Here is a 72089-nt window from a genome sequence, read left to right on the forward strand (position 1 = left end):
CGCCCCCTACCGGTTTTATAGGAAACCATTTTCTTTAAGAGACTGTCGCGCTTTTCCCGGTCACAAGTTGCACCGTGGCCGGAGGAGCAAGAGTGTTTACAAGACTGTTATTTATGGAAAGTTTTATATGGAACAGTTTATGCTGATGATATATATGATGTTTTCTATGTTTATGTTTATGAAAAAAAAAAATGTATGTTTGTGGATGTTTTTTATATCTTACAGCCCGAGGACGTGCTGTGATTTACCAGGGGGGAATGTAGCACCCTGAGGATTCGGCTGCTACAGGGGTATTGCACCTCAACCCAGAGGTGTGATATTCCACTCCCGGGTAAGGATGGAGTGTGGAACTGAGCTCAGTTAGCTGCATGCACTACACACATCCCATTTCCGAGGAACAGACCGATGGTACTCCCACTAGAGAAATGTGCAGGTACAACAGAGTCTGTTCCTGGCTGGAGTGGGAGGGGGGTGGAACATCCCAGTAGTGTAGGGGCAGATAGGGGGAGCAGTCTGGGTAGTGCTAGGAGCTCATTGGGTGCTGGTCACCTGAGCTCACACATAGAGGGAGTATATAAGGTGGGCACCATCTTAGGACAGGGTCTTTGCAGAGGAGTCTTTTGTAGAAGGCTGGTCAGTCTGTCAGCCTTTTGCAGAGCAGTGGAGGAAAACAGAGGAGCAGAGCAGCCCCAAGGCCAAGAGTGAGAGAGGAGTTTGAAAGACCCAGAGGGGGAGAAAGAAGGAACTCCAAGAGCCCAAATTAGACCAGAGGGTGAAGAGTTGGCAACAGGGTACCGGATCCCAAGCTGGCAGAGGCTACAGCACACCTTAGCCAGGAACCGGAGGTCGTGGGCAGGATTGATCTGCCACGATCACCCACTAAATCCACCCGGAAGGCAGACCACGAATAGGGTCAGGGAACCCAGAGACAAGGGTTTACCACCAAGAGGCCCGAGGGAGCCGGACATAGGTGGATCCCTGGTGGGGAAGGCCAGAGAAGAGGACAGGACAGAAAGGGAGCTCAGAACCACGCTCCAGAACTACTTGGGGGTTGGCCGAGTCCAGGACCTGGTGGACGCAGCACGGCTCGGGTGGTCACTCAAGGCCGGAGTGACCGGTACAAGAGCAGCAGTAAGTAAACAAACCCTGAACTGCACAGCCCGACTCTGACTCTCATTACCATCCTCACTGCACCTCCACAACCACCATCCTCTGCACCTGACCCCCTGAGGCTATACCCCTCCCGTTGGGGGTTATACTACCTGAGCTGCACATACATCACCAGCCTCAGCGGACCCTGCTGCAGCGGCGGCCGTATTGACCGCAATTCAACAGGTGGCGTAGTCGACATAAAGAACTTTAGTAACATCAGTAAGGACTGCCACACACTGAGCTTGACACCCTGGGCACGGACCGGGTCACAGCCACTCGGAGACTACAACCCCCATCTGATCCGGCTCCGGGTATCCCTAACAGCACTGGCCCAGGGGGCGCGTCACTTGCCCTATAAGACCAAGCCATTTTCCCCGTCGCCACCATTTTCTCACTGCTGCAGCTGCGTGTTAGACGGCACCGCTGTTGCTGTGTGCGCTATACCTTGTTAATTTCAAGCCAATTTTCGCACAAATCTACAGATAGCTTGGGAGTAGGGAATAGTTGTGATTGCAGTCCTTTTAAGGACTAGGTTACAGCATTTCCTACGACTTTTATCAGGCAGGTCTGTGCTCTTAAATAGATAGATTGTGGGAGTAAAGACTAATTGTAATTGGAGTCCTTTTCAGGACTAGGTTACATCAGTTCCTATCAGTTTTTGCCAGGCAGGTCTGTGCCAGTGCTGTGCAAGATTTTTTCACAGCATTTGGCTGAATCTAGCAAAGCTAATCCTTTTTGGCCTATTGCAGAGTGTGTTAGTCAGTGGAGTAGCCTATCTGTGTTGCAAGATATACCACCTGTGTATAGAATACCAATTTTTTTACTGCACCTAGTGAAGTAAAATCTTTTGGGCATAGCATCATTCTATTAGTCCATCTATACTGACCTCCATAAGGTTGCAAATTGAATATAATTTTTTTCTGCATCTAGCGCTGAAAAAATATTGGGCTTCTAGCTGTGTGTGGGACTTGTTGTACTAGTCCATCTATACTGATCTCCATCAGGTTGCAAACTGCATATATTTTTTTCTTCATCTACCTCTGAAAAAATATTGGGCTTCTAGCTGTGTGTGGGACTTGTTCTATTAATCCATCTATACAGACCTCCATCAGGTTGCAAACTGAATATATTTTTTTCTGCATCTACCTCTGAAAAAATATTTGGCCTTCTAGCTGTGTGTGGGACTTGTTCTATTAGTCCATCTATACTGACCTCCATAAGGTTGCAAACTGAATATAATTTTTTTCTGCATCTACCTCTGAAAAAATATTTGGCCTTCTAGCTGTGTGTGGGACTTGTTCTATTAGTCCATCTATACTGACCTCCATAAGGTTGCAAACTGAATATAATTTTTTTCTGCATCTACCTCTGAAAAAATATTTGGCCTTCTAGCTGTGTGTGCGACTTGTTCTATTAGTCCATCTATACTGACCTCCATAAGGTTGCAAACTGAATATAATTTTTTCTGCATCTACCTCTGAAAAAATATTTGGCCTTCTAGATGTGTGTGGGACTTGTTCTATTAGTCCATCTATACTGACCTCCATCAGGTTGCAAATTGAATATAATTTTTTTCTGCATCTAGCTCTGAAAAAATATTGGGCTTCTAGCTGTGTGTGGGACTTGTTGTACTAGTCCATCTATACTGACCTCCATCAGGTTGCAAACTGCATATATTTTTTTCTTCATCTACCTCTGAAAAAATATTGGGCTTCTAGCTGTGTGTGGGACTTGTTCTATTAATCCATCTATACAGACCTCCATCAGGTTGCAAACTGAATATATTTTTTTCTGCATCTACCTCTGAAAAAATATTTGGCCTTCTAGCTGTGTGTGGGACTTGTTCTATTAGTCCATCTATACTGACCTCCATAAGGTTGCAAACTGAATATAATTTTTTTCTGCATCTACCTCTGAAAAAATATTTGGCCTTCTAGCTGTGTGTGGGACTTGTTCTATTAGTCCATCTATACTGACCTCCATAAGATTGCAAACTGAATATAATTTTTTTCTGCATCTACCTCTGAAAAAATATTTGGCCTTCTAGCTGTGTGTGGGACTTGTTCTATTAGTCCATCTATACTGACCTCCATAAGGTTGCAAACTGAATATAATTTTTTTCTGCATCTACCTCTGAAAAAATATTGGGCTTCTAGCTGTGTGTGGGACTTGTTGTACTAGTCCATCTATACTGACCTCCATCAGGTTGCAAACTGCATATATTTTTTTCTTCATCTACCTCTGAAAAAATATTGGGCTTCTAGCTGTGTGTGGGACTTGTTCTATTAATCCATCTATACAGACCTCCATCAGGTTGCAAACTGAATATATTTTTTTCTGCATCTACCTCTGAAAAAATATTGGGCTTCTAGCTGTGTGTGGGACTTGTTCTATTAATCCATCTATACAGACCTCCATCAGGTTGCAAACTGAATATATTTTTTTCTGCATCTACCTCTGAAAAAATATTGGGCTTCTAGCTGTGTGTGGGACTTGTTGTATTAGTCCATCTATACTGACCTCCATAAGGTTGCAAACTGAATATAATTTTTTTCTGCATCTACCTCTGACAAAATATTTTGCCTTCTAGCTGTGTGTGGGACTTGTTCTATTAGTCCATCTATACTGACCTCCATAAGGTTGCAAACTGAATATAATTTTTTTCTGCATCTACCTCTGAAAAAATATTTGGCCTTCTAGCTGTGTGTGGGACTTGTTCTATTAGTCCATCTATACTGACCTCCATAAGGTTGCAAACTGAATATAATTTTTTTCTGCATCTACCTTTGAAAAAATATTGGGCTTCTAGCTGTGTGTGGGACTTGTTCTATTAATCCATCTATACAGACCTCCATCAGGTTGCAAACTGAATATATTTTTTTCTGCATCTACCTCTGAAAAAATATTGGGCTTCTAGCTGTGTGTGGGACTTGTTCTATTAATCCATCTATACAGACCTCCATCAGGTTGCAAACTGAATATATTTTTTTCTGCATCTACCTCTGAAAAAATATTGGGCTTCTAGCTGTGTGTGGGACTTGTTGTATTAGTCCATCTATACTGACCTCCATAAGGTTGCAAACTGAATATAATTTTTTTCTGCATCTACCTCTGAAAAAATATTTGGCCTTCTAGCTGTGTGTGGGACTTGTTCTATTAGTCCATCTATACTGACCTCCATCAGGTTGCAAACTGCATATATTTTTTTCTTCATCTACCTCTGAAAAAATATTGGGCTTCTAGCTGTGTGTGGGTCTTGTTCTATTAATCCATCTATACAGACCTCCATCAGGTTGCAAACTGAATATATTTTTTTCTGCATCTACCTCTGAAAAAATATTTGGCCTTCTAGCTGTGTGTGGGACTTGTTCTATTAGTCCATCTATACTGACCTCCATCAGGTTGCAAACTGCATATATTTTTTTCTTCATCTACCTCTGAAAAAATATTGGGCTTCTAGCTGTGTGTGGGTCTTGTTCTATTAATCCATCTATACAGACCTCCATCAGGTTGCAAACTGCATATATTTTTTTCTTCATCTACCTCTGAAAAAATATTGGGCTTCTAGCTGTGTGTGGGACTTGTTCTATTAATCCATCTATACAGACCTCCATCAGGTTGCAAACTGAATATATTTTTTTCTGCATCTACCTCTGAAAAAATATTTGGCCTTCTAGCTGTGTGTGGGACTTGTTCTATTAGTCCATCTATACTGACCTCCATAAGGTTGCAAACTGAATATAATTTTTTTCTGCATCTACCTCTGAAAAAATATTTGGCCTTCTAGCTGTGTGTGGGACTTGTTGTATTAGTCCATCTATACTGACCTCCATAAGGTTGCAAACTGAATATAATTTTTTTCTGCATCTACCTCTGAAAAAATATTTGGCCTTCTAGCTGTGTGTGGGACTTGTTCTATTAGTCCATCTATTCTGACCTCCATAAGGTTGCAAACTGAATATAATTTTTTTCTGCATCTACCTCTGAAAAAATATTTGGCCTTCTAGCTGTGTGTGGGACTTGTTCTATTAGTCCATCTATACTGACCTCCATCAGGTTGCAAATTGAATATAATTTTTTTCTGCATCTAGCTCTGAAAAAATATTGGGCTTCTAGCTGTGTGTGGGACTTGTTGTACTAGTCCATCTATACTGACCTCCATCAGGTTGCAAACTGCATATATTTTTTTCTTCATCTACCTCTGAAAAAATATTGGGCTTCTAGCTGTGTGTGGGACTTGTTCTATTAATCCATCTATACAGACCTCCATCAGGTTGCAAACTGAATATATTTTTTTCTGCATCTACCTCTGAAAAAATATTGGGCTTCTAGCTGTGTGTGGGACTTGTTCTATTAATCCATCTATACAGACCTCCATCAGGTTGCAAACTGAATATATTTTTTTCTGCATCTACCTCTGAAAAAATATTGGGCTTCTAGCTGTGTGTGGGACTTGTTGTATTAGTCCATCTATACTGACCTCCATAAGGTTGCAAACTGAATATAATTTTTTTCTGCATCTACCTCTGACAAAATATTTGGCCTTCTAGCTGTGTGTGGGACTTGTTCTATTAGTCCATCTATACTGACCTCCATAAGGTTGCAAACTGAATATAATTTTTTTCTGCATCTACCTCTGAAAAAATATTTGGCCTTCTAGCTGTGTGTGGGACTTGTTCTATTAGTCCATCTATACTGACCTCCATAAGGTTGCAAACTGAATATAATTTTTTTCTGCATCTACCTCTGAAAAAATATTGGGCTTCTAGCTGTGTGTGAGACTTGTTCTATTAATCCATCTATACAGACCTCCATCAGGTTGCAAACTGAATATATTTTTTTCTGCATCTACCTCTGAAAAAATATTGGGCTTCTAGCTGTGTGTGGGACTTGTTCTATTAATCCATCTATACAGACCTCCATCAGGTTGCAAACTGAATATATTTTTTTCTGCATCTACCTCTGAAAAAATATTGGGCTTCTAGCTGTGTGTGGGACTTGTTGTATTAGTCCATCTATACTGACCTCCATAAGGTTGCAAACTGAATATAATTTTTTTCTGCATCTACCTCTGACAAAATATTTGGCCTTCTAGCTGTGTGTGGGACTTGTTTTATTAGTCCATCTATACTGACCTCCATAAGGTTGCAAACTGAATATAATTTTTTTCTGCATCTACCTCTGAAAAAATATTTGGCCTTCTAGCTGTGTGTGGGACTTGTTGTATTAGTCCATCTATACTGACCTCCATAAGGTTGCAAACTGAATATAATTTTTTTCTGCATCTACCTCTGAAAAAATATTTGGCCTTCTAGCTGTGTGTGGGACTTGTTCTATTAGTCCATCTATACTGACCTCCATAAGGTTGCAAACTGAATATAATTTTTTTCTGCATCTACCTCTGAAAAAATATTTGGCCTTCTAGCTGTGTGTGGGACTTGTTGTATTAGTCCATCTATACTGACCTCCATAAGGTTGCAAACTGAATATAATTTTTTTCTGCATCTACCTCTGAAAAAATATTTGGCCTTCTAGCTGTGTGTGGGACTTGTTCTATTAGTCCATCTATACTGACCTCCATAAGGTTGCAAACTGAATATAATTTTTTTCTGCATCTACCTCTGAAAAAATATTTGGCCTTCTAGCTGTGTGTGGGACTTTTCTATTAGTCCATCTATACTGACCTCCATAAGGTTGCAAACTGAATATAATTTTTTTCTGCATCTACCTCTGAAAAAATATTTGGCCTTCTAGCTGTGTGTGGGACTTGTTCTATTAGTCCATCTATACAGACCTCCATCAGGTTGCAAATTGAATATAATTTTTTTCTGCATCTAACCCAGCCAATAGTTTTGGCCTAATACCACAGTTTGGCCACTCAGCTCTGCTCGGTTCCCATCCATTGTTTTTTTGTGCAAACAACTCCAGAGTTGTGAATTAGTTAACCACCAAAATGAGTGGAAAAAGGCCTGCTGCTGGTGGAAAGCTGAATAGGCGTGTTGGGAAGGGGAAAAAAGGTTGTGTCCGTGGGGTAGGTGTTAAAGCAACAGTAACATCTGCAGAAGAAAGACCATCTTCCAGCCAAACTAAAATGTCTACTTCTTTTAGCGGACAATGTGATAAGATCCCTTTCTTACGGCCACGCCAATCGCTACAAATTCCAGATGAGGCACAAAAACAGCAGGTGCTTCAACGGATATCAAGTGCTCCTTTAAGTGGGCTCTACTCCACATCAACTTCAACATCACAAATACTCCAGTCCTCAAAGGTGTCACCCCAATCGCACTTGCTTTCTCACAGCTCCCAAATCTCCAGCTGCCCGTCTGAGTATGAGGTAGAACAGATGGTTGAGTCTGCAGAGCTGTTTACTCATACTATAGCCTGGGAATCAGAGGTCGACTCCAGCGCTTCTGTGAATCCAGACGAGGAAATGATCTGCACTGATGCCCAGAATCTTTATGAGTCGGATCCAGGACCAGACGCAGAAGGTTCTGACCATAATGTAGACCCTCATTCCCAAACTGTAACTCCTGTTGGTGGAGACAATGAGGAAGACGATGATAAGACTCAAATACCTGATTGGAGCGACAACTTTAGTTTTTTGTCAGGGCAGGAACAGGTTGGCTCTGAGGACGACGGGTGTGATAACGCACAGGGTGATGATGATGAGGTTGGAGATCCCACTTACTGTCAACCCACAGTCAGCCAAGAGATGAGGTCAGCAGAGGAGGTGGAGGAAGATGCTAGTGACGACGAGGTCAGGTTGCGCCTTCCTGGACAGAGACGTAGTACTGGAAGCACGTCAACAACTGCATCCTCAAAGACAACTCTGCCTCTCACCACAAGTCGTGGTGGCTCTTCAGGTCGCATGGGTGCTAAGCCTTGCATAGCCTGGGCATTTTTTCAGATCGATAAAGATGACCCAACTCGTGTTATCTGTAACATTTGTCAGCAAAAGCTAAGTAGAGGCCAAAAAATACATAGTTTGAGTACTTCATGCATGAACCGGCACATGGACATGAAGCATAAGTTGCAGTGGGAAGCTCAGTGTGCTACAATGCGGCCTAGCCGGCCGGGCCAACCACCGTCTGCTATATCTTGTGCATCCGCGGCCTCTTCATCCTCTGTGACTGGGGGGACAGCAGTCACACCTGTTTTGGGGCGCAGACCTGCCACCTCTTTACCCGCAACAGCCAGCGTGATTGGCAGGTCATCATTTTCTTTGGAGGTGGTAACACCAGCTGGTGTTGAGCGCTGTCCGACATCGATAGCACCACCTTTGGATCAAGGCAACCTAACATGTCCGCCTGCATCTTCCTCACAGACTGGCAGTTTGCCGGGGACACCCTTATCAACCCCGTCTAAGCACAATAGCCAGCCCTCGGTCCCTCAGATGTGGACAAGTAAAAGGCCATTTCCTCCTAGCCATGAGAAAGCTAAGAGGTTGAATTTCACCATCTGCAAGCTCTTGGCTACAGAAATGCTGCCTTTCCGCCTGGTGGACACAGAGGATTTTCGAGACCTTATGTCCGTCGCAGTGCCCCAGTACCAGATGCCCAGTCGGCACTACTTCTCAAAGAAAGGTGTGCCTGCGCTCCACCAGCATGTCGCACACAACATCACCGCTTCTTTGAGAAACTCTGTGTGTGACAGGGTGCATTTCACCACAGACACTTGGACGAGTAGGCATGGACAGGGACGTTACATGTCGCTGACTGGGCACTGGGTAACTATGGTGACAGCAGGACAAGGGGCTGCTGTCCAAGTCTTGCCGTCCCCACGAGTTGTGCGTCAATCCTCTTTATGTCAAAGTTCCTCCACTGCTTCTGCCTCCTCAACCTCCTCTCGGTCCTCCACCTGCACCCAAAGCCTGTCTGGTCATGCCACAAGCTTTCTAACTGCGCAGAAGGGATCCTGCACACCTCCTTACTATGCTGGCAGTAGGGCTCAACGTCATCAGGCGGTTTTTACATTGAAATGTCTGGGAAATGTGAGTCACACAGCTGAGGAGTTGTGGTCAGCTCTGGAGAACCAATTTCATGAATGGTTGTCTCCACTGGACCTGAAACCAGGGAAGGCCGTGTGCGACAATGCTGCAAACCTGGGTGCGGCCCTTCGCCGGGGCAATGTCACACACGTGCCTTGTATGGCTCACGTGTTGAACCTGGTTGTCCAGCAATTTTTAGCCCACTATCCCAGACTAGATGGCCTTCTGCAGAGGGCACGGTCGCTGTGTGCTCACTTCCGCCGTTCGCATCCCGCAGCTCAGCGACTTACATCTCTACAGAAGTCGTTGGGCCTGCCACTTCACCGGCTAAAATGCGATGTGCCTACCCAGTGGAATTCAACTCTGCACATGTTGCAGCGACTGTGGCAGCACCGACAAGCCCTGGTGCAATACGTTCTGACGTATAGCCTGGGCCAACGAGATTCAGAGGTGGGGCAAATCACGCTGGAGGAGTGGTCTCAGATCAGGGACCTATGCACCCTTCTGCACAGTTTTGAAATGGCGACGAAGATGTTTAGTGCTGACGATGCCATTATCAGCATGACTATTCCGGTGATTTACATGCTGGAGCACATGTTAAACAGAATTCGGAGTCAGGTGGTGGCACAAGAGGAGGTGGAGGAAGTAGAGGAGGAGGAGTTGTATGCGGAAGGGCTAACATCTGCAAGGTCCAGACGGTCGGCAGCACCAAGGCGGCAGGCATGTGAGGGTGGGGGAGATGGTTTTACCAGGGCGCATGGTAGCAGCCAAACTAGTGAGGAAGGTGCAGGAGCCCAGGAAGAAGTGGAGGACGAACTGATGGAAGACTCATCAGATGAGGGAGACCTTGATCACATTTCTGTTGTGCGAGGTTGGGGGGAGAGGACAGAGGAAGGAAGCATGATTGTTACCTCGCCACCAACACAACAGGGACTTGGTGCTCCTGGATGCGCAACACACATGAGTGCCTTCTTGCTGCACTACCTGCAACATGACCCTCGAATTGTGAGAATTAGAAATAATCCTGACTACTGGGTTGCCACACTGTTAGATCCCCGGTACAAAAGTAAATTTGCAGAAATTATTCCTGCCATAGAAAGGGATGCACGCATGCAGGAGTATCAGCAGAGACTGTTGCAGAATCTTACATGTGCTTTTCCACAAAATACCAGTGGTGCACGTAGTGAATCTCACAGTTCCAACTTGCCAACCGTGGGACCGTCAAGTGTTTAGCACTCAAACCGTAACAGAACCACAGTATCTGCTGGTAACATCAATTTTGCGGAATCATTTCACCACTTTTTTAGCCCATCCTTTGCAAGGCCACAGGAGACAAGAAGTCTGACACATAGTCAACGCCTAGAGACGATGGTACAGGAGTATCTCCAAGTAAACATTGAAGCCACGACTGTGTCACTGGACCCTTGCTCTTTTTGGGCTTCCAATCTGGATAAATGGTCAGAGCTAGCCACTTACGCCTTGGAGATCTTGTCATGCCCCACAGCCAGCGTTCTGTCTGAACGTGTGTTCAGCGCTGCTGGTGGTGTGCTGACAGATAAGCGCACGCGGCTCTCCACTGATAATGTAGACAGACTCACGTTCATAAAGATGAACAAATCATGGATCCGAAACGACTTTTCTACCCCTGTGTCATCCTGGGGAGAGTAAAAGCTTGATGATTGGTTAAAATCACCCTACCAACCGTTTTAAGCTTTCAAATTACTAATCATGTTTATCTGTATCTTGGCTGGAAAATAATTTGGGCTTTGCAGCAGTGTGCAGCACTGATTCTATTAGGCCATCTATAATAAGCTCCACTAGATTTAAAATTACTAATCATGTTTATCTGTATCTTGACTGGAAAATAATTTGGGCTTTGTAGCAGTGTGCAGCACTGATCCTATTAGGCCATCTATACTAAAGCTTCACCAGATTTAAAATTAATAATAATTTTTAGCTGCATCTAGCCCGGAAAATAATTTTGGGGCTCCGAGATGCGCAAGACACATAAGTGCCTTCTTGCTGCACTACCTGCAGCATGACCCTCATATTGTCAGAATTCGAAGTAATCATGACTACTGGGTTGCCACACTCTTAGATCCCCCAAACTTTTCGATCAACCTTTTCATTTTAATAAAGACCAAAAAAATGGTCATTTTTGAAATTATAAGCATTAGCAGGTTGTTAGAAACTGAAATCAAGCAGTTTTCAACTCAAAACTTTATTCTAGGTGATGTTACATTTTCACATAGGACCCCTTGTTCGAAAGGAGCTTCTGAACTCTCTCGTCCATTGAATTTGTCAGGTTTTGGATGGTTTCTGCTTCAATTGTTTTGCATGAGGACAGAATACCCTCCCAGAGCTGTTGCTTAGATGTGAACTGCCTCCCGCCATCATAGACACTCCTTTTAATGATGCTCCAAAGGTTCTGAATGGGGTAGAGGTCAGGGGAGCATGGGGGTCACACCATAAGTTTGTCCCCTTTTATGCCCATATCAGCCAGAGATGCAGATGTTTTATGTGCAGCATGAGATGGTGCATTATCATGCAGAAAAATGATCTTGCTGTGAAATACACGGTTCTTCTTCTTGAACCATGGCAGGAAGTGCTGTTTGAGAAAATCCACATACATTATGGAGTTCATCTTTAGCGCTTTCAGGGATCCTAAAGGGGCCGACAATGTCTCTCCCCATGATTCCAGCCCAAAACATTACTCCACCTCCTCCTTGTTGGCGCTGTAGCCGTGTTTGCGTGGGGTGTCCATCAACCAGCCATCCTCCACTCCATCCATCTGGACCATCGAGCGCTGCACGGCACTCATCCGTGAACAAAACAGTTTTGAAATCAGTCTTCATGTAATGTTTGGCCCACTGGAGCCGTTTCTGCTTGTGTGAAGTGGATAGAGGAGGTCGACATGATGGCGTATGCACAGCTGCAAACCTCTGAAGGACCCTGCATCTTGTTGTTCGGGGGACGTTGGAGGCACAAGCAGCTTCAAAAACTTGTCTGCTGCTATGACAAGGCTTTTTTGCCGCTGCTCTTTCAACCTGACGTAATTGCCTGTAGGAAAGAGTCCTCAATTTGCCCTTATCAGCACGCACACGTGTGTACTGTGAATCAGCTACATACTTCTTGATTGCCAAGACACTTCATCCTGATCATCGCACAATGTTGATTGTAGTCATGTCTTGACCTAAACACTCCACAATTTGTTGCTTCTCAGCAGCCGACACATCCTTTTTCTTTCCCATTTTGGCAGAAAATGTAGGCTGCTTAATAATGTGAGAGAGCCTTCTTAAGTAGTCTTGCCTTTCATTGGACACACCTGCCAAACTAATTAGCACAGGTGTCTGCAATTGCTTACAGTGATATAAAGAGCCCTGACACACATCACCATCAATGAGTTTAACTGACAAACAAACAAATTCTTCCCTTATCACTCCTAAACACTTTTTGCATAATAATTTGGAACGCAGTGTACATGTGCTTTTCCACAAAACACCAATGGTTCACGTAGTGAATCTTACAGTTCTAACTTGCCAACCGTGGTCTGTATGGAGTTGTTCAATAAAGGGCCCAAAATTAAGATAACATAGATGGGAGAGGTCTCTATGAATAGGAATTCCTAAGTATTTGATACTCTGTGAGGGCCAGGCAAAGGGAAAGTTGGACTGGATGGAATCCTATATGGATTTGGGGAGGGAGACATCGAGGGCCTCAGACTTCGCTGCATTGATTTTAAAATTTGACCATGTAACAAAGTGATCTATTTCAGCCATAACAGCATGGATGGATATATGTGATTGAGTGATATATACTAGGACATCATCAGCAAATAGAGAGCACTTGTACTCGGTGCCTCCCACCTCAATCCACCTAATATTGGGGTTATGGCGAATTGATGAGAGCAGGTGCTCCGTCACTAGGATGTATAAGAGAGGGGACAGAGGACATCCCTGCCTTGTCCCATTGGTGATTGTGAAAGGTGATGAAAATGTTCTGACGCACCCCCTGGGCCTTGGGACACCCGGAGCCGGACCCTTTTTGGTGGATGCTGGTGGTTGTAGTCTTCGTGGCGGCGACCCGGTTCCGTGGCTCAGGGTGGTCAAACCAGTGGCGGAACTATTTATGTGGTTTTGATGTTTAAATGTCCGACTACGCCACCCGTGGATTGCGGTCAGAGTGAACCGCCGCTACAGGGCAGACCGCTGAGGCTGGTGTTGTGGGTGCAGCAGAGCGTAGCATAACTCCCCACGGGAGGAGTATAGCCTCAGGGCAGTGTATGCGGAGGATGGGGGTGATGGTGCAGGGCAGCAGCAGTAACGACACGGAGTCAGTGATGCAGTTCAGGGCCTTTACTCACAGTTCTTATTATCCAGACCACGTCTGCAGGTAACGGCTGCCCACGTCGTACTGTGCTCACCAGGTGAGGGGCTCAGACAACTCCCAGATAACTTTGGAGCGCTTCACAGGACCCCCTTTGTGTGTCCTTTGTCTGGCCTTTCTTACCAACACTTCTGTCCGGCTGCCTCGGGCCTCCTCTTGGTAAACTTGGCGCCAGTTTCCCTGACCCTATGTGGTGCCTTCCTAGCGGGTGTAGCGAGGGGCTGCGCCACATAAAATGTCAGAGCCTCCGGTTTCTAGCTGAGGGTCGTTTCCTGCCTCCACTAGTTCGGGGACCGGTCTCCCCCTTTGGCCTGACCCCTCCACGCAGGTGGATTCGGGCGTGCGGTGGCGACTCGCCCGTCCGCACCCCTGGGATCCCTTCATTCCTCGTTCCTGGAGCCTTCTCCGCTCCTCTTCCTTCCTTCTCCCTCTTGCAGGCCTGGGCCTCTGTTACTAGGCCCGCCTCCGGAGCAGAGCTCATGCAGAGCCCCTGCTCCCTGCCACTTCTGCTCAGACTTCTCTGCACTGAACTAAGATGGTGCCCACCTTTTATACTCCCTTCTCAATGCACCCAGGAACTGCTTCCTCCCTGCTCCTGCACTACAGGGTTCCCCTTCCTCAGTGTTCCCTCCCCCCACTCCAGCCAGGGACAGGGACTGTCGTGCCCATCTCAGGGGCATATTGGTCGCCCTGCCCCACGGCAATGTGGTGTAATGCATGCAGGTGTCGGGTCCTGATCCACACTCCATCCTTACCTGAGAGTGAGATATCACACCTCTGGGTGAGGTGCAATACGTCTGTAGCAACCGAGCCCTCAGGGTGCTACAGTTCCATTTATCTTCAGCCTAGGTGACGTATTGTGATACAGGGCCGTGATTTTGGCTATAAAAGGGTCCCCTAGACCCCTACCCCAAGCTTTTTAAGAGAATCATATATGGCGTGCCAGGAGACTCTATGGAATGCTTTCTCAGCATCCAACGAGAGTATCTACTTACAAATTTTTAACTGCATCTAGCCCAGGAAATACTTTGTGCCTAGTAGCAGTGTCTGCTAGTCAGCGGATTATCCCGGCTGTTAAGCAAGCTACACCACCTGTAGTTTGGACACTTAATTTTTTCAAAGGAAATGCTTCGGGACCACGGGATACTCAGTGAAGAGCATCAGGAGGCACCCCAAGGCATAGGGGCTGGGACTGGCAGTAGGATGCCTTGCGGTGGACAGCCGAGCTCGATCCTTATAAAAGCTTTTTAACTGCAGCAGCTTTAGTGGACGCTACTGGAGCTGGAATTACGCGGCTGCTGGCATGAGACTTGCCCTCCAATAGATCCTTGTAAATGGATTTAAAGTGTATTCATTCAAATTAGAGAGACAATTTAAATTAAAAAACTTAGAGCTGCCTCCACCACAGGGGGGCTCGCTCGACCCACCAGCGGACAGGCACCAGTATTGGGAGAGGGGGGCTGGCCGTCAGGGTTCACCGCGGCTCTGGCACAAACCCGGCGACACGGAGGTGGCACGGGCAGGAGCGGACTGAACGTGTCGGCTTCTCACTTTTTGGATTTTAGAAGGGCATGACATGCCTATATCTGTGTCTCCCCCTCCTTTTACTCCTCCACCTCTTTTCTTTTCTCATGACTATATGTACTTGTCACTTTTCCATGTGTTAGTTGTGTCTTCTGAGCAGTTTGTCAGCTTTTGGACACCTTTGAAGGTGTTTTCTATGTGTTTCTATGTGTTTTTGTTTGCCTGCCATTGGTTTTAACGGTGTTCGAAGGTGTTCGACGAACAGTTCGACGAACAGTTCGGCGAACACACGGGTGTTCGACGAACCGAACCGAACTCGAACACTACGGGGGTGGCTCAACACTACTGGCAACATTTTCAGCCCTGGTTCCCTCTTTAAGTGAAACATCTCTGTGACTCTTATCTCTAGCCCAAGAGACTCTTCTGCAAAATAAACAGTGCCCCGGATAAGATATCTCCCCCACGTCTTAGCCTGGAGTCCTATTTATCTTCCTCTGCTTCCTGCAGACTAGAAGTGCCCCGGGTCCTCAACACTTCCTTTGAGTTTCTCCGGCCAGCAAACAGGACTCTTGCTCTTGCGTAGGGAGACTTTCACACTGGTGATCCCACTGAGGGTATGGAGCTCCCGTCTACCCTAGCAGCCACTATATAGTCAGGCTGCCCGCACAGTTCACTGTCCTATCTCTTACTGGACATCTCTTCCTGCTTCTGGAAACTAAGCAGGGATTTTTCCTAAAGTGCCCACCCTCTGTGAGCTGTCATCACTCAGCATTAACCCCATCACTGTCTGTAACACTGCTAGCAGACTCAACCTAACATCTGCACCCAGGACAGTGGCATTTTGTGGCTGATTACAGGTACTGCAGCCCACAAGGAATTATGCCAGGAACAAGCTCCACAACACTCAAGGCTTGATCAGGGCACTAAGTTCCCCCTTTACTCTACTGACTGGACCACTGAAGCTAACCCCTTAGCTTGGCCTACCAACAGTTCAGAGAGGTCTAACTACAGGAACACTTCTTTTAACTACCTCAGTGCCAAGGGAAGGCTACGTCCTTCCCCACTATTACATTTGTGAGGTGTGTGCAGTGTGTGCTGTCTGAGAGATATCTGTATGTGTTTATATGAACATGTGTTGTCCTGCATACAATACATGTGCTATGTCTAATGTGTGTATCTACGGAGCATTAGTTGTTCAGCGCGTGTGTGTATGCCGTGTGTGTGCATTGTACGTGTGTGCCTTGTGTGTGTTCATTGTGCATGTGTACCTTGTACGTGTGTGCCGTGTGTGTGCATTGTGCGTGTATGTGCCTTGTATGTGTGTGTGTGCATTGTGTACTTGTGTGTGCCTTGTACGTGTAAGCCGTGTGTGTGCCTTGTACGTGTGTGTGTGCCTTGTATGTGTGTGTGCATTGTACTTGTGTGTGTGCATTGTACGTGTGTGTGTGCCATGTGTGCCTTGTACTTGTGTGCCATGTGTGCCTTGTACTTGTGTGCCATGTGTGTCTCATACTTGTGTGTGTGTGTGCCTTGTACTTGTGTGTGCCTTGTACGTGTGTGTGCCGTGTACGTACGTGTTTAAATATGTATGTTTATATATTTTATTGCATTATTCTAACTTGTATATGTAGATGGCCAGATATAGACACAGTGGCATTATGTGACACACAGTGTGTGTGTAGCTTCCACACTTCTAAATCCTGACTGCACAGATGAGAGCTCATAGGTGTAAACATATCGGCAATCATCCAACGAACGAGCAAAATTCTGTTCATTCATCGGGTGATTGGATTGTTTATGGAAGAACAAACATCATTGTTCTCAGCAGCACATTGCCCGGTGTAACCTGCAGATCTGCTGCTGATAATATGATACTGTATGGGGACAGATTGATCATTCTGTCTCCATCATTCTTCCTCAGCCGGTGTAAAGAGGCCGGGTAAAAACTGTAGAACGACTTCAGTGTTGTCAATCACGCTCGTTTAATGGCCTGTGCTCAGAGCATGTAAATACAACCAAAATCTTTGAGTGTGATGGTGCAATATGTGAGCATTTGTGGCCCCACTTTAAACTTTTGCCTAGGGCCCCACTTTATCTAAAACCGGCCCTGCCTCTCCCATCATTCCCCCTCTGCGTTTGACCGGGTCGAGACATTCCTTGTCTACAACCTACCCCTCGTCCCAAGGTCGGGGCACGAGGGCTGTGTCTCCATCTGATGTGGGCCCACACAGGATCCGCGTTAGGGTGGGAGATCACAGTCCACTCAGCAATTGACAGCATAGAGACAGCCAAAGAGCGATTGAAGGCAGTCAAAGAACCAAGAACCAAAATGGCTTTTTATTAAATATGAAATTTAAAGTATAACTAACTTGTAGGTCCTCCACCCTCACCCACTAACTGGTTCCCATAACTCTTGGTTCCCCAGTCTCCCTGTAACCAGGGGAGCAGCACCTAGTGCATACTAGCCCCCTCTGGTGGAGAAATGTGGTGTTGGATGCAAAGGTTGGGTCACGACTATCACACTGTTCTTACCTCAGAGGAGGAACACTACACTCCATTAGAGAGGTGCAGCATCCCTGTGGTGGTCGAACCCTCAGGGGCGCCACATTGGCATCATACTTTTTATGGGGGCAATGAAAGAGGAATCTAGGACTTCAGCAGGAGGAAAATTACTATGTAAAGCCTGGAAAGTTGTGAGATTTGCTCTTCTGTGACCCCGACAATTATTTAATTTTTGTTTTTTTCTTTTTTCGGAGGGGGGGGCCCGATTGGAACTTCTGCTATGGAGCCCCATGATTTCTATGTATGCCCCTGCCGGGCACTTGAAGTTCCCGCGGAGGCCCGGGCAGCACATCACTGACGGCGGCTCATCTCAGCAGGCAGCGCCGGTAATTGTGTCCTGTTGTGATGTGCCATTGCGCCGACACTGCCACCTGGGCCGTGGTGCCGATGCATGATGCTGGCTGAGGAGCTGCCGCTTCTGCAGACAGTCTGCTCTAGACTGCAGCATAATTGATGATGGCGGGTGGCAGGCGGAGAGGTGGGAGGCGGGATCATAATTTAGGCGCAGACGCGCAGTCAGCAGCTGCCGCCGGTACTGTGTTCTGTGCTGTGCACAGACAGTACAGCCAGCGGGCAGCAGTGACAGCCTGACAGAGCAAAGACTGCCTGAGTCTCTGACTAGTCTCAGACTCTGAGGAGTCTGACTAGTCTGTAACTGTTGTCACTGGTCAGACATGATGGCAGGCAGCAGCAGGGAGGGACACAGTGGGGTCTGAATCCCAGACATGGGCTGCATCAGGCACTGCAGCATTGCATATGGGCCATATGCAATGCTGCAGTGCCTGCTGCGCCCAGTTCTGTGTGGGCCGCTCCCATCCCCCCCACCCCCATATGCAATGCTGCAGCCCTGTGGTCTGTGTGGGCCGCTCCCACCCCCCCCATATACAATGCTGCAGCCCTGTGGTCTGTGTGGGCCGCTCCCATCCACCCCACCCCCATATGCAATGCTGCAGCCCTGTGGTCTGTGTGGGCTGCTCCCACCCCCCCCCCCACCCCCATATACAATGCTGCAGCCCTGTGGTCTGTGTGGGCCGCTCCCATCCCCCCCACCCCCATATGCAATGCTGCAGCCCTGTGGTCTGTGTGGGCCGCTCCCATCCCCCCCCCTCATATACAATGCTGCAGCCCTGTGGTCTGAGTGGGCCGCTCCCATCCCCCCCACCCCCATATGCAATGCTGCAGCCCTGTAATCTGTGTGGGCCGCTCCCATCCCCCCCCATATACAATGCTGCAGCCCTGTGGTCTGTGTGGGCTGCTCCCACCCCCCCCACCCCCATATACAATGCTGCAGCCCTGTGGTCTGAGTGGGCCGCTCCCATCCCCCCCACCCCCATATGCAATGCTGCAGCCCTGTGGTCTGTGTGGGCCGCTCCCACCCCCCCCATATACAATGCTGCAGCCCTGTGGTCTGTGTGGGCCGCTCCCATCCACCCCACCCCCATATGCAATGCTGCAGCCCTGTGGTCTGTGTGGGCCGCTCCCACCCCCCCATATACAATGCTGCAGCCCTGTGGTCTGTGTGGGCCGCTCCCATCCCCCCCACCCCCATATGCAATGCTGCAGCCCTGTGGTCTGTGTGGGCCGCTCCCATCCCCCCTACCCCCATATGCAATGCTGCAGGCCTGTGGTCTGTGTGGGCCGCTCCCATCCCCCCCACCCCCATATGCAATGCTGCAGCCCTGTGGTCTGTGTGGGCCGCTCCCACCCCCCCCATATACAATGCTGCAGCCCTGTGGTCTGTGTGGGCCGCTCCCATCCACCCCACCCCCATATACAATGCTGCAGCCCTGTGGTCTGTGTGGGCCGCTCCCACCCACCCCACCCCCATATACAATGCTGCAGCCCTGTGGTCTGTGTGGGCCGCTCCCACCCCCCCCATATACAATGCTGCAGCCCTGTGGTCTGTGTGGGCCGCTCCCACCCCCCCAGCCCCATATGCAATGCTGCAGCCCTGTGGTCTTATTTCAAGGCAGTTTGTCTGCAGGAATTTACCCCTACAAACCTTTTATATGTGCTACATGGAATGGGGGGGGGGGAGCTACATGAAACTTGGAGAAACGGCCGCGACGGGGGGGGAAGATATTGGATGCGAGGGGGACACGACGTGGGGGGGACGTGATGAGGGGTGAGGGTGGGCGTGACCGGGGGAGGGCAACCGCTGACAGTGCCTAGGGCAGCAGAAACTCCAAATACGGCCCATACTGTGTGAGGCAGAAATGTCCCAATTCTTGGGGCAGATGCACAATGCCACTCGATAATTTAACACACTGGATAGATTATAGCACTAGAAAGTCATATTCAGTAAGTGCTTTGCATTTTTAGATACGTTTGTTTCAATTTAATTATTTATCATTTGTATATTCATTTTTACTAATATGTGTAATAACGATTTAGATAAAGGCAAAAATAAAAAGCTTTTTTAAAAATTTTATTTCTTGCAAAATTCATGAACCGTGTGGCCAATTTTATTAATTTGTTGCAAAAAAATTTTCAGCGGATACCACAATGCAAAAAAAAAAAAGTGAAATTAAAAAATTGCAAAATTGTTGTTCTATCATTTTTTGAGGACATCGCCATCTAGTGTCAAAATCTGTAAATTCAAAACATGAATACATTGGCCCCCGAATCATTAAAACTGACGTTTCTTACACCAGTGTTTATGAATTTGGCGCATCTTATCAGTAGCGTTCGCCTCTGGGCGCATTGTCAGAAATGTTACTCCAGTCAGTGACATTTCTGGAGTAAGGAACCACATTTTTAAAGAATATGTCGGGCTGGCATTGTCTCACCCTATGTCACCATAGTTCCTTCCCATCTTTGCTTATTTTGGTGGAGCTTCATAAAGCTGGAAAACAGCAAAAGTCGCAAAAAATGTTGTACAAATTTATATTGCGCAAAATTTTTGCAGTATTTGAATTTGTTTTATGCCATATTTCTGGCATACAATCCATGATGAATTGGAGTCATTGGATCGAATTCATCTTTTCTGGGGGGTTTTCTAAGATACTTTTATTTTTTTTCCTTGTGGTATTTGTTAAATTTTGTTTGTGATAAATTCTTCAAAATGGCTCCTAAATGTTGTGCAAAATAAAAAAAGATTGCTTTATGTTTGGATTTATTTTTCCTGTTTAAGGGGTTCTCCGGTCCAAATCAATAAGCCACTATGTGTGACTGCAGACTTATCAATCCGCGCAGCACACGCACTGTGCGCTGCGGAGATTCGCTGGTTTCAGACACAGGAACGGAGGGTATATATACGTTATACATACCCCCAGCCAGTGGGCACAGCCTCACTCTCCATACATTTGTCTCGGCTCTATACAAATGTATGGAAGCAAGGCCGGGCGTATGTATGACCCATACATACCCTCCGGTCCTGGGTCGGATCCCCGCAGCGCACAGTGCGCGAGCTGGGGGGGGATTCATAAGTCTGCAGTCACACAGAGTGACTGCAGACTTATTGATTTGGACTGTACAACCCCTTTAAGCCTTGCTATGGCTTCTCAGGATCATTGGTTGGCCAATCTAATGATTATCTAGTTGGGAAAATTATAAATTGACCAGGTAGGTGTACATAGTAATGGATCTAGAAAAGTTAGATTGGGGTGGTGATGTGATATTTTGTCACGAGTTTACCACGACAGAGAGGAGCCAGAAGACCGCAGCGTCTGAGTTGAGTAGAAGCACTTCTCCCTCTTATTAAATAGTGCTGGTTTCTTTCAGCAGTGCAGGAGTTAATCTGCTCAGCTTTGAGTCTCTGTAACTTCCCTCTAGGAAGTTCTCAGCTGTGCAGTATCAGCCACTCCCTTCTCCTATATAGTCTCTGCTCTGGCAATCTTTATTGCCAGTGTTAAGTCTTGTACTGCATGGTGAGGAGTGGAGGATTCAGTGTTCAGTAAAGGTGTTTAAGGAGAGTTGTTCTGTGACTGTTGCTTAGTGTTTTGGTTATGTGCATAGTCCCTTCCTCTTCTATTTTTGTTTACCTTCCTCATCCCTTTGATGTCTCCCTCTGTCTGTAAGTGCCCATTTTGTGTGTTTGGTATTTTATTTTTTATCCCTGGACATCCTTCCTTGTTTGTCTGGTTGGTGTATATATACATACACTATTCCTCCCTGCTTCCCTGGGTGGGGGAGGGGACAGATAAGGGCTGATTCAGTAGAACAGCAAGGTATGTGGCCCCAGCATCTTTGCCATCTGAAGTAACCTGGGGAACAGGGATAGATAGGGCACCCCTAGCGTTAGGGACCAGGTATGAGTGCGTGGTCCCGGGTTATCAGACAACAGCATCATGACAGTTTTACTGTCATCACTGGCATACAGGCATCAGGGGCTCCTTAGCAATTATCATAATGGCCCCTGATCACACAGAAAAGAAGGGCCTTATGTTTGCTTCTGAATAGGTTCTTACTCAGTTACAAAGAGGGTGGCTCTAATTAGGGCTGGACCCGCTTTTTCATAGGGCTTTGTAGTGGCCTTATGGTCTTCTCACATCACGCTTTCTACAGCAGTAAGGCTATTTTCAGTTATATGCCACAACTCCACTAACAGTCACATCTCTTGTGGTTCCTTGTCTGTCTCTTTGTGCCTACTGGTAGCATGTTCTTCACAATTGCCACATATCTATCCCTTTCTGGCATGACTCAACTCTTAACACTCAGGCAACAGTTTACAGACTCCCTCTGGTTTGGCTGCTCAATTCTTAAGAGTGGCTAAACTTGGCTTAAGGCAGAGTCAGGAATAAGCCTCTATTTTTTTCTCAACTGTGGCAATCCTTCACTATCTCTCAGTAATGGTGGTAAACCAACTGAAGCTCAGGCATGGAGTGTTTTTTCATGTTTTTTGTGTCTCTCTCTAAAGCTCTTAGGGTAGTGCACCTTAAGAGCGAAGGTTACTTACCCCCACTTCCTAGCTATGACGCAGACTCTTCTGTTGGGCAGCACAGCTTTTCCTCCTTCGGTCTGTCTGTTCCTTCTGACACCAGTAACTTTAAGAACACAGCGGATCTCTCACTTACAGTGAGCGGCATCTAAGACCTCTTGCATTTCTCTTAAGTACGCCCTAGTAATTTGATCATTTGTCGGGTCTTTGGCAGCTAGTTTACACTGCCTGATAATCGCTCGTCCCTCATAATCGTTGTTTTATGTATAGATGATCAAGTTCGTTTGTACGACGGTCGACAGACAGAACAATTCAGTAGAAAACATTTACTTTCATAATATTGAACAAAACACATGAGGTTACATATATAAATGTGCGATATCAAGATCACTTCATGAATTTGGGCAATGTCAATTAACTTTATCAGTAATTGGCTACGAATTAACAAAGGCAATTTATTTTATGTATTTGTGGGCTGAAAATGAATGGTGTTCTGAGACCACAGATTGACTGATACGATCTGTGTCTATGGTACAAGAGTTACTTCTGACTGTCAATGGCTGATTCAATAGGGCTTTTGTCAACCTTAACATAAAAATAGCAGACATATTAAACAGGCCGGAACTTCATTTCAGTTATTTTATAAGAATAGTGCTGCCCATTTCCAGCTTCCCAATTCACTCCATCGGCGTAGCTGGTGTGCTTCCCTCTTAGATACTGCGCATTCAGATTGGAATTATGGCATCCCCCGTACCACCAAGCGCCTTTAAACCTTCCTGCACAATTTTCTGGAAAATCATCATTGTCTCTGTCTTTGGTGGAGAAGGGGCGGTCGTTGTGATAAGTGAGAGAGTCACCTGTATAGAAAATAGAAAAAGAATAAAAGCTAAGAGAAACATAGTGCAGACTACTTTTTAACATTGGAATCCCCTTTGTGCCGTCTTTGCCTCTATCCATGCATTTAGTAATGCTTCCAGAAAAACAGGAGTGGGCCTGCCTATGAAATGGAATAGATTCAAAGTTTTACACCCTGAATGCTGGACCCACTCTGAATGCTGGACCTACCCTGAATGCTGGACCCACCCTGAATGCTGGACCCACCCTGAATGCTGGACCCATCGTGAATGCTGGACCCACTCTGAATGCTGGACCCACTCTGAATGCTGGACCCACTCTGAATGCTGGACCCACCCTGAATGCTGGACCCACTCTGAATGCTGGACCTACCCTGAATGCTGGACCCACCCTGAATGCTGGACCCACCCTGAATGCTGGACCCACCCTGAATGCTGGACCCACCCTGAATGCTGGACCCATCGTGAATGCTGGACCCACTCTGAATGCTGGACCTACCCTGAATGCTGGACCCACTCTGAATGCTGGACCCACCCTGAATGCTGGACCCACTCTGAATGCTGGACCTACCCTGAATGCTGGACCCACCCTGAATGCTGGACCCACCCTGAATGCTGGACCCATCGTGAATGCTGGACCCACTCTGAATGCTGGACCCACTCTGAATGCTGGACCCACTCTGAATGCTGGACCCACCCTGAATGCTGGACCCACTCGTTTTTTTTAAGCAATAAAAAAAAAAACAATTATCAGAAGATTCTTTTAAGGATAAGATGGAGGATAGCAAACAAATTGAGGATGGAAAAAATGCTAGAATGAGACGTGAATGCTTACATACGCATGTAATTATGCATGCATTTTTAATGATTACACATGTGTAGAATGCGAAAAACGCATAAAAAGAGTTTACAATTTGCAATAAAATGACATGCAAGTAAGGTTTTTGCTCACGGCTGGGCAGCCACTTTACCAAATCTCAGTCACTATATTTGGTTTCACTATTTTGGGGGGTGGGGGGGTCTTACAGTTGTGTTGTGGGTTTTTGCCTTGATGTTTTATGCATCTTGTCTCTTGAGAAAGGAAGATAACCAGAACTCTAGTGCCACCTATTGGAAGTAGCAATCCTAAAATTCAATACTGACCCTTTAACGAGCCTCGCCACATGACTTAGGATAAAAGTCAAACCAGAATCTCAGTTTGCAGACACTGTGTTTCAGGGTTCTGCCCCTCATCAGTGCAAACTGTGAGATTTGGTTTGGCTGTATGAAAGGCTTCTGACCAGAATCCAAGGGGTAATGTTTCTCCTTGTGGAGGGTGACATGCCAAGCCTGGCATGCCAATGTGAGGAGACTTTTAAGCCATGTATGCTCCTCTGGGCAATTAAATATGCAAATTGCCTCTTCAGAGAAGAAGAGGACTAGAATTTTGCACTGATGAGGGGCAGCGCCCCGAAACACAGTGTCTGCAAATTGAGATTCTAGTTTGGCTTTTATCCTAAGTCATGTGACAAGGCTCGTTAAAGGGTAAATATTGACTTTTAGGATTGTTACTTCCAATAGGTGGCGCTAGAATTCAAGTTTTCTTCCTCTCTGAAGAGGCAATTTGCATACTTAATTTCCCAAAGGAGCATTTCAAGGTTTAAAAGTCTCCTCACATTAGCATGTAGAAACGTTACCCCTTGGGGCATGATATTTTGTAATATTTGCAAAGTAGAAATGCTTTCTTTTAACTAAAACACAAGTAAATCATAGACCTAAAATTGCCAAAATCTGGTGAAATTTTTTTTTATTACACCTTTATATCTTTTTAGCTCGTTGATAACCATTATGGTACCATTATAATTCTCATAGAGGCCTGAATGGCAAACCCACTTTCTCTAGCACGGGCCCTGACTATAACAGCTCATTGAAGGTAATGTTGGTCGGAGTCCCGATGCTGACGGACCTGTTACATATTCTAGAAGAGTGACCTCAAAACTGTGGGTCTCCAAACCTCTGGTTGTAGCATGCCACGACAGTGTGACTGCTCTAGAAGCTTTGGATATTGATTCCCATTAACAGGAAAGACAATTACCTGCGTTGCCTCCAGTAAAAGCGCCAATGTGAAGCTTATAATTGTCACCTTCTCCAGATACGGCAAAGGAAGCATAAGCTGCAAAACTGATATTATTTTCAAAGTCTGTCAGATCAACTCGAAATTCATGGGTTCCTGAAAGGTCAAACATGTAAAAAAGTCAATGAATGAACTCAAGGACAAAGGATTCTGGTAGAGAACTGTCCGTGACGGAGTCGTTACCTGAAGAGGTGAGGCGGTGAATATTCTCATTCCCCAGCCAGAACTCACTAAGCTGACTACCAAACCCTTGCTTGTAGTCCTTCCACTCTCTGAAAAAATTCACGCTGCCATCATACCGTCTCTGAAAAACCTATCAACAAGGATGGGATGGAGTGAGAACTTCTGTTGAAAGAGTCACTTAGAAGAAGCAAAAGCTGTTTTATCGCTTACAATCCATCCTCCTCCATCTGTGTCCATGTCACACAAGACTGTCAGGGGATTCTCGCCATCTGGATATATTTTGTACCAGCCACTGAGGAAATTCCCTTGTTGACGCAATTCCTTGCAGTTTCGAGAAGCTGGAAGAAATAAAAGGTTTGCAAGTGGAGATATAATGAATAAAATGTAATAAAATATTTTTACCAATAAGATGGCTGAGGAATCATGAAAATTCTGGGCTGATTTCTTAAAGAAGTTGTCCACTACTTGGACAACTCCTTGTCATACCCTACGCTCGGCCCCGATAAAATAAAAAAGCCTATAGTCACCTCCTGTGCCGGCGACGTTCCAACAGTGTCGGCATTCGCGGTCCCAGAGCTCCCGTGCGGTTATTATGATCAGCGCCGACTTCACTGTCTCCGCCTTTGAATAAATTGTACATGAAGAGGAAGTCAGAGATCAGCTGCAGCCTGGACTCCCTCTTCATGTTCAATTCATATGAAGGCGGAGACAGTGACGCCGGCGCTGATTGATCACCGATGTCACGTGTCACAACAACCCCATGAGAGCCCTGTTACCGCGAGTGCCGACCCCGCTGGAACGGTGCCGGCATGGGAGGCGAGTATAATTCTTTTTTATTTTATCAAGGCCAACCATTTAGATCAAGAAATGATTGCTCTAGTAGTGGACAACCCCTTTAACTCATCTCCGCCACAGCAATTTTTTGTTTCAGCATTTTAATATTCCTCCCACCATTCTTCCAAGACTCATAACTATTTTTTCGTCTACATAGCCATATAAGAACTTATTTTTTTCCAACACAACTTGTCATTTTGAATTACACCATTTACATTACTATACAACCTACTAAAAAAAGTTGGAAAAAACCTGTAATTTCGTCATTGGTATATGTGTTTAGTTTTTACAGTGTGCAGTGTTTGGTAAAAATGACCTGTGTTTAAATATTTTTATTGAAATTTTCCATAAAACGGAAAGAATGGGAGGAGGGGGTACATAAATAAAAGAGGGAGGGGGGGAAGGGGAACAGACATATTTAAACAGAAACATTGGGTTTCACATTTAGAACACAACAGTTTGCAATTCCCATAACACACGGAAACATATATAAAAACTAAAAGATTCTCGTATATTAGCATACAATGTTATTGAGGTTGATAAAATAAAGACAGTATTTTAAAGCAAAGTAGAGTAGAAAATCCGAAATGAAATCCAAGTCAAACTGAGCATAATCCTCATCATCATCTCAAATTAAGATTGTCACAAAAGCGAAGATGAGCTAATAACAAACCTAGGCATGTCACCTAGGCCGTGTTTGATAACATGGGAGAGTATTTCGAGGTCCAAAGATCCCAACGTTCTAAGTATTTTGAGAAGGAGTTACTCCTAATGGCGGCATTGTATTCAAATATGCTATGTTGCGTCACTCTTTCTATCAAGTGTATTAAAGTTGGTGGATCATCACTTTTCCATCTGGAAGCTATGATGAGTTTTGCTGTCAAGAGTATGTGTGAAATTATGTAACGCAGCTGCTTGGGAAAGTCTTCTATGCCTATGGATAAAAGAGCAAGCTGAGGAGTAATGTCAATTCTCAAACCGGTGATATCTGTTATGAGTTGTTTAATTCCTAGCCAGAAGTTTACCAATTTTGGGCAGCTCCAAAATATATGGGATAAAGTACATGGGTTGTTACAGGCTCTCCAGCAATTTGGTGAGTTTACCGGATTAATACAATGGAGTTTGACTGGGGTCCAATACCACCGAGATAGCATTTTAAAGTAGGATTCATGAATCTTGGCAGAAGCAGTATTGGAGTACGTAATAGCTAATGTTTTTTTTAGTTTTTGCAAATCTATTTTGAGATTCAATTCTTGTTCCCATGCCCCTACGAATAAGTGGTCAGGAATGTCTGTCTCCTCATTGAGGATTTTATAGAATATGTTTGATTTCCAAAGTTGGGTCTTGTTTGGAGAATTTATAAGGTCTTGTACCATTTGTGGGAGAGAAAGAGTGGGAGAAGAATTTCAAAAATAGTTAGCTATAGATCTCCAACTTGTTCTCTCATCTCTAGGAAGAGAGAACTTGGATTGAAGATAATAGAAAGATGCTAAAGAGTCGTTTTGCATAATATCATCTACATACAGTACTCCCCTATCCAACCACGACGATAGATTGAGTTTTGGTATTAAAAATTCCAGTACTGTGAGAGGAATATTTTTTATTGGTGTCGGGCTAGTTCGGTCAGGGGATTTATTTACAAGATTTCTCCATGTCAAAATAGCAGCCCTCAGAGCGGGATAGTTTGGAGGAGGCCTGGAGGTTTCAATTAGATGAGCTAGTATTAATGCCAACATTTGTTTTGTTTTAACGATTGATTTTTGGTAAAAATGACCTGGCAACAGTGATGGCAAAACATTTTGTAATTATTTTAGTAGTTGAAACAATTCAGAACTATGTAAAAAATATTTTTTTTTGCCATTTTCTTAGATCCATAACTTTTTTATTTTTTCGTCAATGGAGCAGTCTGCAAACTTATTTTTTGCTTGGCAAGATGATGTTGTTATTGATACCATTTTGAGGTATATATGATGTTTTGATCACTTCTTAATGTATTTTTTGAGAAAGGAAAATGCCAATTCTGACATTTTCACTGTATTCAATTTACCAAACAAGTCAATTACCGTATTTTTGGAACTATAAGACGCACCCCAATTACGAAGAGGAAAGTAGGAAAAATTTTTTAATGTGAAAATAGGGGTCCTTTTTATAGTCCGAATTCAGCTTACCGGGGAGCGGCGGCGGCGGAGTGGGATCACTGGAGGCAGGGTCGCCGCTGCAGGAAGCTGGCGGAGGCTGGAATGGGGCGATGCTGAAGGTCCTGGGATGGGAGGAAGGGGTGTCCTGGTGGTGCGAGGCAGGAGCCATTGCTCTCCCTGCGGTGGGCTTCAGAAATATGCCAACAATGCTACAAAAAAATGCCATTTTCCTGGAGCCCTCCCCTCCCAGCCCAGGGCCCGCAGTATTGCTCCACTCCTGGAGCCCCTGGCTTCCTGTAGCGGCGATCCAGCCTCTTGTGACCCCACACCACTGCCGCCTCCCCCTACGGTAAGCTACATTCAGACTATAAGACACACTCCCATTTTCCTCCCAAATATGAGGGAAAAAAGTGCGTCTTATAGTCCAAAAAATAGGATAATTTTAGATTTCGATAGATTGGACTATTATGTAAATGGGGGTACCAGATATGTTTAATTGCTTATTTTTTTTTTTATTTCATTATTTTTAAATTGAGAAGGGGGGGCTGCTCAAATGCTTATATTTTTAAAACATGTTTAAAACATTTTTTTGTATTTTAGTCTCCTCAGGGGACTTGAACTTGTGATGCTTTTATTCTTCTATAATACTTCAGATTAAAGTATAAACAATGGTCTCCTTTTAAGCTCAGCCTAACTATTTTATTGCCCTACCACTAAACCTAACACTACCCCTAATCTTAATCCTAACCCTACTATGTAAAAAGTATGTAAAAACTTAAAAGTTCATTATAATATTAGTGATTTTTCTTTTAAAGGGGACACTTCTTAAAAAAAATTACACAGCTTCGCCAGTAGATCTCTATCTTTCGTCTCACAAAATTACATGTGAGAAGAGAAGAGGGGAGTTGTAGAATATGCAGTGCAGCTTTTCTCATCTCACTCAGTGGCTATGCAGAGCGCAGCTGTCAAGTTTGTCATTGGCTGCAAGTGAGATGATACAGCTCTCAGTATGTGCAGAGTACAGCATCATGACAAAGTAATCTTGATTGCTGTCATATAATACTGTATATAATATATACATAATAATATTATATTTTAAATGATATATATATAATTGAAGCGATATATAGAATTGAAGCGAAAGCAAAAAAAAATTAAATAATAATTATATATATATATGGAATTATAATTCCATATATATATATATATATTTTATACTATATATTTATCATATATATTTTATATATATATATTTTATATTGTACTTAAATGTAGTAAAAAAATACCCAATTTAATCAATAATTCTTAAAAGAATTCCAGAACATTAGATGCCATCATTTTACAAAAGAGAAAAAGCACAGAACATAATTTTATATTACCCAAATGCAATGTATATTTTAGGACCCACCATACGCTGGAATTGAGCTGCCTGAATCCCCCTTTTCTCCTAGAAGAAATAAATATTGTAAAATGAATGCAACAGTAGGCGATAGTGGATAGTAAGAATCAAGAGAATGCCAAGAGTGTGCAAAGCAGTTATCAAAGCAAAAGGTGGCTACTTTGAAGAACCTAGAATATAAGACATATTTTCAGTTGTTTCACACTTTTTTGTTAAGTATATAATTCCACATGTGTTAATTCATAGTTTTGATGCCTTCAGTGTGAATGTACAATTTTCATGGTCATGAAAATACAGAAAAATCTTTAAATGAGAAGGTGTGTCCAAACTTTTGGTCTGCATTGTATATATATATATATAAAAGAAAATAAGAGAAATTTGATGACAAATTAAACAGCAGGACACAAAGGGGATTAATCAGGAAAAATGGGGCAGTCACTACGGCAAGCAATCAGATCCCAGCTCTCATTTTTAGTGCCAGTTTGCAATGAAAACCACAACCTGACTGGTTTTAATTTGCAACTGCCCCTCTTTCCCTTTGCTCCAGTGTCTATACTGTAGATGGACCCAATGTCAAACTGATTGTTAGTTTACTAATTAAATTGCTTGAACCCCAGATTCCATATCGAGATGTTCTTCAGTAGTCAGCCTATGCGGTTCATCTTACCTTTTTGTCCTGTTAATCCAGGAGTGCCTGCAGGTCCTGTAATAATAAATAAGAAAGTAATGAATACCGATGCACATTCATGTATTAGATGTCGACTTGATCGAGGGATATATTGATTTTCTCTTTTTTTTGTGTGGTCTATAATAAACGTATCATTGTGAAATATTATTCATTTTGGGATAACGCAGGTGTTTGTAACTGTTAGTACATGAGCTAAAGGGGAGATAAATGGTAAAACCGAAAAAAACCCTCATGTAATAGCAGCCAGGCTTGGACTGGCCCACAGGAGAACAGGAGAATCCTCCGGTGGGCCCCCTCTTACATACTTGAATCATTGTGTACAGAGAAAGCTGCATCTTATTCATTTATCAATCTACATAGTTCATTGTAATATATAAATTTGTGATTGAGGATAATGTCACATTTGCATGTAGCTGAAAAGTGGGGTCTTGGAGTTGGTTACTGGTGGACCCTTGGAACCCCAGTTCAACAGTGCAGCTGTTATGAAATTTTCCTGCAATCATGAAGAATTTCACGATCTTATGACATCTAGTCGATTCATTTTTGTAACGAGAACATTCAATTGTTTGACTACTGCTAATTATATATATACGTATGTATATATTTTAGGTATAGATCAATAATGTAGTCTATTTAGCACAGGTGAAGGAGCTACAGTATCTTTCAGGATATACATACAGTAGAGATTCCCATCACTAGAGTATAAACATTTATTTCATTGCAAACCTTGTTGTCCTGCAGGCCCGGCTTTCCCGGGGTCTCCTTTAGATCCTGGGAAAAAAAACAGCAATTATCTATCACCATGCAGATATCCCAAATACAGTTGTCCTAACATAAAAGATTAGAAATAGTAGCCCATACATATTCACCTTTCTCTGCTGATGGACCAGCTTCACCTTTTGGTCCTGAAGGTCCAGGCAGACCCGGGCATCCTCGTAGGATAGTCAACTTCTCAGTTTCTCCAATTGCCACATATTTTACTTCTGGAAGCAAGATAATAAAGGATTAAAATGAAGGACATTACATTTGAAATTAATTGTAAAATGTTACAACTAGAATCACACTTAGAATTTATCAGTGTTATAACCCAAACCAGAAATATTGATTCCATCTCAACCTTTCACATGTGAGACAGAAATAGCTCCGTCCAGCTCTGACCACTGGAGGTTGAGCCATGGAATCAGTAGACAGCGGATGAGGAACGTTAGATCAATGATTCCCATATAGAAGTTGCGGACCACATCTCAGTCGCTTTCATCAGATTCTGTAGCTCTTCTTCCAGTGATCGGATGGAGTTGGAGTTCTTCCCATCTCAGCGTTGCGAGGCTTAAACGATTGACTACATGCAATCCGATCAGCGGTCATTTAATGGCCAGTTTGGACAGGATGACAACACTTCTACAATAAATGCACAGAGAGATCACTGATACGATCGTTCTTTGGGAATAAAACATCATCCTATTTCCTACCTATTACAATGTTAAAAGCGGACAGCACATGGATTACTCACTGATGGTATTCGAGCGCTGTCCGTGATTTTAACAAAACCTATAAACTTGTATGAGTTATTTTCATCCATGACTTGGATCAAAAATGGACAAGTCTCCATCATTTTTTTGCGAAAGAAATCCATGGACCTGGGAATCGCACCATAGACTACAATGGGTATGAATTCTATCAGAGAAAAACACGGACTGAAGGCGTACATTAAAAACAGATGTGGCGCCCCTGAGGGTTCGACCGCCACAGGGATGCTGCACTTCTTTAATGGAGTGTAGTGTTCCTCCTCTGAGGTAAGAACATTGTGATGGTCATGACCCAACCTCCACATCCAACACCACACTTCTCCCACCAGAGGGGGCTAGTATGCACCAGGTGCTGCCCCTACTGGAGTCGGGAGATTGGGGAACCAAGAGATAGGGGAACCAATTAGTGGGTGAGAGTGGAGGATTCACATTTTAGTGACACTTTAAATTTCATATTTAATACACAGCCATCTTGGGCTCATGGTTCTTTCGATTGTGATCTTCCACCCTGAACATGGATCCTGTGGGGACCTGCAGCGGCTGGAGACACGGCCCTCATACCCTGGCCTTGGGTTGAGGGGCAGGTTGCAGATAATGTATGTCTCAGCCCGGTCGAGGACCATGACTAAGAAGGCCCGGAGCTTAGGAGTGTAGCTCCACCGCAAATGGCTCCCAGGGGGGATGCAGACGGAGCGGTATACGCCACCTGTCCTCGCCAACCTGATCTATTCAGAGGGATTCCGGCTGCAAGAGGGGTACCGGCCCCCGACACCTGACCTTGCTACTCTACATCCTGGTCAGGGAAGCCCGGTAGGCCCTGAGGATCCCACCGGGTAACGGAAAGAGCGGAGCTGCCACCTGTACCCTTTTTCTGAGTGAAGTTCAGAGGGAGACCCGGCCTATCTACACACACACACACAGACAGGAAAGGACCCGGTCTGAAGTCTAGGAACACTCTGGTGCGGGGTCCTGATCTAACACTGGACTTACTCGGAGGTTGTCGGACCCCCCCCCGTCTCTGGTGACCGCAGAACTCCGTGAGGAGCAGGGAGACGCCTTCCTACTGCCATCTCTTTCGTGAGTAAAAGCCCTGGAAGTTAACCCCTATGGCCTCCGGACTCTTTTTTCTGCACTACACCGCACTACTCAGACTTTCTAGACTACTACCCCCGTCATCCTGTCCCTCTGCCCTGAGGCCTTGCTCCGCCTGTGGGGAGTAGTAACAACGACGGCTGCGATAACATCAGGCCTCAGCGGACTGCAGCAGCGCTGGTGGCCTTCACCAGATGCCACAGGTGGCGCAGTCGAGATCAGCCACTCAACCCGGATAAGCCCGTACCATCTCTTTTTAGTGTGACGGCCCTGGGCACGTAGCAGGTCCGGGCCACGGCTGCACCCCATCTACATCACAGGACCCGGCTCCGTGTCCCCCATCTCCCAGGGTAGGGCTTACAGAAGGCGAGCGACGTCACACAGACACCTGAATGAGAGTTAAAGGAACCTGTCACCATGAAAATCCAGTCTAATCTGACCACGGTCATGTCAATAGCACATAGAACAATACTCATTATAGTCTATCTGTGAAAACTACATACATACATACCTACAGTCTTCCACGTTTTCCTATTAGAAAAGATTTTGAGGAAGAGTTTGGAAAATGTATTTAATGTGTAAACCTCATCCAAAGCTCGTATTAGCAGCACAATCAGAACGACACTATAGGAATTGCAATCAGACAGTCTCCTATAAATATCAGAGCTTGGAAAATGCCAACGTTCACAGCACCAACAGATTACCCCCTGCCCGCAGAGTTTCACGTGTATTTTTTCTCTATAGACTTATACAGGGAGACAAAAAAAGGGCATGTAAAATTATGCAGTAGCTTATCTGCAGAATCAAAGCTTGAAAAATGCTGCTTCTTATCTCCACCAAAAATGCATCAAATAAAGAGTAAAACGCATAAAAAAATACAGGAAAAACACCTTAATCAGAAAAGGCTGTGATTCCGTATTAGGCAAATTTATTGATACAGTCATGTGCGGATTACATGCGTTTTTGATGTGGACCATCACTCGGACCAATATTATACTATGGGGCAGCGCAGAACTGCGTTTTTTCCTACAGATCGAATCGGACCACGTGCACCCATTCAAGTCTATGGGTTCATATAAAACATCGGACTGCAATCGGATGTCATCCAAGTGCAGTCTGACAATAGAGAAGATGGAGAAATTAAGTTCTCCCTTTTCTCCGCCCCTGTGCTACGATTCCCTCATCCAAGAGAATTGGATCACAGTAAACAGAAGTGCAGACAATAGAGAAGATGGAGAAATTAAGTTCTCCCTCTTCTCCACACCTGGGCTACAATTCTCTCTTCCGAGAGAATTGTATCACAGTAAACAGAAGAGATGTGCAGACAATAGAGAAGATGGAGAAATTAAGTTCAGCCTCCTCTCCGCACCTTTGCTGCGATTCTCTCATCCGTGAGAATTGGATCACAGTAAACTGACACTCTGATCAGAGTTTTAGCCGAGTGTCATTTACATACTGTAATCAATCTGCTTGTATGACCCCGGCATGAAATATGTAATAATAAATGTTGTTTAGGCACCCAGAAGGGATTACTCACCTGGACAAGCGTCTTCAGCACTTCTAATACAGGATACCAGGCAGAGCACCGAGACCACAGAAGTCCACATCGTCTCCACACTCACCATCTGACCTTCAGCTATCCTAATGAAATGGGTTTTTGTTTGCACCCACTTTAACAAACATACTGTGTTTCCTCTTGTATATAATCCAGAGAATGTTGCACAATATAGTGTTTGCTGATCTGATTGGACATGTTAGTAATTCCTAAACAAATATCTGTGGAATATCCGGTATGTCACAATCCTGCTTCCTTTAGTCATTTATATTTGTTATTTTCAAAGTATTTCCAAAAGTATTGCACACACACATGACCGGATATTTCCATTTTTTGGGTTGACATTTAATAAATAAAATTAACCTAAATACATATCAATCAGTGAGATACAGAAAGAATTTCAACTTCAAAATGTTTGCAATTCCCATTACACAACTCATTTTTCTTTTTAGTCTATACTTTTCAAAATGCCTGTCCAAGAACAAGACGTTGATCTCAGCGGATGCCCTTACTTTTAAGACTCATTCAAATGTCCGTTTTTCTCATACGAGCGTTCTAAGTGTTTTTCATGGATATCACTTGTACATATAAACATAAAAATTTGTCCCTCATATAGGACCCAAGAGATGATTTTTTAACAATGGTAGTAATCTAGAAAACAGACGACGTTTCGGTCTATACAGTAGACCTTCATCAGTATGCTGGACAATACATGTACAGAATCTGAAGAAATCATTAAAAAATCATCTCTTCAATCATATACGAGTGACAGATTTTTATGTTTATTGAATAACTGGATAGGATTCTATTTGAGCTCCTACCTACCAGAAGTGCCATGTTCTATTCTTTATAGCATTTGTACATATGACAGTCTGTGGGGCTGTTCACATTTGCAATTTTTTTTTTCCTTGGACTGAGCGGTCTGTGCAAAATTGCGGAGACATGTCCGATATTGATCTGAGTGTTGGATCAAAATCGGCAATGCAAGTCTTTGGGTCCTTGAAAAAAATCAAACAGTGCTTGGATACCATCCGTGTGCTGTCCACTTTTCAATGACTGATAGACAAGAGAAGGTGGAGGAACTTTTTTTTCTCATCAGTGAAAAAAACTGATGAAACTTGGTCCATTTTTCTTGTGCGAGCAAAAACTGACACCTGAAAGAAGTAACGGTGTCATCAGTGTGCCTGTTTTTACCATCAGTGGCATTAGTGTTTTTCACAGATGGATAAATAAATAAATGACAAAGTTTCTCCTCTATTTAGCAATGTTAAAAAAGAACAGCACATACATGCCATCCATGTGTTGTACGTATTTTCACAGACCTATGGACTTGTATAAGCACTTTTCATCAGAGTTTAGTTAGATATCCACAGGCTCAGACAATGAAGAAGATGGAGAAATTAAGTTCTCCATCTTTTCCACAGTTGTTCTCCGATTCTCGCATGCAAGAGAATCGGATCACAATAAACTGACACTCAGATCCAACGCCGATCATTTTGAGAGTCATTTACATAATCGATCCTATTCAGGGGCAGACATGCTGCCAGGGGCCCTGAAGGAGAGGGGGCCCGATCAGCTGCTGAAATATCTTGTCTATCTTGGTCCTCTCCATGTTTATGATGCCGCCAGATCTATGAGGTAGGAAACATAGCTCCCAGCTGTTCCAGATTCAATGGGACTGTCCCGATTTGAGGGCTTAGTCCCGGACTTCAAATATTCACCTCTGTCATCATTACGTAGCTCCTCCTTCTGGAGCGGGAGAGGGCATGGCCACATCTCTCTGCTCAATGCATAAATTCAATTAATCTATTCCCTGTATCAATGAGCCACAGTCCACAATGAAGTAGACAGGAGTATTGGAGTTAGTGGACTCAGAAGTAGATTTTACTTTTATACATAGAGAAACATTGTATATAGCAGTGTATTTCTATGTATTTGTATTCTACAAGCGAAGAAAAAGTCAGATTTTTTTTGTTCCTATAATACTACTAAAAATAATTAAATAAATTCCAAAAAAGTAGTTTTCTATTTTCTGTGAGTTTCTCTGGGACTCGAACCAACAACCTCTATAATTGCATAAAGCTAAAGCTATTGAGCAACAGGCTCTGATGTCAAAAGCAATAAAAAAGGATTTTGGGGGTATGTCAAAAGTAAAAGAAAAGTCAAAGATGCTATAGGATTTTTACAGGATGAAAATGGAGAAATGGTAAGAGAGGATGTTGAGAAGGCCGAACTTTTTAATTCCTATTTTGCATCTGTTTTCTCTCAGAAAGAAAATGTAACATCAACTGATCTTCACTGTCCTTTTAAAGGAATAGAGGAATCCAAGTTATCAGTAAACAGAGAGATTGTGAGGGAATATTTAGCTAACATAAATGAGTTCAAGTCTCCAGGTCCAGATGAATTACACCCCAGAGTACTGAAGGAGATTGTAGAAGAAATTTTAGAACCACTCTCCATAATCTTTGAAAATTCTTGGAGAACAGGAGAGGTCCCAGAAGACTGGAGAAGAGCAAATGTTGTTCCTATCTTCAAAAAGGGGAAGAAGGTGGACCCAGGGAACTATAGGCCGGTGAGTCTGACTTCTATACCAGGAAAGATCTTTGAACAAATTATTAAACAACATGTATGTAAGTACATGGATAAGAATGAAGTGATTAACCAGAGTCAGCATGGGTTTGTAACTAACAAGTCATGTCAGACTAACTTAATTTCCTTCTATGACAGAATCACTGACTGGGTGGATCAGGGAAATGCTGTAGATATAGTATATCTTGACTTCAGCAAAGCATTTGACAAAGTATCTCACATCATCCTTATTGAAAAAATGACCAAGTATGCAATGGACCAGGCAACTGTTAGGTGGATTCATAACTGGCTTAGTGATCGGACTCAAAGGGTGGTTGTAAATGGCTTCACATCCAGCTGGATGAATGTCTCAAGTGGGGTACCACAGGGCTCCGTCCTGGGACCTGTATTGTTCAACATCTTTATCAATGATTTAGATGAAGGAATTGAGGGTAAACTGATTAAATTTGCTGATGACACAAAGCTAGGAGGGATAGCTAATACTAGAGAAGAGAGAGAGAGGATTCAAAAAGACCTAAATAAACTGGAGCAGTGGGCAGCAACCAACAGAATGGTTTTTAACAGGGAAAAATGCAAAGTACTACATCTGGGCAATAAAAATGAAAAAAGCATATACAGAATGGGAGGAATAGAGCTAAGCAACAGTACATGTGAAAAAGACTTAGGTATACTAATAGATCATAGACTGAACATGAGTCAACAGTGTGATGCAGCAGCAAAAAAGGCAAATACAATTCTGGGATGTATTAACAGAAGCATACAGTCTAGATCACGTGAAGTCATTATCGGTCTTTACTCCTCTTTGGTCAGACCTCATCTGGAATACTGTGTACAGTTTTGGGCACCACATTTTAAAAAAGACATAGACAAACTGGAGCAAGTTCAGAGAAGAGCGACCAGAATGGTGACTGGTCTGCAAACCATGTCCTATGAGGAACGGTTGCAGGATTTGGGAATGTTTAGCTTGCAAAAAAGAAGACTGAGAGGAGACTTAATAGCTGTCTACAAATATGTCAAGGGCTGTCACATTGTAGAAGGATCATCTTTATTCTCATTTGCACAAGGAAAGACTAGAAGCAATGGGATGAAACTAAATGGGAGGAGACACAGATTAGATATTAGAAAAAACTTTTTGACAGTTAGGGTGATTAATGAGTGGAACAGGCTGCCACGAGAGGTGGTGAGTTCCCCTTCAATGGACGTCTTCAAACAGAGGCTGGACAGACATCTGTCTGAGATGATCTAGTGAATCCTGCTTTGAGCAGGGGGTTGGACCAGATGACCCAGGAGGTCCCTTCCAACTCTACCATTCTATGATTCTATGATTCTATATCACTGGGAGAATTTGTGTACTTGATCTGTAGTGCAGCCACTAACCCCACAGGCAGATTATACATAGAAATACATTGTATATAACAATGTATTTTTATGTCTCTGTATTCTAGAGGGAGAAGAAAAAATATTTTTTTTCTTCCTCTAAAACTACTAAAAAATAATGAAAAACAACGACATAAGTCATTTATACTGTGCTTTAAAAAAAAAATAATAACAAACATCACAAATCAGCAAATAACATGGACATATTGGGTGTCACTGTAATCATAACGACCCGCACAACACAGCTAGCAGATTATTAATGGGGATCGTAAATGGTGTAAAAAATGGCGTGATTGATATTTTTTCTCTATTAAACCCATAAAAGGTGGAAAAAAATGTAACGCTGAGGCCGTGTTCACACGTAGCGTAAATGCTATGTTTTTTCTACTCCATTTTTTTCTGCAGGTGTCCGCACCACACGACACAATAACAATCTTCTCTGATTATTAAGTGTTTGCTGCATTTCTTTAATACGTGTTCCCCCATATTTAATGCATTTTTTTAGTGCAGATGTGTTAATGCTTTTTACAGAAAAGCTTTGATTTTGCGCTTAAAAATACAACAGCGTTTTTTTTTTTCTTACGTTTTTTTCAAGCTCCACATAGAAGCCTATAGAGGGAAAAAAAACACCAAAACCGCAGAGTTCAGCAGCGTCTTTAGACCACAGAGGGCCGAGTTTTCATGGAATCACATCCAGTTTGCTTGGACATTTAGTCCCTGTTCACATGCAGCGTAATTGCTGTGTAGTTTCTTAGTTTTTTTGCACAGAAATTCTGCTGCGTTTAACTGTCCGAACAAAGTGGATGTAATTTCATGAAAACGGCGCCCCCTGTGGTCTAAAGACGCCGCTGAACTATGCAGTTTTGGTGCTTTTTTTTTTTTGATGCTTCTATGTGGAGCCTAAAAAAAAACACAAGTAAAAAACTGCAGTTACTTTATTAAGTGCAGAATAAAAGCTTTTCTGTACTATAAAAAACACATTAAAAATGTGGCTTCACATCTGCACCAGAAACGCATCAAATAAGGGGGAAAAGGTTTAAAAAATGCAGCAATAATCAGAGAAGACTGTTATTGTGGAGTTCGGTGCAGATCGTGCAGACAACAAAAAACACAATATTTCTGCAATGTGTGAACACGGCCATGCAGACACCAAAAAGCCAGATGTCACATAGTGAAACTACGTAAAGATGAGAAAGTTCTGGCTGCTATGACTGTGAATGAAGGAACAAAATATAATCCACAGGTTCCAGCTAGAGATGAGCTGGAGATGACGTCCCTCCAGTCCAGGGTAATCAAAAGGCGTACCTATCAATTTTAATGCATATTTAGTAAATGTTTTATATCATAATTTTACACTCTTTAGCTATTTGCTGTATCTATCTTGTTTCTCTGTTAGTGGTTTAGATACCAGCATTGACAGTGTTAAACCTTACACCCTGCAGGTCTCAATGGGAATAAAGAAACCATTCTGTAATAATGGAAAATCAATTGTGGGTGAGGGTGACATCTTGTGGCAGAATTATATTATTACAACATAACAAATTCCAACTTTATAATCAGAGTGACACAGTGGCATCTATGGTGAAAGGAATGACTACACGCTGAGACTGCTCCATACAACCCCAGTGTGATGGAGCCTCTTTATCACCAGCCTACCGCCGCCAGTTTTAGTTTTTACGCTTTTATTTTTTTACTCCTTCTGTTCCAACAGCCATAACATTACCTTTCCATAACTTAAAAAAAAAGGTTTAATGCCATTTCCTGAGACTTGTACTGGTAACAGAAAAACAGCAGAGCTGTCACGAAGATATTTTATTTTGTCTTTAGGATAATTGGGATAGAGGTTACACTTTTTTTTACAGTTTTGTCTAAATATTTCAAAATAGCAACCTGCTGGCACCGGGCATTTTGGTGGGAGGGTGGGGGATGATATCCTGAAATGACACTCCCGTTGCATGTCTTAAATACTGCTATTATAAATAGCAGCATTTAATGGGTTAACAGTAGTGATGAGCAAGCATACTCACAAGTACTCGGTACTTGCCCGAGCATCTCAGTACTCGAGATGCTCGGAGCTCGCCGAGTACTTGTGAGATACTCGGGCGGATGCTCGGGTCCCCTCCCTGCATGTTTGGTGCTCTTTACAGAGCCAATGAACATGCAGGGATTGTTTTTCATTCACTGTAATGCCGCAGCCATGTTGGTTGTGGCATTACAGTGAATGGCTGGCCGCACAGCGTCATCAGGTCTATATCAGACCTGGCGCCACTATGCTCGTCACAGTCACTCCGGAATTAGGCAGAGTAGGGAGAGGTGCTGCTGTGTCAGGGAGAGATTTGCTTGTTTATTAGTTAGTGTAGGTAGAATAGACTATATTAGAGACACATATCCATCTCAACAAACAGTCCTTCTGAGGACTAATCCATCTGCAGAGATATCAGGCAGGCAGTGCATATAGGCAGGCAGTGTATATAGCAGACTGCAGTGCACATAGCACAAGAGGCTCCATTCCAGTTCTGTCTGCTGCTGCTGTTAGATATTTCTAGAAATAGACCCAGGTCTCAGGTTGCCAGGAATATATATTTTTTGGATCTTAATCCTCATTATTTACTTAAAAAGCAATCCAGAGAACACCGTTTTTCTGCGCCATTTGCTTGTTGGCGCTGCAGAATACAGCCAGGTCCTTTCCATATTGCAGTGCTAAAAATCCAGCTATTTAAACTGTGTTTTCTCCGTTACATGGATCACATATACGGTTTCAGAAAAGACTGCCATTTCTGGCCTCCATTAAAAACATTTTTTCAGTGTGTCAACGAAGTTTTTGACACTGGTCTGCTGTTCAAAATAGTTACCTACAGGCCAGGTATTTAAAACTGTGGTTTCTCCGTCACACGGATCACATATAACTTCGCTCCAAATTCAGCCATTTGTAGTGAGCATAGAAGATATTGGCCTCCATTTAAAATGGGCAAGGCACGTGGCAAGGAATGGGGAACTGGACGTGATGGTGATGGATGGTGCATGCAGAGGCCGAGGCTGTGGGCAAGCTGAAATTGTGCCACAACAAACACCCACATCTTCTCGCCTGACCTTCCTGTGCCAATTCCTAGGGGACCGCAGCACACTACTATTGAACCCAGACCAGTGTCAAAAGGTTGTTGGTTGGATAGCGGATAATGCTTCCAGTCACTTTGCCATCACCACCACCCTGTCTTCCACATGGTCAAGTCTCAGTAGTCGTGAGTCTGGCCTGCATATTCCTCACCCTGATCCTCCTTCCTCCTACCATGCCGAGTACCCAGAGACAACTGATCCCACACTTGGACACTCTGAAGAGCTGTTCACTTTTCCATTTATAGATTTGGGCCTCTCGCCTGGTCCACTTGAAGCGAGTCAAGAGAAGATCGCATGTAGCGATGCCCAAATATTTGAGCAGCCACGGTCACACGAAGGCGACGGTGGGAAAGTATCACAAGAGGTGGACGATGATGAGACACAATTGCCAGAAAGTCAGGAGGAGGACCAGGTTGTGGAAGTGGAAGACGAGGTGGTGGATGATATAGTAACTGACCCAACCTGGCAGGAGGACATGCAGAGCGAGGACAGCAGCACACAGGGGGAGGGAGGCAGAGCACCCCAACAGGCTGGAAGAAGCAGTGTGGTGGCTGCAGACAGAAGGCAGACAACCATTCCCCGTAACACCAACACGAAGGAAGTTGCCAGTACAACTGTTAGGACTTCTTGAGTCTGGTTGTTTTTTAAAGACTCTGCCGATAACACCGAAAAGGCCATTTGCACCACCAGGCCAGTATCAGCAGGGGTGACAAAACGACCACCACCAGCATGATTAGGCAGCAAAGTACCTGACTTTGTGGGCCAAACCCCAGGGTCCAGGAACAGTGTCTGCAGGTGGCACCACTGCTTCTTCCGCTGTTGGCATGCAAGCCAATCCCCTGTCCATGGTGCATGCGAAGATGCCTCCTGCCCTGCACCTGTCGTTGCACACTTTCAAGTAGCAGCATCAGGAAGCAGGTCAACGTCCTTGTCCCAGCGCACCGTTCAGTTGTCCATACCCCAGTCCTTGGAACGCAAGTGCAAATACGCAGCCAACACCCCACAGGCCACACTACTAAATTCCCACATTTCACGACTGGTTGCTTTCGAAATGTTGTGTTTTAGGCTCATGGAGACGGAAGCATTCCGCAACCTGATGGCAGCGGCCATCCCTTGGTACTCGGTCCCCAGCTGCCACTATTTCTCTCGGTGTGCCGTCCCCGCATTACAAAAGCATGTGTCCCAAAACATTAGCCATGCCCTCAACAATGCAGTTACCGGGAAAGTCCACCTAACCACGGACATGTGGACAAGTGCTTGTGGGCAGGGACAGTACATCTCGCTGACGGCACACTGGGTTAACATAGTGGAAGCCGGGACCCAGTTGGACCTTGGCATGGAACACGTCCTCCTGATGCCAAGGATTGCGGGCCCTAGGTCAATCAGGGTTGCCCTCACAGTCTACTGCTCCTGCACCTCATCCTCCTCCTCCTCTTCAGCTTCAATCTCCGAAATGACCACATCTGTCACAAGCTGGAAGCACTGCAGCACTGGCTCGACCAAGCGGCAACAGGCTGTGCTGAAGCTAATATGCTTAGGTGACAAATCGCACAATGCTGAAGAGTTGTGGACAGCTTTGAAAGAGCAGGCAGATCTGTGGCTCACACCGCTGAACCTACAGCCAGGCATGGTCATGTGTGACAATGGCCGGAACCTGGTGGCGGCTCTCAGGCGAGGCGAGCTCACACACATACCATGCATCGCCCATGTGCTTAACCTCGTGGTTCAGCGGTTTCTCAAATCCTACCCAGAGCTGCCGGATCTGCTTGTTAAAGTACGCTGCCTGTGTGCCCATTTTAGAAAGTCACCTACAGCTTCCGCTGCCCTTGCCGTGTTTCAGCAGCGTTTGCAGCTTCCGGCTCACAGACTGGTGTGTGATGTCCCCACGCGTTGGAACTCTACAATGCAGATGTTGGGAAGGATTTGTGAGCATAAGAGGGCAGTTGTTGACTACCAGCATCAACAAGGCCGTCGGTATTCAGTTCAGACTCCACATATAAGACCTCAGGAGTGGACATGGATGTCAGACATATGTACCATCCTCCAAAACTTTGAGGACTCCACCAAGACGGTGAGCGGCAATGACGCCATAATTAGCGTCACCATCCCACTTCTCTGTCTTCTGAAACGTACTCTGCTCACAATGAAAGAGGATGGATTGCAGCGGGAGCACGATGGGATGGACCAAGGAACCATACAGGGTGATTACACACAGCCAAGCCTCATCTCATCCCAACGTGGATTGGGTGACAATGAGGAAGAGGAGGAGGAGAAAGGACAGGAGCTAGTTTCATGCACTATAGACGGTACTACCTGCGCAGCTGTCATACCGTCTGTTCAGCGTGGACGGCCAGAGGACAGAGAGGAGGAGGAGGAGGAGGAGAGCATGGTCAGTCATCCTCTTGGTGAGGACACGGAAGTCTTGCTTATTAGCAGTCTGGCACGCATGGCTGAGTTTATGTTACGCTGCCTTTCCCATGACCCTCGTGTTCTCAAAATTTTGGGTGACAGTCATTACTGATTGGTGACACTTCTAGACCCACGCTACAAGAAGAACTTTCTATCTCTTATTCCTGAGGGGGACAGGTCTACAAAAATGGGGCAGTACCAGAAGGCCCTTGTTGCGGAACTATTAAAAAAATTCCCATCTGAAAACGCTGGCGGCAGAGGTCACAGTTCATTGGACAACCAAGGAGTACAGGCGAGAGAGACACAACTTCAATCCAGCAGAGGCAGGGGAACACTGTCAAAGTTCTGGGAGAAGTTTCTCAGCCCCTACCATCGCACAGGATCTGAGGCGCAGGGTATGCCTTAGAGGTCCTGGCTTGCCCTGCCGCTAGCGTTTTATCAGAGCGGGTTTTTAGTGCCGCTGGTGGAATTATAACTGATAAGTGCATCCGCCTGTCAGCTGAAAATGCTGACAGGCTGACTCTTATAAAAATGAACAAGGGCTGGATTGTACCAGACTTCTCAACACCACCGAATGATAGCAGCGTAACATAAACTCAAATCCAGTGTCTTTTCTTGGGAGGTGTATTCCCATGCACCTTTTCACACCCACACATGGGTATACGCTTCCTGATTTTGGCTATTTGCTCTTGTCCTCCTCCATCTCCTCATCCTCCACCACCATATCACCAGGGTGACCGTGGTCCGTGATGCAACACCCACATAATTTTTTTAAAGGGTGTCTATGATGCTCGTAAAAAATTTTTTTTATACAGTATGTTCATGTTTGTCAGCCCATACACTTAGTGCATGGGCATTACAAGTATTTTTATACAGTAGAATGGGAGGAAGAAGGCGCTATTAGGCCGCTCACTATGGTGGCTGCAAATTTGTAGACAGGGAACCGATACTTGTCCGTATGGATGTATATATTATAGATATAAAGTTTAAAATTGCGCCAGCGATAGTGGAATAGATTGGGGAGACAGGCTAATTAGTTAAAATTCCTTTATTGGGTTACAATTTGTTATAAAAATGTGTAAAATTGGAATAGAGTAGGATAAAAGGTAGTCCGTAAAAAGTACACTGGGTCCGGGTGTGTACGGTAAATATTCAATAGATAAAATAAAGTAAATAGAGTGCATAAAATTCAATACATGAGTATCAATCAATAGGCCAGCAGGTAGTTCAATTGGACTGGGTCAGTGCTGGCATATGGTTCCGGTTTTCCTTGATGGAGGTATTGGTGCGGAGACCTGGTCAGACGTGGTGATTGTTCCTCAGCGTGGAGGGGTTTGTTGCTCCTTTTGGATTAAGCTAGCGAGGAGGAGGAGGGAAAGAAAATTTTAGTATAGAGTTGTGTATGCAGTTGGGTGATCAGGAATGTGATCACGTACCTTCTGCTGGATGTGATTGGCCCACTTTTATCGTTGATCCTGTCTGTGGGATCTGTAGGGCCTGTAGACTTCACAGTGTATTAGTCATATTCAATCGCTGGATCAGATTTGAACATGGTCAATGTCCTGTGGAGGAAGAAGCGGGGTAAGTAGGATCCTGCCTGGGGACCCTGTTTAAGTGGGGTCTGACCTAGGTGGGGTACCCGTCCTTTTGGATGTGCTTTAGTGTGTAAGTTCACTGACCTGTGATGGGTCCAGTGGGTGGGTGTCCTTACTGGAAGTCACCTGGGTTTGAGCGTGGTGGGTGCAGCAGGAGGCTCTGGCTGAACTGTCCGTGGCGGCTGCGATGGAGGTTAGCGTCCTGAGGGGCTGAGCAAAAGTGAGCAATGAGGGTGGTCCCAGAGTGATGCAAAGCAAACACAGAGGGGTTTCTGTAGTGCAAGGAGTACTTACACCGACTGGTTGTGCCTTTTGTAAGCCAAGGGGCTTAGTGGTGGTCCAGAATGGTGGTAGTAGAATATTACACACTAAAGCAGGATCCTACTTACCCCGCTTCTTCCTCCTCAGGACATTGACCATGTTCGAATCTGATCCAGCGATTGAATATGACTAATACACTGTGAAGTCTACAGGCCCTACAGATCCTACAGACAGGATCAACGATAAAAGTGGGCCAATCACATCCAGCAGAAGGTACGTGATCACATTCCTGATCACCCAACTGCATACACAACTCTATACTAAAATTTTCTTTCCCTCCTCCTCCTCGCTAGCTTAATCCAAAAGGAGCAACAAACCCCTCCACGCTGAGGAACAATCACCACGTCTGACCAGGTCTCCGCACCAATACCTCCATCAAGGAAAACCGGAACCATATGCCAGCACTGACCCAGTCCAATTGAACTACCTGCTGGCCTATTGATTGATACTCATGTATTGAATTTTATGCACTCTATTTACTTTATTTTATCTATTGAATATTTACCGTACACACCCGGACCCAGTGTACTTTTTACGGACTACCTTTTATCCTACTCTATTCCAATTTTACAAATTTTTATAACAAATTGTAACCCAATAAAGGAATTTTAACTAATTAGCCTGTCTCCCCAATCTATTCCACTATCGCTGGCGCAGTTTTAAACTTTATATCTATTTTTATACAGTATGTTCATGTTTGTCAGCCCATACACTTAGTGCATGGGCATTACAAGTATAGGAGATCCGCTCCTTTCCAATGGGAACATTTTTTTATGAGGCCCTCCTCCACGTCTCTTCCAAGGGGCATTGGAGTAGGTTCAAATTTTTGGCAGCCCTTGCATTCACTGCATAGGCAAACAGCATGGGAGACCCACTTCCTAATAATGGGAACATAGAGGAGGAAGAAATAGAGATCATATCTCATTAGACTGCCATTCACTGGTGTACACCACCATAATTATATCAAGTATGAGAAACTTAGTATGTGGGTCGATATATTCCTACAACCTTTAGTCAAACAATTACCTGGTTACATTAAAGATACTAAACATCTTATAGCATCTCTTGATAATACTGAATGGGGGAATTCATCCCTTTGGCTTTCATGTGATGTCGTAGGGCTTTATCCATGTATACCACACACATTAATGATCTCCATATTATCATACCATCTCCATACTTATAGCACTTATAGTGAAGATTTCCAACGGTTTTTGGTGCTTTCAGTCGAATATTTACTCAGCCACAACTATTTTTCCTTTAATAAACAATTTTTTCTACAGACATGCGGAGCTTCAATGGGGGCGGGTTTCTCTCCCTCTATAGCCAATATTTTTATGGCCTTTTGGGAAAAACAGTACATTTTCTCTGACTCTGGTCCTTTCTCCTCCCATATCAGGTGGTATGGTCGCTACATAGATCACCTGCTCCTGATATGGGATGGGACAAGGTCAGAGGCGAATGAATTTTTCAAATTCATTTCGGATAATTCTATGAATCTTAAATTCACCCATAATATACAATCCAATTCGATTGATTTTTTAGATATTACTTTGACTCTGACTGATCACACCGTTACTGTCACACCCTATAGAAAAAGTTTATCAAGAAATTCTACCTTATTGGCTTCCTCTTGTCATAATAAAAAGACTATAATTAATATACCAGTAGGAGAGTTAATACAAACAAAAAGGAATACTAGTAACCCACGACAATATGAGGTTGAAGCAAAAAAAGTTCTAGATAGACTATCAGCCAGACATTACCCCAAATGGACTTTAAAAAGAGCATACAACATAGTTAGCTCCAAACACAGGAGTGATATGATTGGACCTAAATTCAGTAATCACCCTTCAGATGGTGTGAATGGATCCAACCAGGTCACCTTTGTCTCTCAGTATAGCCCCCAATTTTCAATGATCAAAAATATTATTAACAAATACAGTTATATGAAAAAGTTTGGGCACCCCTATTAATCTTAAGCTTAATGTTTTCTTAAAATTGGTGTTTTTGCAACAGCTATTTCAGTTTGATATATGTAATAACTGTTGGACACAGTAATGTTTCTGCCTTGAAATGAGGTTTATTGTACTAACAGAAAATGTGCAATCTGCATTCAAACAAAATTTGACAGGTGCGTATGTATGGGCATCCTTATAATTTTCTTGTTTTAAATACTCCTACCTACTTTTTACTGACTTACTAAAGCACTTTTTTTGGTTTTGTAACCTCATTGAGCTTTGAACTTCATAGCCAGGTGTATGCAATCATGAGAAAAGCTACTTAAAGTGGCCACTTGCAAGTTGTTCTCCTGTTTAAATCTCCTCTGAAGAGTGGCATCATGGGCTCCTCAAAACAACTGTCAAATGATCTGAAAACAAAGATTATTCAACATAGTTGTTCAGGGGAAGGATACAAAAAGCTGTCTCAGAGATTTAACCTGTCAGTTTCCACTGTGAGGAACATAGTAAGGAAATGGGAACACAGGGACAGTTCTTGTTAAAGCCAGAAGTGGCAGGCCAAGAAAAACATCAGAAAGGCAGAGAAGAAGAATGGTGAGATCAGTCAAGGACAATCATAGAATCATAGAATCATAGAATGGTAGAGTTGGAAGGGACCTCCTGGGTCATCTGGTCCAACCCCCTACTCAAAGCAGGATTCACTAGATCATCTCAGACAGATGTCTGTCCAGCCTCTGTTTGAAGACGTCCATTGAAGGGGAACTCACCACCTCTCGTGGCAGCCTGTTCCACTCATTAATCACCCTAACTGTCAAAAAGTTTTTTCTAATATCTAATCTGTGTCTCCTCCCATTTAGTTTCATCCCATTGCTTCTAGTCTTTCCTTGTGCAAATGAGAATAAAGATGATCCTTCTACAATGTGACAGCCCTTGACATATTTGTAGACAGCTATTAAGTCTCCTCTCAGTCTTCTTTTTTTGCAAGCTAAACATTCCCAAATCCTGCAACCGTTCCTCATAGGACATGGTTTGCAGACCAGTCACCATTCTGGTCGCTCTTCTCTGAACTTGCTCCAGTTTGTCTATGTCAATCCTCAGACCACCTCCAGAGAGCTGCAGCATCAACTTGCTGCAGATGGTGTCACTGTGCATTGGTCAACTATACAACGCACTTTGCACAAGGAGAAGCTGTATGGGAGAGTGATGCGAAAGAAGCCATTTCTGCAAGCACGCCACAAACAGAGTCGGCTGAGGTATGCAAAAGCACATTTGGAGAAGCCAATTTCTTTTTGGAAGAAGGTCCTGTGGACTGATGAAACCAAGATTGAGTTGTTTGGTCATACAAAAAGGCATTATGCATGGCGGCAAAAAAACACAGCATTCCAAGAAAAACACTTGCTACCCACAGTAAAATTTGGTGGAGGTTCCATCATGCTTTGGGGCTGTGTGGCCAATGCCGGCACCGGGAATCTTGTTAAAGTTGAGGGACGCATGGATTCCACTCAGTATCAGCAGATTCTTGACAATAATGTTCAAGAATCAGTGACAAAGTTGACGTTACGCAGGGGATGGAGCTTTCAGCAAGACAATGATCCAAAACACCGCTCCAAATCTACTCAGGCATTCATGCAGAGGAACAACTACAATGTTCTGGAATGGCCATCCCAGTCCCCAGACCTGAATATCATTGAACATCTGTGGGGTCATTTGAAGAGGGCTGTCCATGCTCGGCGACCATCAAACTTAACTGAACTGGAATAGTTTTGTAAAGAGGAATGGTCAAAAATACCTTCATCCAGGATCCAGGAACTCATTAAAAGCTACAGGAAGCCACTAGAGGCTGTTATTTTTGCAAAAGGAGGATCTACTAAATATTAATGTCACTTTTCTGGTGAGGTGCCCATACTTATGCACCTGTCAATTTGTGTTTGAATGCAGATTGCACATTTTCTGTTAGTACAATAAACCTCATTTCAAGGCAGAAACATTACTGTGTCCAACAGTTATTACATATATCAAACTGAAATAGCTGTTGCAAAAACACCAATTTTAAGAAAACATTAAGCTTAAGATTAATAGGGGTGCCCAAACTTTTTCATATAACTGTATCTTCCTATGCTTTCTACAGATCCCAAATTGAGAGAAGTACTACTAACACCAATTAGGTTCACAGCTCATAAGGCAGCCACTTTGGGTGATCTTTTATCCCCTAGTCTTTTTCAAACAAGATCCTTCTAATTCTAGTACCTGGCTACACACAACTGTTTTTTATAAATGTGGTCACTCCATTTGCATTTGCTGCAGCCATGTTAAAAATGCAGCGACTTTTACATCTTTTTCTACCAATATAAAATATAACATAACATTTTTTATTAATTGTAACACTACTTATGTCATATATATTATTTCATGCAGTGCGTGCTGTCTCCAATACGTGGGATGTACGTGTACTCCCTTGAAAAAATGCATCAGACGGCATTTATCAGATGCACATAATAAATTAAGTATCAGGTGTTCTGCAGCATCAAGACATTTTTCGTTCTGCCATAATGGAGATACTTCAACATTTATAGTAACGGGCATAGAAAAAGTGTTGAAACCTCATAGAGGGGGTGATCATAGGAGAAAACTCCTTAATAGAGAAAGTTGGTGGATTTATACTTTAAATACACGTGTACCAGCAGGTCTAAATATCAGACATGATTTGATGTATCATTATGAGTGATTATTTATAGATTATTATGTTTATGTTCCTTTTTTTTTTTTTCTCTTGGATTATTCACATTTATATGCATTGTTTCTATGCTATACGGTTTTAATATGGTATGTGTGTTTAAATTTCTGATTAACCTAGCTTAGAACAGGAGCGTAGCAGGACATGACATATAAATACCACTTCCTTGCTGTTTTTTTGCTATGCAATGATTAAGAACTTATAGTTCGGAATGCATTTGCTGTTCCTGTCCAAGGTGGACTTTTAATATTTTTTGCATGACCCAATAAAATATGGATTTTAGAAGATTTGTTCAGCTGGATCTTCCTGGTCCTCATGTTCGTCTGGTAGCACTCCGGGCTCCGTGCTGTTGATCTTCTAGGTGGGTGAGCTGATTTTTCCCTTTCTTTTTCTGCCATATGGCTGTATATTATACACCTAAATTACCCCAGTGAAAATTCATTGTCAGTTATCTATCAAGCAGTTGACATAGATTGCTCATATAAATGTGAGCTATGTTCTACACCTGATATCAATTCGTATAGTCTGACACTGCCTGTTGTGATGCTCAATTTTGGATCATGCTTTAATGTAAATGTGACACCCCAGGGGTCTGGTTGCCACAGTAATAGAGATATTATGTCTGAGAGCAAGTGGGAGGTTTCTCTGGTCAGGAGCCCTAAACATGCAACACGGCCCACCCAGACCTGGGAGGGGAGGAATCTGCCCTTATAAACTGGGTCTGGGGCGGGATTAGAGCAGTCAGAGTCAGAGTGAAGCTGCAGACAGAGTCAGAGCCTGGAGAGGGAAAGGAAGAACTAGGAGCTCTGTAGGAGCAGCAGCAGAAGTCCAGGGGCTGGAGCTGAGCAGAGTTCGCCCTGGACGAAGACACTAAAACCGGACACAGGAGTCCGAGGCTGTGGGGACTGATATACACCCAGCAGCAGAAACCAGCCGGCAGGGGATTCCAGGTCCTCTGGCCATAGAAGCCCGGAGGCTCAGTCACAGAGAAGGGACCAGCGCCGCCATCCAGGAGCGGAGGCTAACAGAAGGCCCCAAGTCACCAGCCATACGGGTGAGCACCACACGGTATACTCAGGGACGTGGGCTACTTGTAACCGCTGACAGCAAGGTAGCCAGGAAGAGTGCAGATAAACGGGGAGGCCTACAACTCCACCTGGCCAGGGGAACTCCTGCTTGCTCGCAGACTGACCAGGCCCCTTATACTAGCCAGTACTCCCGGGAGGGTCTGCCTTGTACCATCAGTAAAGACCCTGAACTGCACCACACGTCTCTGTGATTCCTTGCCGCTCCTGCACCATTAGCACTGGGACCCTCACACCATCACTCCCATCATCTTCCACATTAGCTGCCCTGAGGCAATACTTCTCCCGTGGGGAGTCATCCCATACTCAGCTGCGCAAACAACATCAGCCTCAGCGGTCTGCAGCGCAGCGGCGGTCCCCACTGACCGCAATCCACGGGTGGCGTAGTCGGACACTTATTACCATACAAATAGACTGCCACTGGTTTGACCACCCTGGGCACGGACCGGGTCACCGCCACACGGAGACTACAACCCCCAGCATCTCAGCGATCCGGTTCCGGGTATTCCCCCTGCACAGCAGCAGCAGCACAGGCCCAGGGGGCGCGTCAACTTTGGCGGAGTCGGCAGGATTTCGTGCCCGCAACCACCGGGTACTGCGTGCCTGAAAAAGAGACTTTTATACTTACCTGTGGTGAAGTTTCCCGCCGTCCGGAGTCGTTTCCCGCCATCCGGAGCCGATTCCCGCCATCAGACGCCATCTTGGACCGTTTCCCGCCGTCTTCTGCCTTCTTCCCGCCATCCGCAGCTGCTTCCCGCCTTCGGACGCCATCTTCGGGACGCCGCACGGGAAGAAGAGGGGCGTGGACGCCGAAAGCGCGCGAGATCCGAAGCTCCGCCCCACGCTGACGCTGCGCAAGGTCCTGGAAGGAAGGAAGAGCGACGCTGACGTCATCGGAGCGCGACGCCAGGTCCTCAACCCCGACGATCGACTGCGGAGCCGCGGCCTACGGAAGAAGAGCATCGCAAGGTAGGCCACGGTCCACTACGGGGGAGGAGAGCTCCACTGCCACAGCCACCGCCAGCGCAACCGCTGCTGCGGTCATGCCCTTCACCATGCCCTATATCCCAGGGGCAGCCTGGCTACCCCAGTACTCAGGGGAGTCACATACCCTAAATGACTTTCGAGAAAGACTGGATAGCCTCTTCCAGGTGTACCCTCTCACAGAAGATCAAAAAGTGAGCATCTTAGTGGCCCAATTAATCGGGGCAGCCCAAAGGGAGGTAAAGTCCTGGCCACTTGGGAGGAAGAGGACTGTCAGAGAGATACTAGCCCGGCTGAAAGACACATTTGACACCCGCACCTCAGCCGAAATAAAGCTCAGATTTTACGGGTGTAAACAGCGGGCACATGAGAGTATAAGAGACTATGCGCTAAACCTACAAGAGGCCCTGAGAGCCATTAAGCAGGCAGACCCTGACAGCGTGGGAAATGAAGATAAGCTGTTGACTGAACAATTTATTGAGGGTCTACTGTGCAATGCCCACCGAACCCAGTTGCGTGCAATGGCCTTACAGGACCCTGACCTGGACTTTGCACAGTTCAAGGACAGAGCCATCCGGGTGCTCCGAGAAATGGCACCAGGTGGCGCTGTGACCCACAGGCACCCTGCTATCACTTACTACCAGGAGACGGCGCCCTTGTCTGCAGGGCCTGTGGGAGCTGATGCGCAGGCTTTAAACAGTGACCCGGCTACAGACCTGCACCATCAGGTCCAAGAGCTGACTAAGAGCGTTGCCGCGCTAACCAGAACTGTGCAGTCTTTACAGGTCTCTTCTCCAGGAAAGATCCAGCTGGCATCCGGACCGGAGGACGTCCCGTGGCGCCGACTGAGGAGGACCCCACCGGCCAGAGGAAGACCCAGCGACAGATACAACGAGGACGGACGACCCATCTGCCGCCGCTGCAATCAACCCGGACATGTGGCAAGGTACTGTCATTTAAACGGGCACAACCTGGGGTAGAGGGCCAACCCCCAGGCATAAGACCATCAGGCCCATCAAACTGGCGCGATAAATACGTAGGGGGACGTCCAATCTTGCCTGTGGTACTGGATGGCATTCCTATGAGTGCCCTACTAGACACCGGGTCACAGGTCACCACCATCCCGTACGTGCTCTTCAAGCAGTACTGGAATGACTCGGACATAACCCGCTACCCAGATGACGACCTGAGTATCATCGCCAGCAATGGTCAGCCCGTGCCGCAGGTGGGATTCAAAGAGGTTACCATTAAGATAGGAAAAGTCGAACTGGCGGCACAAGGACTGATAATAGTGGACATAGACCTTCATGAGAGTCACCCTAGAATAACCTTGGGAACTAATGTGATTGAAAATTGTCTTGCAGAGGTGATTCTCATTTTACAGCAGGTTGCCAAGAACGCCAGTTCCAGCCAGCAGCGTGTGCTCCAAAAAGAGATCCGGGCACTGATGAAGCGGCAACAGGTGGAACTATCTGGTGGAGAGATAGGTAGCGTGAGAATGTGTGACCCGTTCCCTATTGCCATGCCCCCAAAAAGTGAGATGATGATTTGGTGTCGGGCAGCTATTGGTCTAAGAGGTAGAGACTACCAAGCAATGGTAGAACCCGTCTACTCAGACAGTAGGCCCACCATTTTGACAGCACGGGGGGTGGTCGATGTACGCCATGGGAGGGTGCCCGTTCGCATCATAAATATCGGGGAGAGAGAAGTACACCTGCCCCGGTATGCCACGCTAGCCAAATTGTTCACCATAAACCAGAATTCTGTACAGGCCATGGAACCCTTGCCTCTATCTCAACCAGAGGAAGGTAACGGCTCTAAGAAACCAATGGAGGACTGGTGTCAGCAACTGCATTTGGGTACTGACTCCACTCCCTCACACCAGAAACAGGGAGTCTATCGGGTGGTTCGAGAGTACGAGAGAGTGTTTAGTAAACACCCGCTAGACTTCGGGCGAGTAAAGGGGGTAGAACACCACATCCCCACGGGAGACCATCCTCCCATAAAGGAGAGATACCGACCCGTACCCCCGGCACACTACCAACACGCCAAGGGGATGCTTAGAGACATGAAGGAGGCTGGGGTAATCAGGGACAGCTGTAGCCCCTGGGCAGCTCCACTAGTCTTAGTGAAAAAGAAAGACAACACCATGAGGATGTGTGTAGACTACAGGAAGGTCAACCGTATCACACACAAAGATGCGTACCCGTTACCAAGAATAGAAGAGTCCTTAGCTGCATTAAAATCTGCTAACTTCTTCTCTACTTTGGATCTCACTAGCGGGTACTGGCAGGTTCCTGTAGCAGAGGCGGACCGGGAGAAGACCGCATTCACCACCCCGATGGGTCTCAGTGAATTTAACTGTATGCCGTTCGGGCTCTGCAACGCACCAGGAACCTTCCAACGGTTGATGGAATGCTGTCTGGGACACCGGAACTTCGAGACGGTCCTGTTATACCTGGACGATGTCATCGTCTATTCCAAGACCTACGAGGACCACCTGAAACACCTGGCAGAAGTGTTCGAAGCTCTGGCAAACTACGGCCTAAAGGTGAAACCCTCCAAGTGTCACCTCCTGAAACCAAAGGTGCAATACCTGGGACACGTGGTGAGTGCTGACGGAGTGGCTCCCGACCCTGATAAGATCACCGTAATTAAGGACTGGCCAAGACCCTCCAGCATAAAGGAAGTGCGGCAGTTCCTCGGGTTGGTAGGCTACTACCGAAGATTCATTCCCGGTTTCACCAAAATGGCAGCCCCTATGCAGGACCTCCTGATAGGTCAATCTCGGAAAGCCAAAAACCAGAAGCCGCCCTTCAGGTGGGAAAAGCTGGAAGAGGAGTCCTTCTGCCAGCTGAAGATGGCCCTCACGGGGGATGAAATCCTGGCATATCCAGACTACAGCCAGCCCTTTATCCTCCACACGGACGCAAGCAACATCGGGCTAGGAGCCGTACTGTCCCAGATCCAGCAGGGGAAAGAACGGGTAATCGCTTACGCCAGCCGAAAGCTACGGCCCACGGAGAGGAACCCTGAGAATTATAGCTCATTCAAGCTGGAGTTCCTGGCAGTAGTGTGGGCAGTGACCGAACGTTTCAAGCATTACCTTGCCTCCTCCAAATTCACCGTGTACACGGATAACAACCCGTTGACACACCTGGACACTGCAAGGCTCGGTGCCCTGGAACAGAGATGGATGGCCCGCCTGTCCAACTTTGAATTCACCATCAAATACCGGGCAGGACGCTCAAATGCCAACACGGATGCCCTGTCTAGAATGCCGAACTTACCGGATGTAGGGGAAGATCCAGAAGATCTTGAAGAAGTTGAGCTCCCTGCGTTCCACCGTCATGGGATTACCCTGTATTCCCACCGTGTGAAGGACAGGCGCTCCGTGACGTTCAATCCCTTGCCCCACTACAACTGGGCGGAGACGCAAGACAGTGATCCCGCAGTCCGTTTGGTGAAGGAAATGCTGACCCAGGCCGATGCCAGTCTTGACCCAGACGCTCCAGAGGAGACCAAGCAACTGTGGAAGGAGAAAAGTAAGCTGTTCCTCTACAGGGAGAAGCTGTGCCGGAGAATGGTTAACTCTCGAACACATGAGTTGACCTGGCAGGTAGTGGTCCCAAGACGAGACGCGGCTATGATTCTGGAGGCATACCACAACGGAGCGGGGCATTTCGGATGGAAGAAGCTGGAGTTCTTGTTGCGTGAACGGTTCTACTGGGTAGGCATGAGAGGAGCCATCGAGAGGTGGTGCAGAGACTGTGGCCCGTGCCACCTGAGAAGAAAGGACCGTGCCAGCCAGAAGACTCCCTTGCAGCCCATCATCACCAGACAGCCACTGGAACTGGTAGCCCTGGACCATGTGAAACTGGCTCCAAGCAGATCTGGGTATGTCTACGCCCTCACAATCGTGGATCATTACTCCCGGTTCCTGGTGGTGGTCCCGGTTAAGGACTTAACGGCTCAAACAGCGGCTAGAGCCTTCCAGCAGCACTTCTGCCGTCCACACGGGTACCCGGACCAAGTGCTGACAGACCAAGGACCAGCCTTCGAAGCGGAGGTCTTCCAGGAGTTCTGCAACCTGTATGGCTGCAAGAAGATAAGAACAACGCCCTATCACCCTCAAACCAATGGACTCTGCGAGAAGATGAACCAGGTGGTGATAGATCTGCTAAAAACACTGCCCCTGGAAGAACGCAGTCTGTGGCCTGAGAAACTGCCCGATCTGGTGGACCTGTATAACCACATCCCTGTAGGTTCCACCAACTGTACCCCGGCTTACCTAATGAGAGCAAGACCTGGTAAGCTGCCTATTGACCTGGATATGGGAGTCCTGACGCCTGAGGACACCTCGCCAGAGGCAGACTGGGATACAGAACGGCAGCAGCAGTATCGGAAAGTACAGGAGAGCGTCGAGCGAAGTCTGTCTCAAGCTAGAGAAAGGCAAGAGAAGGCTTATAACCAGTATGCTCCCGCTGTTCCCCTGGTACCTGGAGAGCAGGTCTTGAAGAGGAAGAGGGGGCTCCACAAGTTGGACGACCAGTGGGAGAAGGACCCGTACACCGTACTGCCATCAAGCCATGAGAACCCAAAAATCTGCGTAATCAGTAAGGATGGAGGAGAAACCACAGCCATTGTCTCCAGAGACCACCTGAAGAAGTGTCCCGAGCAGCTGCAAAGCCCTGAAGAAGATCAAGAAAACCCTCAACCCTCAGAGGAAAGGGAAGAAATGATCAGTACCGTACTCGGAGACTTCCCCCGGTCTTGGACACAAGTAAACGGCGCTGTCGTGGTACCCGTCCTCACCTTTCTCCAGCCAGCCCCGCAAGTGCCTACAGAGGAACCGGTAGAGCTGGAAGAGCAGCCGGCCCAAGAGGCAGAAGAGTCCACACCAGCAGTACAGGAGGATCAACCCTCTGCTAGTAGTGAGCCTGCCGTGCCCCTAGTGAGCCAAAGAGTGCGCAGAAAGCTGCCCAGCTTGCCCATAACACCTCCTACACCCTGTAGTGCAGAACCAGTTAGTGAGCTCCGTAGGTCCACTAGAGTCACTAGAGGTCAGATGCCCGCTCGCTGGAGAATCTAAACCAATGCACTGTAGAGTTGACTGTTTATTGAAAAATGTTTATGGTTTATGTTTGTTGCCTGTTACTAATTATGTTTCTCAGTTACCCTGCAGATTTATTTGGACTAACAGGTTATGGACACTGGATAACCGGAACAGTTTTGTAGATAGTTGCACCTTGGTGCCTCTTGCGAAGACGGCCGCGGAAGAGAAAACCTGTCTGGCGTGGCCTCCTTTCGGCCCAAAGTAGTTAGTCTACCCTTGCAGCCACGCCCAAGGACAACGCAAGGGGTTTGCTTTGGACAGGTCCCCTACTTCGCTTAAAGTTTCACCTTGGGTGATATGGACACCCGGTCACGGAAACGCCGTGACCTCTACAGACTAAAGTTTCTTGTGAATATGTTATTGTATTATTGTTATACCTTGTATTTATGTTTCTTTAAAAAAATGTGTTTAGTCCCGGAGTACTAAAATTTACTAGGGGGGAATGTGACACCCCAGGGGTCTGGTTGCCACAGTAATAGAGATATTATGTCTGAGAGCAAGTGGGAGGTTTCTCTGGTCAGGAGCCCTAAACATGCAACACGGCCCACCCAGACCTGGGAGGGGAGGAATCTGCCCTTATAAACTGGGTCTGGGGCGGGATTAGAGCAGTCAGAGTCAGAGTGAAGCTGCAGACAGAGTCAGAGCCTGGAGAGGGAAAGGAAGAACTAGGAGCTCTGTAGGAGCAGTAGCAGAAGTCCAGGGGCTGGAGCTGAGCAGAGTTCGCCCTGGACGAAGACACTAAAACCGGACACAGGAGTCCGAGGCTGTGGGGACTGATATACACCCAGCAGCAGAAACCAGCCGGCAGGGAATTCCAGGTCCTCTGGCCATAGAAGCCCGGAGGCTCAGTCACAGAGAAGGGACCAGCGCCGCCATCCAGGAGCGGAGGCTAACAGAAGGCCCCAAGTCACCAGCCATACGGGTGAGCACCACACGGTATACTCAGGGACGTGGGCTACTTGTAACCGCTGACAGCAAGGTAGCCAGGAAGAGTGCAGATAAACGGGGAGGCCTACAACTCCACCTGGCCAGGGGAACTCCTGCTTGCTCGCAGACTGACCAGGCCCCTTATACTAGCCAGTACTCCCGGGAGGGTCTGCCTTGTACCATCAGTAAAGACCCTGAACTGCACCACACGTCTCTGTGATTCCTTGCCGCTCCTGCACCATTAGCACTGGGACCCTCACACCATCACTCCCATCATCTTCCACATTAGCTGCCCTGAGGCAATACTTCTCCCGTGGGGAGTCATCCCATACTCAGCTGCGCAAACAACATCAGCCTCAGCGGTCTGCAGCGCAGCGGCGGTCCCCACTGACCGCAATCCACGGGTGGCGTAGTCGGACACTTATTACCATACAAATAGACTGCCACTGGTTTGACCACCCTGGGCACGGACCGGGTCACCGCCACACGGAGACTACAACCCCCAGCATCTCAGCGATCCGGTTCCGGGTATTCCCCCTGCACAGCAGCAGCAGCACAGGCCCAGGGGGCGCGTCATATATATATATATATGTGCTCAAGATCATATTTAAGGTGTTGAGCTTTATAATGGCCGGTAAATGCTTTGACAGTTCACACCATCAAACCATAAATTTATGTTAGCACAGATTAAAGAGACTGGTAGATTAATAGTGTAAAGAGTGGTCTTGGGATGGTATTCCCTAGCAAAACTCTTTATCTTCAGTCCCTCTCCTGAGTTTGCGATCGGTGCGCCCGGCCGGGCGCACATGAATAGCTGGGCTGATAGCAGCACGTGCTTACTCATAAATCTCCGGGATAGTTCACACATGAGATTGCGGGGTCAGCATGCTGTATTATGCCAAAACCACAAGACAGTCGGTCACTGCACAATACTGCAATGATCGTAAGTAAGCTAAATAATGCAGTCTCTAGGTACTGCACACATAAGACTGCGGTCAGCATGCTATACCACGCTAAGATCACAGAGCACCTGAACTGCACGTGTGCTGTATGGATCACAGGCTAGCCTGAGGACCTTAAATCAAAGTTGCTTAGAATATGATTCACTGTTATTCATTGGTATAATCAAAATTCCCTATCCACCTATACTATTAGAACACGGGACTCAGTCCCTGACGCGTGTTTCGCCGGTATACCGGCTTTTTCTAAGGGCAAGGTCGGCCCCTTGTCCCGGATATTTATACAGTCCATCAAGATTGACAAGTGGGTCAACCAATCAAATTATAACCATAAGAAAGATCCAATTTCTGATGAGGTTCAGCATTAGATCAGTGATACTACGTATCAAACATATATTACTAAGTCTTATATATCCATAGATTGATTATATGCCAACATTAATACCAACAATTATATATCACATTTCTGATTAGTTTCAGCATCAGATCAAAGATACTACATATTAAGCATATATCACCAATGTAATTTATCCATAAATTGATTACATGCTGACAGTCCATAGTCAATTGAATATATACAGTGTCAATCATGGCCACATCATAATCACTCCACATCATACTGTATGTTTTATTCTTACATGTTATGTAAAAGGAGAGAGGGATTTTATATTGATCAAATTGTCTACAATGGTCATATCCCAAATATGGACAATTGTCAGATATGAAATTTATTCCAAAATTCCCCTACTCAATATAGATAGATGGAAAAAAATTCATCAAGAGAAAGCAAGTGTTACGAATAGCTTAAACCAGCTTCTCCTGTATGGATTTCTTCATAATTATACCCTAATGATAGACCCACTATTATACAATATTTCATCATCTATCTATCATTCTATTCCATTTCATCCATAAGAAGAGGGTTTGCTAAATCATATTAGGATTAGTCCACCCTCTCCAATGTTCACACCATTTATCCTTTTAGCCTACTATTAGCGTATTAAATTACCAGGAGGGGTGGAAGATCCATCACCTGATTCCTTCAGGGATTCAAGAAGGAAATGATATCCACAAAGGTAAAGGATTTTAGGTGTACTTCTTCTTATTCACGTGTTATGGGACTTCACAAGACACAACCAAAATTGAAGTTTTCATTCATCCCATGAGGATTTACCGAATTACACCTAAAGATCCACTCACTCTCCTTCTTTAAAAGTATGGAGTCAAGATCACCACCCCTAACATCCAGTTTGAGTTGGCAGATTGCCCAGCCCTTGAGGTCCTTCCACAGTAATTCATGCTTATTTTTAAAATGCCTTGTTATTGGTGTGGGTGTAAATATTTTATTTTGTTCTTGGCACTTTCGTTCTTCCTTGTCATAATTAATAATGCTCTGGATATCTTCCCGTATTCGGATCTTGAGGTCCCTGGTGGTTTTGCCAATATATCCCAGTCCGCATGTACATTCCAGGCAATATACCACTCCACTTGTGGAACAGTTAAGATGTTGGGAGATCTGATATATTTTCCCAAATGCATCCACAAATGATTTTTCAGGAGTCAAAATCTGACAGGCTCTGCACATTTTACATGGGAAAAATCCAGGGTCTCGTGTCTTTGTCAAAGTATTGCTACGTCTAAAATGGCTGGACACTAGCAAATTTGAGACAGAGGTGGTTTTCCTATAACCAGATGACACTCGAGGGGTCACATAATCCTTAAGATCTGTGTCAGATCTGATAATATCCCAATTAGTGATGAGCGAGCACTAAATTGCTCGGGTACTCGTTGCTCGGGTCGAGCACATTGGAATACTTGGGTGCTCGACCCGAGCAACGAGCCCAATGTAAGTCTATGGGAAACTCGAGTATTTTTCAGGTGGCTCCCCCCGGCGGTCTGCAAAGGGCATAAAAATTGCCCAAATCGATGGGAACAGTGCTCAAATGACATGGGAACAGCATGGGGAAGACCCCTGGAAGCATTTCTGACTCCCAGGTCACTGCTGTCAACAACGTTGTCAGAGTATTACCCCACTTTTACGGACTCACAATAAAACATACAAAAACAAAAACAAAATGGATTTTCCTGGGAAATATATTAAGGAACATCCTTTCCAGGATAATGACTTGTATATAAGGCAAAATAAATATCCAAAACCAAAAATACTCCTCTACACCTTGGGCTATGTTCACACATAGCGTTTTTGATGCGTTTTTTCACTTTTGCATTGCTTTCAACCGTGACAAATGCATTCACTGGAAAATGTTATTCTAACATTTTACAACCTTATCTGGCCATGTGGTGTGTGACACATCATCAGACGCAAACAGTGCTGAAAAGACATGGGAACAGCATGGGGAAGACCTCTGGAATCATTTCTGACTCCCAGGTCACTACCTAAAAGTGTGCCCATCATAAGTGATCCTTGGCGCATGCAAAGATGCCTCCCGCCATGCACCTGTCGTTGCAGACTTGCAACAATCACCGTCCCGTCCTTGTCCCAGTGCAGCGTTCAGTTATCCCTACCCCATTCCTTGGAATGCAAGCGCAAGTATGCAGCCAGTCACCCACCCACCCACAGGCCGCAACACTAAACTACCAGATTTCTGGGCAGCTGCTTGCACTTGAAATATGGCCTTTTAGGCTCGTGGAGGGGGAAGATTTTCATAACCTCATGCCGGCGGCGGCCAGGTGTCCATACTCGGTCCCCAGCCGCCACTGTTTCTCCCAGTGTAGTCTCCCCCTTCCACAAGCACGGATCCCACAACATTACCCATGCCCTCCCCAGTGCATTTACTTTGAAGGACCGCCTAACCACAAACACGTGGACAGGTGAATGTGGCCAGGGATGGTACGGAGCCAGTCCACAGCTTTTTTTGCTGAGTTGTATTTCACCACAGCCATATTCTTTAGCTTGGTGAAAGGATTTGGGAAACCATATCTACTCAGCTGTAATTTCTCCCAGGAAGTCCTCTAAAGCTGCTTTCACTTTAAATGTGGCCTTTTAGGCTCGTGGAGGCGGATGCTTTTCATAACCTAATGCCGACGGCGGCCGGGTGTCCATACTTGGTCCCCAGCCGCCACTATTTCTCCCGGTATCATCTCCGCCTTCCACAAGCACGGGTCCCACAACATTACCCGTGCCCTCCCCAGTGCACTTACTGGGAAGGACCGCCTAACCACAAACACGTGGATAGGTGGATGTGGCCCGGGACGGTACAGAGCCAGTCCACAGCTTTTTTTGATAAGAGTTGTATTTAGCTCGGTGAAAGGACTGGCATAGAGGGAAACTGTATCTATTCTGGGTGTCATTTCTCCAACACCAGGTTCCGCCCATTGTCACACACGACCATGCCTGGCTGTATGTTCAGCGGTGAGAGCCACAGATCAGGCTGCTGTATTACAGCTTTCAAGAACTCTGCAGTGCTGGGCGGTTTGTCAATTAAGCATTAAGCATGTTATCTTCAGCACAGCCTGTTGCCACTTGGCCAAGGCAGTGTTGCATTGCTGTCAGCTTGTGACTAGTGTTGAGCCACCCCCGTAGTGTTCGAGTTCGGTTCGTCGAACACCCGTGTGTTCGCCGAACTGTTCGTCGAACTGTTCGTCGAACACCTTCGAACACCGTTAAAACCAATGGCAGGCAAACAAAAACACATAGAAACACATAGAAAACACCTTCAAAGGTGTCCAAAAGCTGACAAACTGCTCAGAAGACATAACTAACACATGGAAAAGTGACAAGTACATATAGTCATGCGAAAATAAAAGAGGTGGAGGAGTAAAAGGAGGGGGAGACACAGATATAGGCATGTCATGCCCTTCTAAAATCCAAAAAGTGAGAAGCCGACACGGCCAGTCCGCTTCTGCCCGTGCCACCTCCGTGTCGCCGGGTTTGTGCCAGAGCCGCGGTGAACCCTGATGGCCAGCCCCCCTCTCCCAATACTGGTGCCTGTCCGCTGGTGGGTCGAGCGAGCCCCCCTGTGGTGGAGGCAGCTCTAAGCTTTTTAATTTAAATTGTCTCTCTAATTTGAATGAATACACTTTAAATCCATTTACAAGGATCTATTGGAGGGCAAGTCTCATGCCAGCAGCCGCGTAATTCCAGCTCCAGTAGCGTCCACTAAAGCTGCTGCAGTTAAAAAGCTTTTATAAGGATCGAGCTCGGCTGTCCACCGCAAGGCATCCTACTGCCAGTCCCAGCCCCTATGCCTTGGGGTGCCTCCTGATGCTCTTCACTGAGTATCCCGTGGTCCCGAAGCATTTCCTTTGAAAAAATGAAGTGTCCAAACTACAGGTGGTGTAGCTTGCTTAACAGCCGGGATAATCCGCTGACTAGCAGACCCTGCTACTAGGCACAAAGTATTTCCTGGGCTAGATGCAGTTAAAAATTTGTAATTAGATACTCTCGTTGGATGCTGAGAAAGCATTCCATAGAGTCTCCTGGCACGCCATATATGATTCTCTTAAAAAGCTTGGGGTAGGGGTCTAGGGGACCCTTTTATAGCCAAAATCACGGCCCTGTATCGCAATACGTCACCTAGGCTGAAGATAAATGGAACTGTAGCACCCTGAGGGCTCGGTTGCTACAGAGGTATTGCACCTCACCCAGAGGTGTGATATCTCATTCTCAGGTAAGGATGTAGTGTGGATCAGGACCCGACACCTGCATGCATTACACCACATTGCCGTGGGGCAGGGCGACCAATATGCCCCTGAGATGGTCACGACAGTCCCTGTCCCTGGCTGGAGTGGGGGGAGGGAACACTGAGGAAGGGGAACCCTGTAGTGCAGGAGCAGGGAGGAAGCAGTTCCTGGGTGCATTGAGAAGGGAGTATAAAAGGTGGGCACCATCTTAGTTCAGTGCAGAGAAGTCTGAGCAGAAGTGGCAGGGAGCAGGGGCTCTGCATGAGCTCTGCTCCGGAGGCGGGCCTAGTAACAGAGGCCCAGGCCTGGAAGAGGGAGAAGGAAGGAAGAGGAGCGGAGAAGGCTCCAGGAACGAGGAACGAAGGGATCTCAGGGGTGCGGACGGGCGAGTCGCCACCGCACGCCAGAATCCACCTGCGTGGAGGGGTCAGGCCAAAGGGGGAGACCGGTCCCCGAAACTAGTGGAGGCAGGAAACGACCCTCAGCTAGAAACAGGAGGTTGTGACATTTTATGTGGCGCAGCCCCTCGCTACACCCGCTAGGAAGGCACCACATAGGGTCAGGGAAACTGGCGCCAAGTTTACCAAGAGGAGGCCCGAGGCAGCCGGACAGAAGGGTTGGTAAGAAAGGCCAGACAAAGGACACACAAAGGGGGTCCTGTGAAGCACTCCAAAGTTATCTGGGAGTTGTCTGAGCCCCTCACCTGGTGAGCACAGTACGACGTGGGCAGCCGTTACCTGCAGACGTGGTCTGGATAATAAGAACTGTGAGTAAAGGCCCTGGACTGCATCACTGACTCCGTGTCATTACTGCTGCTGCCCTGCACCATCACCCCCATCCTCCGCATACACTGCCCTGAGGCTATACTCCTCCCGTGGGGAGTTATGCTACGCTCTGCTGCACCCACAACACCAGCCTCAGCGGTCTGCCCTGGAGCGGCGGTTCACTCTGACCGCAATCCACGGGTGGCGTAGTCGGACATTTAAACATCAAAACCACATAAATAGTTCCGCCACTGGTTTGACCGCCCTGAGCCACGGAACCGGGTTGCCGCCACGGAGACTACAACCACCAGCATCCACCAAAAAGGGTCCGGCTCCGGGTGTCCCAAGGCCCAGGGGGCACGTCAGAACATTTTCATCACCTTTCACAATCACCAATGGGACAAGGCAGGGATGTTCTCTGTCCCCTCTCTTATACATCCTAGTGACGGAGCACCTGCTCTCATCAATTCGCCATAACCCCAATATTAGGTGGATTGAGGTGGGAGGCACCGAGTACAAGTGCTCTCTATTTGCTGATGATGTCCTAGTATATATCACTCAATCACATATATCCATCCCTGCTGTTATGGCTGAAATAGATCACTTTGTTACATGGTAAAATTTTAAAATCAATGCAGCGAAGTCTGAGGCCCTCGATGTCTCCCTCCCTAAATCCATATAGGATTCCATCCAGTCCAACTTTCCCTTTGCCTGGCCCTCACAGGGTATCAAATACTTAGGAATTCCTATTCATAGAGACCTCTCCCATCTATGTTATCTTAATTTTGGGCCCTTTATTGAACAATTCCATACAGACCACGGTTGGCAAGTTAGAACTGTAAGATTCACTACGTGAAAAACTGGTGTTTTGTGGAAAAGCACATGTACACCGCGTTCCAAATTATTATGCAAAAAGTGTTTAGGAGTGATAAGGGAAGAATTTGTTTGTTTGTCAGTTAAACTCATTGATGGTGATGTGTGTCAGGGCTCTTTATATCACTGTAAGCAATTGCAGACACCTGTGCTAATTAGTTTGGCAGGTGTGTCCAATGAAAGGCAAGACTACTTAAGAAGGCTCTCTCACATTATTAAGCAGCCTACATTTTCTGCCAAAATGGGAAAGAAAAAGGATGTGTCGGCTGCTGAGAAGCAACAAATTGTGGAGTCAAGGCATGACTACAATCAACATTGTGCGATGATCAGGATGAAGTGTCTTGGCAATCAAGAAGTATGTAGCTGATTCACAGTACACACGTGTGCGTGCTGATAAGGGCAAATTGAGGACTCTTTCCTACAGGCAATTACGTCAGGTTGAAACAGCAGCGGCAAAAAAGCCTTGTCATAGCAGCAGACAAGTTTTTGAAGCTGCTTGTGCCTCCAACGTCCCCCGAACAACAAGATGCAGGGTCCTTCAGAGGTTTGCAGCTGTGCATACGCCATCCTGTCGACCTCCTCTATCCACTTCACACAAGCAGAAACGGCTCCAGTGGGCCAAACATTACATGAAGACTGATTTCAAAACTGTTTTGTTCACGGATGAGTGCCGTGCAGCGCTCGATGGTCCAGATGAATGGAGTGGAGGATGGCTGGTTGATGGACACCCCACGCAAACACGGCTACAGCGCCAACAAGGAGGAGGTGGAGTAATGTTTTGGGCTGGAATCATGGGGAGAGAGATTGTCGGCCCCTTTAGGATCCCTGAAGGCGCTAAAGATGAACTCCATAATGTATGTGGATTTTCTCAAACAGCACTTCCAGCCATGGTTCAAGAAGAAGAACCGTGTATTTCACAGCAAGATCATTTTTCTGCATGATAATGCACCATCTCATGCTGCACATAAAACATCTGCATCTCTGGCTGATATGGGCATAAAAGGGGACAAACTTATGGTGTGACCCCCATGCTCCCCTGACCTCTACCCCATTCAGAACCTTTGGAGCATCATTAAAAGGAGTGTCTATGATGGCGGGAGGCAGTTCACATCTAAGCAACAGCTCTGGGAGGGTATTCTGTCCTCATGCAAAACAATTGAAGCAGAAACCATCCAAAACCTGACAAATTCAATGGACGAGAGAGTTCAGAAGCTCCTTTCGAACAAGGGGTCCTATGTGAAAATGTAACATCACCTAGAATAAAGTTTTGAGTTGAAAACTGTTTGATTTCAGTTTCTAACAACCTGCTAATGCTTATAATTTCAAAAATGACCATTTTTTTGGTCTTTATTAAAATGAAAAGGTTGATCGAAAAGTTTGGGGGATCTAAGAGTGTGGCAACCCAGTAGTCATGATTACTTCGAATTCTGACAATATGAGGGTCATGCTGCAGGTAGTGCAGCAAGAAGGCACTTATGTGTCTTGCGCATCTCGGAGCCCCAAAATTATTTTCCGGGCTAGATGCAGCTAAAAATTATTTTTAATTTTAAATCTGGTGAAGCTTATTATAGATGGCCTAATAGGATCAGTGCTGCACACTGCTACAAAGCCCAAATTATTTTCCAGTCAAGATACAGATAAACATGATTAGTAATTTGAAAGCTTAAAACGGTTGGTAGGGTGATTTTAACCAATCATCAAGCTTTTACTCTCCCCAGGATGACACAGGGGTAGAAAAGTCGTTTCGGATCCATGATTTGTTCATCTTTATGAACGTGAGTCTGTCTACATTATCAGTGGAGAGCCGCGTGCGCTTATCTGTCAGCACACCACCAGCAGCGCTGAACACACGTTCAGACAGAACGCTGGCTGCGGGGCATGACAAGATCTCCAAGGCGTAAGTGGCTAGCTCCGGCCATTTATCCAGATTGGAAGCAGAAAAAGAGCAAGGGTCCAGTGACACAGTCGTGGCTTCAATGTTTACTTGGAGATACTCCTGTACCATCGTCTCTAGGCGTTGACTATGTGTCAGACTTCTTGTCTCCTGTGGCCTTGCAAAGGATGGGCTAAAAAAGTGGTGAAATGATTCCGCAAAATTGATGTTACCAGCAGATACTGTGGTTCTGTTACGGTTTGAGTGCTGAACACTTGACGGTCCCACGGTTGGCAAGTTGGAACTGTGAGATTCACTACGTGCACCACTGGTATTTTGTGGAAAAGCACATGTAAGATTCTGCAACAGTCTCTGCTGATACTCCTGCATGCGTGCATCCCTTTCTATGGCAGGAATAATTTCTGCAAATTTACTTTTGTACCGGGGATCTAACAGTGTGGCAACCCAGTAGTCAGGATTATTTCTAATTCTCACAATTCGAGGGTCATGTTGCAGGTAGTGCAGCAAGAAGGCACTCATGTGTGTTGCGCATCCAGGAGCACCAAGTCCCTGTTGTGTTGGTGGCGAGGTAACAATCATGCTTCCTTCCTCTGTCCTCTCCCCCCAACCTCGCACAAAAGAAATGTGATCAAGGTCTCCCTCATCTGATGAGTCTTCCATCAGTTCGTCCTCCACTTGTTCCTGGGCTCCTGCACCTTCCTCACTAGTTTGGCTGCTACCATGCGCCCTGGTAAAACCATCTCCCCCACCCTCACATGCCTGCCGCCTTGGTGCTGCCGACCGTCTGGACCTTGCAGATGTTAGCCCTTCCGCATACAACTCCTCCTCCTCTACTTCCTCCACCTCCTCTTGTGCCACCACCTGACTCCGAATTCTGTTTAACATGTGCTCCAGCATGTAAATCACCGGAATAGTCATGCTGATAATGGCATCGTCAGCACTAAACATCTTCGTCGCCATTTCAAAACTGTGCAGAAGGGTGCATAGGTCCTTGATCTGAGACCACTCCTCCAGCGTGATTTGCCCCACCTCTGAATCTCGTTGGCCCAGGCTATACGTCAGAACGTATTGCACCAGGGCTTGTCGGTGCTGCCACAGTCGCTGCAACATGTGCAGAGTTGAATTCCACCGGGTTGGCACATCGCATTTTAGCCGGTGAAGTGGCAGGCCCAACGACTTCTGTAGAGATGTAAGTCGCTGAGCTGCGGGATGCGAACGGCGGAAGTGAGCACACAGCGACCGTGCCCTCAGCAGAAGGCCATCTAGTCTGGGATAGTGGGCTAAAAATTGCTGGACAACCAGGTTCAACACGTGAGCCATACAAGGCACGTGTGTGACATTGCCCCGGCGAAGGGCCGCACCCAGGTTTGCAGCATTGTCGCACACGGCCTTCCCTGGTTTCAGGTCCAGTGGAGACAACCATTCATGAAAGTGGTTCTCCAGAGCTGACCACAACTCCTCAGCTGTGTGACTCACATTTCCCAGACATTTCAATGTAAAAACCGCCTGATGACGTTGAGCCCTACTGCCAGCATAGTAAGGAGGTGTGCAGGATCCCTTCTGCGCAGTTAGAAAGCTTGTGGCATGACCAGACAGGCTTTGGGTGCAGGTGGAAGACCGAGAGGAGGTTGAGGAGGCAGAAGCAGTGGAGGAACTTTGACATAAAGAGGATTGACGCACAACTCGTGGGGACGGCAAGACTTGGACAGCAGCCCCTTGTCCTGCTGTCACCATAGTTACCCAGTGCCCAGTCAGCGACATGTAACGCCCCTGTCCATGCCTACTCGTCCAAGTGTCTGTGGTGAAATGCACCCTGTCACACACAGAGTTTCTCAAAGAAGCGGTGATGTTGTGTGCGACATGCTGGTGGAGCGCAGGCACACCTTTCTTTGAGAAGTAGTGCCGACTGGGCATCTGGTACTGGGGCACTGCGACGGACATAAGGTCTCGAAAATCCTCTGTGTCCACCAGGCGGAAAGGCAGCATTTCTGTAGCCAAGAGCTTGCAGATGGTGAAATTCAACCTCTTAGCTTTCTCATGGCTAGGAGGAAATGGTCTTTTACTTGTCCACATCTGAGGGACCGAGGGCTGGCTATTGTGCTTAGACGGGGTTGATAAGGGTGTCCCCGGCAAACTGCCGGTCTGTGAGGAAGATGCAGGCGGACATGTTAGGTTGCCTTGATCCAAAGGTGGTGCTATCGATGTCGGACAGCGCTCAACACCAGCTGGTGTTACCACCTCCAAAGAAAATGATGACCTGCCAATCACGCTGGCTGTTGCGGGTAAAGAGGTGGCAGGTCTGCGCACCAAAACAGGTGTGACTGCTGTCCCCCCAGTCACAGAGGATGAAGAGGCCGCGGATGCACAAGATATGGCAGACGGTGATTGGCCCGGCCGGCTAGGCCGCATTGTAGCACACTGAGCTTCCCACTGCAACTTATGCTTCATGTCCATGTGCCGGTTCATGCATGAAGTACTCAAACTATGTATTTTTTGGCCTCTACTTAGCTTTTGCTGACAAATGTTACAGATAACACGAGTTGGGTCATCTTTATCGATCTGAAAAAATGCCCAGGCTATGCAAGGCTTAGCACCCATGCGACCTGAAGAGCCACCACGACTTGTGGTGAGAGGCAGAGTTGTGTTTGAGGATGCAGTTGTTGACGTGCTTCCAGTACTACGTCTCTGTCCAGGAAGGCGCAACCTGACCTCGTCGTCACTAGCATCTTCCTCCACCTCCTCTGCTGACCTCATCTCTTGGCTGACTGTGGGTTGACAGTAAGTGGGATCTCCGACCTCATCATCATCACCCTGTGCGTTATCACACCCGTCGTCCTCAGAGCCAACCTGTTCCTGCCCTGACAAAAAACTAAAGTTGTCTCTCCAATCAGGTATTTGAGTCTTATCATCGTCTTCCTCATTGTCTCCACCAACAGGAGTTACAGTTTGGGAATGAGGGTCTACATTATGGTCAGAACCTTCTGGTCCTGGATCCGACTCATAAAGATTCTGGGCATCAGTGCAGATCATTTCCTCGTCTGGATTCACAGAAGCGCTGGAGTCGACCTCTGATTCCCAGGCTATAGTATGAGTAAACAGCTCTGCAGACTCAACCATCTGTTCTACCTCATACTCAGACGGGCAGCTGGAGATTTGGGAGCTGTGAGGAAGCAAGTGCGATTTGGGTGACACCTTTGAGGACTGGAGTATTTGTGATGTTGAAGTTGATGTGGAGGAGAGCCCACTTAAAGGAGCACTTGATATCCGTTGAAGCACCTGCTGTTTTTGTGCCTCATCTGGAATTTGTAGCGATTGGCGTGGCCGTAAGAAAGGGATCTTATCACATTGTCCGCTAAAAGAAGTAGACATTTTAGTTTGGCTGGAAGATGGTCTTTCTTCTGCAGATGTTACTGTTGCTTTAACACCTACCCCACGGACACAACCTTTTTTCCCCTTCCCAACACGCCTATTCCCCTTTCCACCAGCAGCAGGCCTTTTTCCACTCATTTTGGTGGTTAACTAATTCACAACTCTGGAGTTGTTTGCACAAAAAAACAATGGATGGTAACCGAGCAGAGCTGAGTGGCCAAACTGTGGTATTAGGCCAAAACTATTGGCTGGGTTAGATGCAGAAAAAAATTATTTTGAATTTGCAACCTGATGGAGGTCAGTATAGATGGACTAATAGACCAAGTCCCACACACCGCTAGAAGCCCAACTATTTTTTCAGAGCTAGATGCAGAAAAAAATTATATTCAATTTGCAACCTGCTGGAGGTCAGTATAGAAGGACTAATAGAACAAGTCCCACACACTGCTAGAAGCCCAAATATTTTTTCAGAGCTAAATGAAGAAAAAAATTATTTTTAATT

The 72089-nt window shown here is 45.8% G+C and overlaps 1 protein-coding gene across 1 annotated transcript; it reads right to left on the bottom strand.

The window, feature by feature from the left end:
- Positions 1-22801: 22801 nt before the first annotated feature.
- LOC141157413 (ficolin-1-like) lies at positions 22802-35054 on the bottom strand. The gene is made up of 9 exons (XM_073644642.1): positions 34855-35054; positions 31569-31682; positions 31426-31470; positions 30679-30714; positions 30021-30059; positions 25851-25978; positions 25641-25770; positions 25419-25553; positions 22802-23347 (listed from the first exon to the last, which is right to left on the bottom strand). Exons 1-9 carry the CDS (start codon positions 34940-34942, stop codon positions 23100-23102), a joined length of 963 nt encoding a protein of 320 aa, XP_073500743.1. The 5' UTR covers positions 34943-35054; the 3' UTR covers positions 22802-23099.
- Between the last annotated feature and the right edge of the window lie 37035 nt (positions 35055-72089).

This window comes from Phyllobates terribilis, unplaced genomic scaffold (genome assembly GCF_046119375.1).
Source record: "Phyllobates terribilis strain yellow unplaced genomic scaffold, ASM4611937v1 Scaffold_8__6_contigs__length_399053987, whole genome shotgun sequence".
Lineage (NCBI taxonomy): Eukaryota > Metazoa > Chordata > Amphibia > Anura > Dendrobatidae > Phyllobates > Phyllobates terribilis.

Coding starts and splice junctions, on each gene's coding strand:
- LOC141157413 (XM_073644642.1), bottom strand. CDS start 34,942: ATGGTGAGTGTGGAGACGATGTGGACTTCTGTGGTCTCGGTGCTCTGC. Junction 30,715..31,425: donor CGGGCCTGCAGGACAACAAG/GTTTGCAATGAA, acceptor TTATTATTACAG/GACCTGCAGGCACTCCTGGA. Junction 25,771..25,850: donor CAGATGGAGGAGGATGGATT/GTAAGCGATAAA, acceptor CCTTGTTGATAG/GTTTTTCAGAGACGGTATGA.